We start from the raw sequence: 69,777 nt of genomic DNA, 5'->3' as shown, positions 1-69,777 counted from the left end.
ACGAAAAATACCCCCGCAAAACTAATGGGGTGAGAATATAATTTCATGCTAGAGTATTCAAGATGAATATTTGTCCTGACACTTGTATATTCTGGCCGCAGCCTCGACAAACTCACAGAGAAGTGACATATTCATTATGCCGGCGCCAGGGGGTGACCTTTGAAATTCATTCTCTTCTTGCACACACACATTAGAGGGGAGAAAAATGCCAGCCTATTAGTTTGTTTATCAATGAAGTTCACCTGGATAATTGCACTGCGGGATCCATGTTTCACTCTAATGTAATCATTCGGGCAAATTATTATTTTTTTTTTTTTAAATAAAAGAAGCTACATAGCATGGCGGCTGATTGACATGCATCGAGTAACTCCAATGCCCGTCTCTTCATTTCTGAGGAGCGCCATGGTCCAAATCATATTTTCTCCCGAGCGATATGAACGAGCAATACGGACATAATGCGCACGTCAGACGCTATCAGACCAATCAAAGAGACACTGTCACATCTCTGCAGCGTGTGCGTGTTAGCGCAAAGCAGATTTCATTAGAGATGCTGCAGCGCATTTGGGAGGGGCGGGGGATGGAACATTCATTTCTTCATCTGCGACCGATCAAAACTAGCGTTAAACTGAACCAGTAAAGTCGAATAGGGTGAAAAAATGGTGTTCACGTAAAGGGGATGTATAATTGACTGATTTTTAATTGTGGGTATACAAATTGTTGCGCACATCATTTTTGATGATAATCGGTTTTGCTTTACGGACGTGGAGTTGTGATAAAAGTCGCATTGGAGACTCGCAGGCTGATTGCATTGCGCTGTTAATGTCTCTCTTTTTTGTCCTTTGCACAAAGAAGACGAAACCTGACGGCAGAAGTGATATTTAAACCATGGGAACAATTAACGACACCATCCAGTATTTTCTTTTTAAACATAATAGACCGGTAAACGAGTCCAAAATTAACAGTTTTGTGTGACGTCACAGCGATCACGTGAAGCGGTTCAAAATGTCCAATATAGCTGCATACAGTTAGTCATTGTTTTGCTACTTCATCAGGTTAAACCTTTTACAGGAAAGTAGATGCTATTGATGTTTGCAGTTTTAATCCCGTTCCTTGAATGAAAGAGGTACAATGTGTCGAGAGCACAGTACAATTGGCTTAAAGGGGAAGTCAACCCAAAAATGTTCTGGACAAGAATATATTTTCTGCAGTCCCACTAGTCCACAGGCATCAATCTGTGGCCCGCGGGCCTAATTTGGCTATGCCAAATGACTACTAGACCATTTTACATTCTAGATGATAATAGTAACATTCAAAATGCTAATAGCAATTTTAAAATTTATATCGTTTTTAGAAAAATTCAATGCTGGCCCGCGGCTTTGTTCAAGTTTTGCTTTTCGGCTCACTGTGTATTTAAGTGACACCCCCCCTAGACTAGTGTCTAAGCACGGCATTGCGGTTAATATTACGTTTGTGGAATGAGCAGAAAAATGCGTCCGTTTTCGTACAGCTCCGGGGACGGCCATTTTGTCACTTCCGTCCACTGAAAATGACATCACAGTTGCTTAGGCCTAAAATAACGGCCAATCGAGAGGACTTTAGATTTTCACATTATTATAATTATAATTTACAATTCATACAATTGCAATTATTATTATTATTAGAATTATTACTTTCTAAAAAAAAAAAATCTGCTTGATCTGCTTGAAAAAAAGCAAATCAATTCGGTATCAAAAATCCATGACATATAAAGCCATCTCTGATTAAAATCTTGGCGGTTTGAAGGCATGTTACAGACTTCTTAGCAAAAGGCCACCATTTACATTGTGGCGAAAACAATGTTTAATAAGTGTTGTTCAAATTGGAGGCTTCACCGCCAATCAGTACTGAAATCAACTTTAATCAGACAGCATTGAGCTTCGACCGCACGGTAATTTGAGGACATGCACGCAGAAGGCATGTTAATGACCGACCGCCCGCCCTATCCGTCATGTAACCTTTATGACGCCGGCTCAACTGCTGCCATTCAGTCAGTGCGGAGCTGAGCACTTATTGCAAGTCATCTTGTTACAGGGTCGGTGTATTTTAGTCCAGGTCTTATCATGTATTTAGCATTTAGCCATTCATAATATTTTTTTTTTGGTTTTGGTTTTCCCCTCAATGACTTTGGATGAAAGACTCTTCGTTGAAAAGAAATATACATTTCATGATCAGAGTCTGATGGATTCATGTAGGTCAGAGTAAAGTTAAAGAATTATGCTTGCAAGAATTTAGTAGCATTTTATAGACATCCATTAGAAGATGAAAAATTAGAGTCTTGCAGCAGTGAAGTGTCTTAAACATATATGACAGGGGTAGGCATGGTAATCAATTGATTCATTTGTCACTATGAATTCTGTCAATCGGGTGGAACGGATTGTTCAAAAGTATTGGAACATGTAAGTGCTAATGTGTTTTGTTGCCGAGGTCGAGAAATCGATTCATCAAATAATCAGATATTTAATTTAGCATTAAAATGTGTTACAAAACTGATGACTCTTTATTGACCAGTTAGTGTCGACTATCTGGTATTGATTTGTGATTTCAAAACAATTAAGCATTTAACACGCGAGAGGGATTTTTGTTGTACTTGGCAGCCTTTGGAAAACTGATCCACTAACTGGTTTAGTCATTGTTGTACAAAGTTAAAAGCAAATGTTTGCAAACGTCTTATTTTGATTAGACATGAAGGATAATCAGTCTGTGAAGGACTAAAGAAATCAAAACATTATTACTGCTGTGAGGCTTTCATCAAATTTGGACAACTGCAAGCTTAAAAAAAAAAAAAAACCATCTAACCAATTACTATTAAATTAGTCGCTTAATTTTGACGCCTCGAATGCTCAGAATCATATTTGGGTTTTGCTTGACAAGATTACGCTGATAATTTCTTTTTTTTTTTTTTGAAGGACAGACTAAGAAAAGTCTTAAGTGGGTTTTTGTCCATCCCTTTAAGTACTACGCGCGCATAGAATTCAAATCTTTGCACATGGAACAGAATTAAATCTTGTTATGTCATGTAATGTTCTCTCTCGCTATCTTACTTTCTCAGCTAGGGGGCGGTAGAGTGTTAAAAGAGAAGGAGAAAAAGAAGAAGAGAAGAAGCAGCACACCACAATTGTCGTTTGTATATCGGACTATGTGACCATTTTGACACTTCCAGTCAGTGCCGAGCAGCCAATCATACAATCTCCACCGACATCTCCGTGCTTCATTCAGCCCAAACCAAAGCGACTCTGTCATTGGTTGGAATAGAGATAAGAGGACCATTCATGACGGCGCCGTGCTTTTTACGGCAGGGATTTGGGATTCCCCCGGCGTGCACGTCGAGGGGCAGTGAGCCAAGCATCCCCCAGCTGGCATACAAAATTAGCTTTGGCATTAATATGGAGATAACGCCTTACAACTCATTAAACACAAGTCCTCTTGATAAGCACGAGGGGGATGAGGCTTAGGAGTAGACAAATCCGACATCGCGATCCGGACGATATCATTGTTAGAACGTGCTCGCATGCAAAAATAAAAACAAATTCTCGGAAAAGAGCGCAGATGAAGCACAAGGGAACTTGCATCACAAAGCACGAGTTGTGCCGGAGATTCACTTCGACAACAAGGAGATGTGAAGGTTAAACAGTTCATCCCTTGACCTCCTCCTCCTCCTCCTCCTCTCTCTAATTACTGGGACTGAGTGTGAGAGAGGAGCTGCCAAGTGACTGCAAACCAAATCTTTGCCGTCAAATATTGTGCAAGCAATCATGGATGGATGGAGAAATTGTCTTGGCGGCAGCTTTCAAGTTGAAACCATCCTTTGTACAATTAAAAGTAAAGTGGAACCCAAATGGAATTCAATAATTAAACCCGCGCCAAGGCCCAACACGCCTTAACACGTTTTGTATCAGCTCAAGTCAAGTGTCGGGCAATACTTTTTCACGCTTCCAGATTCATTTTGTGGATTATTTTCTGTCGAGACTCTGTTTAACTCTTTGAGCACCATTGACGTAAAATGGCGTCAATGATAATCTAAATGAGGAGCGCAGTCAACACCAATTGGCGTCAAGTTTTTTTTTTAGTTTTTTTTTTTTTGTTTTTTTATCGAAATGGTCAGAAAAATTGTTAGATTATTTGAAAAAATAAAATATTATTATTATTATTATTATTATTATTATTATTAATAATAATAATGGTGATAATAATAATAATAATGCCTGAAAATGGCAGCTCTCCAATTAACTCACAATGTTATGCTCCTAAAACATATTGCAAAGAGTAACAAAATACAGAAAAGATGGAGATTGTTTCAGTTTAGAAGTAGAAGTGATGACGTACATACACACGCATGCATACATGGCACGCATCCACGCACACACACACTACTAAATACTACAACTAATAATAATAATAATAAATTTAGTGGCAAATCGTCTGTCAAGTGGAATTGTTACACTGGTGAGTCATTCCAAGTATATTATTTTGACATCAAAAATCACATTTTTGGGGCATCACTAAAGCAAAAAATGATTAGTATCAAAGCATTTCTGCATTTTTTTCTACGCAAATAGGTGAATTAGGTGAAACCGAACCACATTTTATGGTTCCATATAAAAAAAATGTAATAAGGTAATTTTTTTGGGGGGGACGAAAGAAGAGTAATCTTTCATTTGTTAGTTTATGTCCTTCCATAATAATAAACAATATTCTCTGATTAGACAGAATGCTCTAAAGTGGCTGACAAGAGGTTCTCGTTTGAAAATGGCTGACATTCAGCGTTCATTTGCCTGCTATTTTGCTGACGGTGATCATCATCATCATTATTAACGAGGTTCAAGCCAGACTTCTGTGAAAAGTGTACTTAAATTCTGTTTTGCAATTACGTGTCACAATAGTTTAGCTTCTCCTCATCAGCCCTTGATGAGAACGTTGTCAAAATCGAACAATATTCTTACACCGCTCACAAACTTGACTCCTTGGACATTTGTAACGACAAATCAGGCATGTCAGTACCATTCCAAACCAAGGATCCGGAGTAGAGGATTCTTTTGAAGTAGTACACCAGCATGTGCTTCACAAACCTTACCATCTTAATAAAATATCAAATCTATAGACCACTATCTGAAATCCACCCCAAAAATAATGGGATTGGGAAAAATTTGAAAAATACATATTAATCCGACAATGTTTTGACCCAAGGGATGCAAAACGCCTATCAAACGATGGATCTCGAAAATCCAATTCAAAGTTTGCAGACACAAAAATTAAAAGCGTCGAAACGTAATCTCATCAGGCCAAGTTTGTTTCACGCCTCGTAAAGTTGTCCAATAGATGTAATCAGTTGCTAAGTTTGTCCGATTGTCATCGCTTGGAAGCTCGCGGGGCTCTTTTGGGCCGGGACGGTACTCGTTTCAACGCACTGTCGTTTCCAAATAAATAGTTTGAGTTTTAATTGGGAGCAGTGAGTGCAGGCGCGACACCGCGGGTAGTCTCTGCTCCGGCTTAACGTCAATGCCTCAAGCTGTGTTTTGTCACCCTTTTGTGTACAGTTTACACACACACACACACACACACCCCCTCACGAACACAAGTAACACAATTCCAGAGATGTTGAAATAATACACGCTGCCTGGCTTCCTGCTGTCAATCATAAGACTATTCAGCACAACACTTTAAACGGGCGCTACATTAGCATTCCTGAATAGCAAGTCTGAATAAGCTCACATTTAGCCTGGTAATGACGAGAAATGAGGTATGCGGCGTATCTTCGCGTAACAATGAAGCTAAATGAACGCAGAAAGCTTTGCTGTATATTTGTACTTTCCGGGCTACAATCATTTCATCAACGTGGATTTGAAATGGCTAGCTAATCCACACAGTGAAATGATGGGGTGGGGAAGGCGTTTTAACAAAGGGTATACAAATCAAATGATTGTGTGGAATTGATAGTTGTTTTCGCGCATTAATAGGCAACATTTTTTGACATTTATGGCGGTCAGAAAACTAAAGTCACTTGTTTACTTTCAAGATTAGCTTGTAGCAAACGAGTCCCGGCGTCCTCATACTGGTCAATGGAGATTTCAATCTTGTTCGCCTCTCTCATCAAAATGGTTGGCCGTGTACCCTGACCATGGTTATTTATCAACGTAATATGTTTTATGTACAGATCTTTGGTAAAGGTGTGTTTGTTGTGGAACGCGCCGAGTGAAGGATGTTGAGTAATAAGCAGCATATACGTCGTGTTTGGTGATTCTGAGCCACATACAGTGTCTTGCATGTGCTGCCTTCACAAGTAAAAATAATTCAACCGGCGTTAAGGGTAGTACATGGTTTTTTTTTCGTCTCGCCATGCGCTGAGCTCTGTTGCCTCAAGAAGGCACTCAAGTCATAATGACAGGGCTCTGCCACCGGTCGTCATAGTAATGAAAGCCAGACTCACTGTTGGCCAAGCAGTGTAGCACTGCTCGCCTGCATGAGATAAGCACGGGCCTTCAAAACGGGTTGACAAGAAACTGAATGTGCCGTAATTCTCCATTGACGGGTTATTTCGACAAAAGCATGGAACTGTTTTCAATTGGGAGGCGGCATGATGGCCTCACAGTGCAGAGGTCGTGGGTTGGATTATGGCTCTGGCCTTCCTGTGTGGAAGTTTGCCTGTTCTCCCTGTGCCGGAGTGGGTTTTCTGCGGGCACTCCGGTTTCTTCCCACATTCCAAAAACTTGCATGGTAGGTTAGTAGGACACTCTGGATTGCCCCCAAGTGGGAGTGTGCGCGGATGGTGGTTCGTCTTTGTGTGCCCTCCGATTGGCTGGCAACCAGATGACGGCGTACCCCGCATACTGCCTGAAGATAGCTGGGATAGGCTCCATCACCCCCCGCGACCCTCGTGAGAAGAAGCGGCTAAGATAATGGATGGATGGATGTTTTAAATTGGGGGGAAAATAATGTATACTCCTTTAATGATTAGCATTTAGCGTGATAAGCTAGCCGGCTTTAAAGCTAAGCTATGTGGTTGTTTTAAATACACATTTTCTTTTGACAGAAAACTTCAACTGGAATTGGCATTAAACAAGTTGAATCCTCTCCCCCCAAGGATTGTTCGCTAACCGCATTGGCCACACTGCTGCTTGTTATAAAATTAATTGAGTCACTGTCCCATGGAGTGCTCGTATCTCGAGTGTGTCCTTGGAAGTCAAAAAAAAAAAAGGTACAAAAGGTAAAGTACTAAACTCTCCCTTTTTTTGGTCTGTTTTGAGTGAGCAGCCATCAGGAAGGAGGCAGCTCCCGATGGCGCCAAAGCCAAGAAGTAACAATTTGAGCATTTGGCGCTTTGGCCGCACACCAAGGAATCGCCGGCCAACTCAATTCTAAGCGAAGGCCCATTTCCAATAAATGGCCATCCTTTTTTACGTGCATCTGTCTTCATTCAGTGCCTGCATTAGACCATCTTGTAAAACTTGAGCACACATTTATAGTCCACTTGCATTCATCAAAATGTTGTTGCTCGATTAATCAGCTGTTTCTACAAGTTTCCTTTAACTTCGAAAAACTCTTGTGGCTGAGATTTATTGGAATAGAGGCTGATTTGCGACAAGCAAAGCACCTAATCACACACACAGGTACTGTATATATGCACAAAACCTCAGCAGCCACTTTAAGTCCCACACCACGCAGCTACTTCAACATAAATCCCAGCCGGGCCTTGAACAAGCACACATGAGGAGGTGTCGCACACCCACTAACCCGCACGCGGCCCAAGGTCCTCTTGAAACGATACTTTGCAAGAAGTTCTGGTAATGACAAATTTGCCATCTGATATACAGTCGTGCTTGGCTATAATTTTCTTCGTAAATAATACAGCCATGTATCTGCATGACAACAGAGATGGATGTAATCAGTAAAGTTTACCATTTCTTTTTTTTTTTTTTTTTTTAAATCAATAATATACTATTGGCAAAGCTTATCAAATAGATTTGTTACGGCAAGGCAGAAAGTGATCAAAAAATAGATTCAAACTTTAATTAGTCATACAACAGAAATTTGATTTTTAAATATTTTTAAATAGTTATTGCTTGGACATATTTTCTTAATAAACAAAAACATTCAGCAACATTTTTTTAGCATTTATTTATGTATTTATTTATTTGTTTGTTTGTTTATCTATTCATTTGTTGATCTATTTATTTTTGTATCTATTTATTTATTAATCAATTTATTTATTTATTAATTTTTTTTTTTTACAATTAAAGGCCTTCCAACCAATGCGATGACAAATGAGAACATGTACAGTAATATTTCTTCAATCAAGTATTAGCGGGAACATGACAAATTCCTTTTTTCATGCGTTGGGCAATAATCTCACGAAACAACAATCGGCTGCATTTGTATTCCAAGATGCATAGTTTATGGAGTGCGTTCTCATAATTTAGTGTAATTAATGCATTTTAAAGACCTCCCTATCATAAACCACTTGTACTCCACAGTCCAAAACATCAACGCCCCAAGAAATGCGGCTTTTCTTTTTTTGGGCCACAATTAGTGCTGTAATTCAGAGTCAATTTTTCCTTCCCAAAATGCCAATCAAAACAGCACGACAGTTATTACTTGCCAGCAGCAAGATCAATGTTTACAAAACTATGGGAAACCTCACAAATGCTCTTTTAACAGAAGTAACATCAAGTGAAATAAAATGTGAGTGATGGCTGTGATGCTTTTGCAGTCTTAATTTCTTCTACATGAGCATCAAGCGGCCCTTCATTAAACATCTTCACTGAGCGTTAACGGCAGGTCAACAGAGGCAAAGCGATTGGCAGCTCAAATGCAGATATTAGTGAAGGTCTATGTTATATACTAGCAAAGAGCTGACCAGTAATGAGCAAAACATGCAACATTCCTCACACCTCCTTTAGCTTTAGCTTCATTTAATGACGTGTAAGGCCTAACAATCCCTTTTTTCATATTGTACTTTTAATGAATGCGGATATTCTTACATTTCTCTGATGCGTGATGGGAATCCCTTCATGGTGTCAACAATTGTGAGGCTTCCTTGCTTGATGAACGACACCTGGTTCTTCCTGAGCCCCGCCCACAATCACGTGTCTGTCAGTTGCCATGCAACACACCTGCTGTTCTTTTTTTGGGATTAGTTGAGAGCAATTTAATGTTTCTGTCATCGGAATAATGAACCAATTTTTAAAAAAAAATTCAATTCCATTGTACCTCTTCAAATGTGATAAAATAATTATTTTGTCAAAATGATAAAAAAAAAAAATAAATGAATCGTGCTTTTTTTGCAGTCTATATTTCCAGAAAAAAAGATGTGATTTTTTTTTTTAAGATCAAGTTTTTATCAAGAATCTCCTAGTTTGCCCGCTTAAAGGGGAAGGAACACGAAAAAAATATTTTCACGACCACGAGGCAGAAGAAGCAGATTCAGAGAACTCGATAATTTCCTAAATTGGGTCCACCCACTGGAGGTCCGGTTAGTTTGGCCAAGCGCATGTGTGACGTCATTGGCCCAACAGGGTCGTTGTCACTCTCAAGATGGCCAAGACAAGCTGTTTGTAATTATTGGTCACTCCGTTTTTGCCTTTTTTTTTTTTATTAAAAGAGTCTCACAGCACAAAAAGTCAAGTAGTATAAATAGAATGCCTTTTTTTGTTTAAATCAATCTAGTAGACATGGTTACAGTCCGCTAGCTAATATTAAAAGCTAGTGACTCAGAGTGTCATTGTCCTCGTGATTTTTGTGATTGAAATGTTAATTATTCACAAGTACAGCATGATATCTAAATCCGCATGGAATAAATTCAAAGGAATTTGTAATCTCTTCAATGAGGCTTCATTCGCATGCCACGTCCCAACCATGAATTTATACGGAAGAGCTAGTAACTTGGACATTCTCCGAGCAAATCAACCCAGCTCCAGCAATATTATCAACCAACCTGTTCAGCATACCCCATGCCATTTTAGCGACATGATACTACTGTGTACATAATTGCGTAAGGTAAATGCTGCTCATAACTGAATGGGCTTCTCAAAACAAACATTGCTTATCTATAATTAGATCGGTAGCCTTCACCCCAAACATACTTTGATACATTACAAGTACTGCGATAGGATCATTTGCAAAACCTCAGACGGGGACTGGTTAGCACGATGGCCTCCAGCCTTCCTATGTGGAGTTTGCATGTTCTCCCCGTCCCTGTGTGGGTTTTCTCCGGGTACTCCGGTTTCCTCCCACATTCCAAAAACATGCATTGGACACTCTAAATTGCCCCTAGGTATGAGTGTGAGCGCGGATGGTTGTTCGTCTCGGTGTGCCCTGCGATTGGCTGGCAACCAGTTCAGGGTGTTCCCCGCCTACTGCCCGAAGATAGCTGGGATAGGCTCCAGCACCCCCCGCGACCCTCGTGAGGAGAAGTCGTACAGATAACGGATGTATGGATGGATGGTAAATCACTTATACGTGTTCTCATAGATTTATTTATTTATTTATTTTCAATTCCTGACACACGTGGCCCCGGTTAGCAGAGGTGAAAGCCAGTAATAAAGGACCATTGTTATCAAAACAAACAACTCTTATCTATAATTATATCTGCCGAGCCCATTACGGCAAACATATTATGATACATTTACAAGTGCAACGATGGGATCATTTACAAAGCTTCATCCGGGAAGCTGTTAGTGTTTGTCGATGGCCCATCCCGACTGTTTCCATTGAGCGGCGGGTAATGACTTCACGGGCTCAGTGGTGGGGTAAGGGTCTCCTCGTGTTAGTTATGCCGAAATCCAGTCAGTGTACGTGATGGATTTGTGTGGACAACCCATTATTCCATTAACAACCTGTTCATGCAATGAGATAAAGAAGTGGGAGAATAAAAGCAAAGCAAAATACATGAATAGTGATGATTTTCAACAACAAAACAAAAAAACAGAAGCACACTGTATATGTGTATAAATATCATATTTATATGATAAATAGTGGCTTCAAAGAGACAAAAAACAATTTGAATCCGAAATACATATACATATATATATATACATTATATATATATTGTATTTTTTCTGCAATGGTCTCAGAACAGACATGACATTCGCAAAGTAACAAATCCCCAAACCGCCATCCAATCGTTCACAACAGAATGTCATTTCAAATTGATTTCATCAAATTGCAAATTTCTTAGTAGCTACATGCCTCAAGCGTCTCGGTGCATCTTTGCAGATGGTTATGTACAAGTAGCCTGCAGGCAGAAGAATGAGCCCACAATTAGTGCATTTTCCAAATAAATGGAGCTTGCTGATTTAAACGCGTTAGTAGATTTGATATCTAATGGCTGTTCTCTCCAAAACATGTCAGCATGATTTCATTGCGTCAAGTCATCATATGCACAATAGTCAGTTCCATTGGCAAAAGTAGTCAAGAACATAATGCCATGGTCATGGAATGGAACTTCTACTTATGTACTCTCCCTTCCTCAAACCGATTGACATTTTTTTTTTCTGTTTTGAGGTATACTTTTAAGAACGTAATTTCTGTTTTAAGAAATGGGCGAACCAACTGAAAAATAAAGTGTCATTATTGCACCCCATGTGGAGGTGGATGGATGGACGGGTTGAGGGGGTTGGATTTTTGGTGGATGGGTGGGTGGGTATTTTGGGTGGGTATTTTTTGTCTGGATGGATGGATGGATGGATGGAAGGAAGGAAGGATGGATGGCTGGATGGATGGGTGGGTGGATGGAAGGAAGGATGGATGGCTGGATGGATGGATGGATGGATGGATGGGTTGGGTTTTTGGTGGATGGGTGGGTGGGTATTTTGGGTGGGTATTTTTTGTCTGGATGGATCGATGGATGGAAGGAAGGATGGATGGATGGCTGGATGGATGGGTGGGTAGATGGATGGATGGATGGATGGAAGGAAGGATGAATGGGTGGATGGATGGATGGGTTGGGTTTTTGGTGGATGGGTGGGTGGGTATTTTGGATGGATGGATGGATGGATGGATGGATGGATGGATGGATAGATGTGAGCACATTTGAAAGACGTGCCTCAGAACTTTGAGGCGAACACACATCCCCATCAAGTTTGAGTGACTGCGTACCTCCAAGAGGGAATTGTGAAGACTTTCAAGAAATGAAACTTTTATAACCCGGGAGTGACTTAACCTGCTTTAGACAAGAAGCGCACTGTTTGAAAGGTTTGACGAAAATAGGCAGGTATGTTCCTATTAATTTTCAAAAGGGAGAAATTCAGTGAGCCTCATTTGCTGTCCAAAAAAAAAAACCACAAGAAATGGGGGAGAAAAGTCTTTTATCTGCAGTGTTTCCTCCATCACAGAAATGTTGGCCTGCTCGGTGGGCGGATCAGAGGAAAACATGTCTAGACGACGTAACCATCTTTGCAAGAACTGGGAATCCGTTTCATACACTCTCACCTGAATTAATGGCCTACATACACTGCATGCTGCGGAAACTGAGTTCACAGACGACATCAATGGAATTTGTGTTGCAAAACAACGGTGGGGCACCAATACGCAGAAGGGCTTATTATTTTTCTAGTAATCTTCTTCCAACTCCATTGTTATAAATCACACAGGTAATCTAATCTAATACAAAGCATGCAGCTGTCAAGCAGATATGTAGTAAAGGGGATCTGAATGGCTTTTTCACGACCATGAGGCACACTTAAAAGTCTTGGATTTTCTCCAAAATGGACGAGGAACCTCACAAAGTGACGCGCCTTTTGTGTGCACCAAGTTCCCAAATCTGTAATTGTGCTCCGTTTGCACTGTTGTTTGAGCTTTCGGCAAAGCATTTCTGAAGAGCCGCACAGCAAAGAGACTGACTCTGACAATGACGAGAGGGAACCAAGTCTGTTGAATACTTCAAGTAGAACTCAGTTTTGCGCATACACATACACATGCACACACACATATATATATATATATATATATATATATATATATCTATATATATATACACGCTAAAAAGTGACGATATTTGGAGGTACGAGGATTCCGCCTAACGCCAGCGGATGAAGCTGAAACTGAAATTTCTACAAAAGCAATTACAAGTCCTTCAGTGTCATCATCCGTTCATGTTTCAAGAAGCATCCATTTGAGGGGTGCTGATTTTATTAACCAAGGAATGGCATCCATGAGAGTGGAGTTCACTTTTTAATGTAGAAACAGCACCATCTGGTGGATCAGGTGTGTTGCTGGACCGCAGCCCATGCCCCAAAAGCGGAGTCACAACTGGCGTATTGGGGCCCCCAGAAAAAAAAAACCCGAACAAACCAAGTCAAGTTGGGCCAGTGCCAGCCTGAATTGGTTTGCAGCATTTGTTCGACTCGCAGACCCGCCGGGCGACTCGGCAGCGTGTTTGTCCCCAGGTGCTGTGAACATTCCAAGCTTATTCTCCACCCCCTTGATGCTCAGATGTGGGGATTAAACTCAGAGGACAATCTCTTCCTTCAATAGTGAGCGAAAGAGCGAGAGAAAAAAAAAAAGAAGAACGGGAGGTTCAAACACACTGACAATGTGTATAGCCAATCAGCTTGGGTCTCTCCTTGAGCACTGCCGTCCCCTCTGGGCTCATTGATCCAGGAAGAATTGCCTCTTTCTTCCCTCAGGGGCTCTAATACCTGCATGATGTGTGCCATCCTTTTGCCAGCTGCAGCAGGCACACACATTCAGCCCAAAATGGAACAAGGCTCCATACAGCCCCCTGCTGTGCTCACTGCGATATAGCTGCTGCCAAAAAAAAAAATATCTGTTTTGGTACAATACGTGTGAGGCAGAGCCTAGCTCAACAAATGAAACATCCTTTTGTCTGAAGGACCACAGCTGTCACCACTTGTGTGAAATAATATGGTTGAAATCCAAACAATTACAAAAACCTCCACACCATTTTCAATCAACCTTTCATCTCTAAACTCCACTCCCCCACCGCCCCCCTCCTCGTGACTTTCAACCATTGGCATCACCCCACCATCCTTGAAGGGTTCCGTTCCTACTTTAAAGACCGTACTCCAGTCAGTTAAAATCCTTTTCATCCGTCCCCTCGACAGTCACTTCAGATGTGCCCCAGGGTTCCATCCTGAGGCACCTGCTTTTCATCATCTAGCTCCTCCCCTTTGGCACTATTTTCTGTAAATATTCTTTCATTGCTTCACACCTGAATTCCACCCTCTTAGCTTGTCCCCTGCTTATCGGAAATTATCGACTGGTTTGCGTCTCATTTCATGAAATTAAAAGTGATCAAATTGAAATTTTCATAACTGGCACCCAATCTACTTGATCAAAAGTTGACAGCTTTCCCATCCCAGCAGTGCCAGTCTTGTCACCTTGTGTGTTATCCAATGTAGCTCTCTCCACTTTAGTCTCTCTCACGAGTCCTTCCATAAGCTCCAACTGGCCCAGAACTCTGCTCTACATTTTATAACCCAAACGCCCACTTCCCATCACAAGAAATAAACGTATGCAGAGGGGTGTGCAGCAATATTTTAAAACAAAAGCGCAGCAACATGAAAGACAATGAAACAGTACTCACCGGCATAGTTTCTTTATCCCTGCAAGGAGCTGAGTCTCTATGACGCAAACAGTCTCAGACTGCCCCCATGTGGCCAAGGTGAGCACACCAAAAGGATCAAGCAAAATGGTCATTTAATTGATGATGTGTGACGAAATCTGTCTCGTTCAATTTAAGTATTTATTTAGTGCAAAAGTATGATATAGATTGCAATTTATTTTTCTTTCACCTGGATGACTTCGGATCTGCTTCATTATTACACACATGCGTGTAAAACTTAGTTTTACCTCCATGTTTTTAGGTCCTTTTTTTTTATTTTATTTCAGGCATCCCTTTTTAAAGAACTTTCAAGAGGTGTCAGCAGCAAGGATATTGAAATGAGCGCTAAAGGCTGTATTGCAGCAAGCTCAGCGGGAGCTTGTTGAGCGAAAGTAGGATGGAGTGAACTGGATCTCATTAAAATTGTGCCAGTGAACCAAACGCTCTAAGTCGAGAACCAACGTTAAATCCTGCAAACTAGTCCATCAAGGAATTGCAATATAACTGATGCTTTATTTGTGAGTTAATAATACATTAGATTGAACAATAAATCATTACTTTTCTGATCCGATTGGCTGGCCCAAATGACGGGGCTCTGCTGCCTTTGAAGTAGGGTTGAACAATTTTGAAAAATAAGTTTTGTGATTTTTTTTTTTTTTTTAACCTCGATATTGCGTAGTTTGCAATTATTTTCCAAGGTCCTGTTCGCATTAATTTCTAAACATTAGCAATAAATATATATTACTATGAACAGTTTCATCTTAATTATACACAAATGTTTTGGTCGCACACGCAAAAATAAAGGCAAAATAAATACAGGAACAGACGCAGACAGGCTTCGATGTTAAAATGAAAGTTTCTCAAAATCAAGAATGCAGAGTATGGTTTTGTGAACTTGACAAAATTGTAATCTTTGTGTATTTGTAAACGTTCCCTTGGCTCAGAGACAAATGCACGTAAAATTATATTTTAAAAAAAGGGTTAAGAGAGAAACTAATGTACCATTATGATAGCACAAATTGCATCATGGAATACTTTCGCAAGTTTTCACAATGAACCAATTGTTGCATGCTTGGTTTTTGCAAGCAGAAAAAATTATCTGGGTAATCCATGTATTCTTGCTTCAAGCACACTTTCATTTGGAACGGGACTTTGTCGTGGAAACACGTCAGAGTCATGGTTACGTTAATAAGTACGCAGCCATTCCAATTCACAGAGACTTGTGTTCTTATGAAGAACGTTTGTAAGAACATTCTTAGGAAGACCGTACTTTACAAGCTCACGTCCTAGCGCGTCGCTCACGTCCTCTGCGTTTTTTTCATCTTGAGAAATGGCCAAATTCACTTCGACTTTCCTGAGGATAGCTGTCCAACATGGTACTTGTACACCTTCCAAAGAATACATCTTTTATCAAAACATTACAAAATTTTTATAGATTATCTGACCATTTCTAATAGCTGTTAGTTATATATACAGATTTTCACCATTCATGGGCCAGATCGGATCCACTCATTGTTTGTTTGGTGGGCATAAGATTTTTTTTGTACGGTAATTTAAAACATGTTATTTCTTAAGCAAAGCTACTCAGCGCAGATATAAATTCAGTAGGTTTATTATAACAGAAAGAAGCAGTGGGTTTACATACTGTCTTGTCTGTGTGTTTAGGATGTACACAGCAGGATATACAGTACAATAAATAAGTCCAGTTTGGCAAGTTGTTGTCGCCGTCGACGACGGTCATTCCCACCATGCGTCCAGCCTGTGAATGTGTACCCTTTGCTTGTAGTGATACTCTTTGAGGTGCTTCTTCAAAGCGTTGGGTACGGGAAGTGCATTGATGCCGTCGTAGGTGGTGCAGCTGCTGACCACGGCGCGACACAGCCGCTGCAGGCTGAAGGGCTGCGTGCGATGCATGGGGAACGACAGCAGCGGCTCAAAGAACATGCACGAGCTGGGGTCCTTGTAGTGCTCCACCAGAGCCGTGACGGTCGGCGCGTGGAAGACGCTGGGGTCACGCACGTCGAAGCTGAAGTTGTGGTTCCACTGGTCGACACGGGCGTGCAACGAGCGGCCGTAGCGGCGGAAGCTGACAGAGAACAGGTAGTCCTCCTGGGCCGAGTCGCGCAACAGGAAGGTGCCCTCAGGCTTGCCTTCTAAGAGCCTCTCTGCTTCGTAGCGGTCCATGACGCCCCAGTAGCAAGGCAGGTTGGTGATTTGCAGCAGCTCGGGGACCAAACAGTGGATGTAGTCGATCTGAGTGTGAATGTGCGGGCCGGTGCGGGGAGGTGTGGCTCTCGGGGCCGCTTCGGGATAGCCCATGGCGCTAACGTCACAAGAGGAGGCGGAAGAAGATGCCACCACCTCATCGAGAGTGTCCAAACAGCTCTGCAGAAGTAGCTGGTGCTGCCGCTGGAGGTGAAGCTGCTTCTGCTCGGCGCCGCCTGCTTCAGTCACGCCATGCGCCAGCTTGGGCCCGCGCCGCCTGTGGAACACCACGCCGGCCGGGGAAGTGACCTCCAGGGTGTGGATCTCGGCGTCGGCCGGTGGCTCGACGCCGTGCTCGATGCTGATACGCCGACGCTCCCTCAGCCGGTCATCCACGTCGTCCGTCGGGAAGGTCGTCAGGCCGGCGGCGGGGTCCAGCGCCGTGTGCTGCTTTATGAGATGCCACTTCTGAGCCAGCTCCGACCCCGCTGCGAACGGGCAGCTGTCTAGCATGAGCTCGCTCAGGTGGATCTTCCGCCTGGAGGTGGTGCAACCCGCCGACAGGGACAACACCTGAGGGAGAGACGGCACGCTCACCACGCTGTGCGTCTTCATGGGGAAGCACTGCCCCACTGCGTCTTGGATTTTTTGCCGGAGTGTGCGACTGCCGCTGCCTTCGCTGACTGTCGACTCTGCCCCCAACGTCGGACTGCACGTCCCCTCTTCTGAGGCTTCCTGAACGTGGCATCGGCAGCCCGATCTCTGGGAAGATGAGGTGCTAGCTCCAGCTTGGTCTCGGCTCTCCAACTCTTTTAAAAAATCCCCATACTCAAAGCCGTCACTGACGGGCCGCTCAGCAGCCACCTCCTGTGCAGCGAAGCCTTTCCACCTGCCGTGAGACGCTTTGCGCCCGCCGCCAGTGCCTCGTCTCTCCTCCGAACGACTCAGCCGCACCTTAGGCCGTGCTCCTCTTTCACGCTCTTTTCTGCGAGCCCCCGACTCCTCAGGTAACGACATCATGGACTAGGACGGAAAAAAATAAAGTCTGACATGGATCATAGTAGTATGAATTTTTATTTATTTAGACTTGGCTCGTCTTCATGGAAGGATTGAAACTACTAAAATTTCAAAATTGGGCACTTTAAATGGCGAGTAAGATATGGGAAGAAATTGTAGCACTGAACAATTTGGGAAAAACCAAAACTGTCCTTCCTGTATGAAGTTGGCACCTTCACCCTGTACTCGCAAGTGTTTGAGTCGGCAACTTCCTCACACATTACAAACTCATGCATCTTAGGTAAATTGCTGACTAAATTGTTCATAGGTGTGATTGTGATAGGCAGTGAGTTTCTGCCCTTTCACAACTTTACAGTAAACTGAGCAAAACACCTAAACCTTGTCAAATACAAATTATTTCAAATGGATTAGTGACTATAATTTACATATAACGGTTCTTAACTTGACATTGAGTTGTTAATATATAAACTCAAAAGACTTTAAAAGTCAGAAGTTACACAATACAATCATTACGGTAAAACAACTTCAAACACATCTAAACTAATCTTGTGTTCCGTGGACTGGCCAGGAAGCTACTTGCTAACTAGCACGAATCACGCTTATCGGCATTTAAAATACATTTGGTTTATTAGACCCAAGTATGTGAACGTACCTTTGCGGGTCGTGTCGAATTCAGCACTGAGAGGACATTGGCTTCGTCTTAGATGAAGTAAGAACGCTGCCAAGAGGCGGCTAGCCAAGAGGCGGCTAGCTCTCGTTAGCTAGATTACAAACACGGAAGCCGTGCAACCCGGAAGCACTTTCGATGACGCAATTTGTTGAACGTTACAAAGGAACCAATACATAACGGGATTAAAAAGAGAATGATAAAAATCGTCATTTTTTAAGATAATGGTGCCCCAAAAACGGCATCTGACGCAGGTTACGTAATAAAAAAATATCATAAGACGTAAATGGGGGATGGAGAGGATTTTCATCAAGTTTAAAAGTCAGTTTAAAGTTATTTTTTATTCTTTGGGACTTACTTTTGCTCCATGTACAGTACTTTGCATACAGCGACGGTTGTCTGAAAGTGCTTTATAAATACAGTTGAGTTGAGTTGACGTAGGTGGTCTGATTGCTGCATTCACTCCATCCATTTTTGTGGGAATTTTGGTATTCGGTAGATACAATATATATTTTTGAACCCTTTCAAGTTGACTATATGACGATCCCCGAAATGAAATGCTTTCAAGAGTTTAGTAATTTGGCTAAAATAGCTTAATTAAATTAGTATTAAAATTAGACAATCATGAGGATATTTTATTTGGGGGGGAATCAATTTTACTAGTACACTAAAATTGGCAGAAATTTGGGTTTTTACTGGTTAAAATAACTTTACATAGATAAAACAAAGCTTGTAATTGTTGTTGTTTCCCCCTCATAATTTTACAATTTACTTTTTCTTATGTGATCCTAATACTCCTTAGTGAACCATTCTCAGCACTTCATCACCTCTGGTAGTATTGTACTCATCGTAACAATAGTTTGTTCCTTATTATTTTACCACTCAATTCTCAATGAAGTTAAATATTCTTAGTCAAGTATTATTTGCCCTTTGACTGGAAATATTATTACAACTAGTGTTTTTAATCCCCTCATAATTTTACAATATTAACAATGGGGTGCAGTATTTATTGTAATATTCTCTGCACGCCATGAAGATCCAAATCAGAAAACACCAAGACAAACCACTGATTCTGTTGCAAAAAGAACTGAACCTCTTTATTTGGACTGCCAATGATCCGATGGATGCTGCACTTCAGACCATTCACAAATAGGACTTACAGTTAAAAAACAAAAAAAAGACAACAAAACAAAAGCAAGCACGGGATGCACAGGATTTCATAAAACATTAGAAAAAGTCTGGGAAGTCTTTAGAATGAAATATAAATTGCGTTAAGACAAAAGCAACAGCCCGGTTGTGTTCAATTCATCAATCAAGCTTGGCAGGGACATCAATGATCTCAATGTGGCTGTGAGCGCTAATGCAGGGATGAGGGAACCATTTTAGCCTTCTGTAGGTTAATGGAATAAATATGAGCTGACTAATGTTTATCCTTCACGTTACTGACAAAAAGTTAGTCGGTTTCTGGGTAAAATTTCAGGATGGAGCTCTTATGCAGTATGACTTCAATCAACCTGCTCAAAACTTTCGAAAGAACAAATCCAACTGTTCATTGCAAGTCATTTCAGTACTTTTTGCACAGCTGAACAGAAAATTTTACCCCCAAAAATATATATATAAAAAAAAAAAGTACTGAACCACTGAGGAGTTAGAAATGTACATTCTCAATTTTAGAGGTCAAATTAACCGGTAAGGTTGGAGTGCATTTTAGGTTCATCCTGAACTTTTTGTGCATGGTGTATCATAAACAACCGGCCGTCGGTTCCCCACCCTTGTCCTAGTGCCGAAACACACAACTTGGAAGTGCATCACTGGAATGTAAACATGGAGTACTCCTTGGCCTTGTATAGGTGTGTAGTGTTGTACAAATTACTCATCAAGCGTGGCTCAGAGAAGCGTAGTCATGTCCTGCTGCAGCATCATTATTACGCACGTCCAACTGTACCGTACTCGACTGCAGTGCTTCGCTTCTTAAAAGCACAATCTGAGCCATATGTAACACAAGTCCTAAAAATGTCAGCTGTCTTTGTTGAGGTCCTTGTCGGGCACGAGCGTGATGCGTTTTTTTTTTCAGTAAGTCAGATGTATCCAAGAGCCTGCTCTGAAGAAAACCATGACTGCAATATAAATCGACACCGTGAAGCCAACATGTTAAGGATCCGCAGAAACAAAAAAAAGGGGGTTTGTTTTCTTTTTTTTCACATAATATGACATGGGCAATATCTTAGAAAGATGTAAACAGGCGTTATAAACACACACACACACACACTACGCACACACACGACTTTAGTTGCAAGATGTCCGCTCACCATGTTGTCCTCTTTATCTACAACAGAGCTGTATTAGCGTGGCAAAACACATGCGATTATAGAAAGTAAGCGGAAGTTATCCACATCAAGGGAGTTTAAGAAAAAAAAAATGGTTTGTGTATACAGTGCAACCTCCAAAGTCAAACAAATGACAACATTTGAATTTCAAACGGAATTTTAAATTTTATGTTTAAAAAAAAAAAAAGTATAGTTGAAAGCACAGGTAGCAACTACGTACATTAATCTAAAGAGGAAATATTACAGTAATGTGACTTTTGAATGGCGTGCGCAAATAGTTGGTCGCTGGAGCACGTGCCTACCCACCAAGTGTGAAGTTTAAAACCCATCAAATGTTTTGGTATCGGCCTGTTTCTGAAAATGTGCCTCCGACGGATGGTTAAATTAGCCTCGGGTCGCTTTACGCAAGCAGCATTCTGGCTGGAGTGATTGTAACTGACTAGTATAAATTGGTGACTTGGTGCTGAAGTGCCGCCTCCACCAGGGAAAATAGAACCCATGCTGTTTTGGTGGTTTGTACTCGCTTTATTCGATTCAGGCTTCTCTGTGCAGCCAACGCTAGCACCGCCCCTAATCATCATCGTAACGAGCTCCGTACTCGCCATCGGACGAGCTGAGGACTAGCTGGCATTATGAGACAGGGACTATTAATGGACTAATTTAAAAGAGACAAAAGTGTGGTGTGAAGTGTACTGTGATTGCTGATCCTTATGGTAGTTTGACAACTTGCGCCTGACTGATTTATCTGCTGGCGATATTGGCTCGTAAATCGACTGATTTTATTTTTTTCCACATTATCGCATTTTAACACAAGACAAAGAGAATGACATTGAAACACTGTACCCCCAAAAATCTGTTTGCCACCCCCCCCCAAAAAAAATCAACTGTTCTAAAGTCTCTGTCAAGTTAAACAAATACTAATGGGCAATTACGTAAAACAGTCCATTGTTCTTCCTGTAATTCATATCTTTATTTATTCATTAAATATATTTTTAAAATTAATCGTCTGATTACTTGGTTAGCGGAATTTCATTCTGGCAAATATCAGAATCGGCCTGATTGCATCCATATCGGTCGGACCATAGTTAAAACAACCGTCATCTCTTTTAAATTGTGGAAAACTTGAAATGATCACTTGTAAGTGATAATGTTTACAGATTAAATTTGAAACTTGTTCATTGACTTAACATTATTTCTTACGGAAAAACTTAAAATTAGGGATACCGGTATCTTGGAAGACAACTTTGGGGGTTCCACTGTATGACCATCATTTCTTAATTTTTTTTTTCCTTACCATGGGCGCTGCCGCAAAATAAAAACTCAAACAGTTATTATCCCTGCCTTACGAAACAACCGAACAAACAAAGTGAGCCAAAAGAGCGACCATATTCAAACGTACATGCACCTCAGCTCTGCCACATTCCAAGACAGACGCCGGGGTTAGAAGACCGCTTCTTTTGTTTATTTATTCATTATTATTATTGTTATTAAAATAATTCAACACTGATATCACGCGATAATGTCGGGGGCTTACTGAAACACAAGACACTAACGGAAAAATACGGACATCTTGGAGCACCATGGAAACGTATGAGTCATCAAATTGTCACGTGTGAGGGCAGAGGGTGCACTTCCGGGTGCCAAACTACATCCACGGGGTCAATTTTTTTAGGGGGGCCGATTGTCAAGAGGGAGAGTGAATTTAAGCATTCTCCATCAATTTTGCGTATGTACAGTACATGTCAATGTTACAGCAATTCTGTCCAGCGGGTCTTTGGTTTCCGACATTTTGAGGTTACGAACTAGTTTATCTGCCACATAAGAATCCGCCGCTAATCAGTTACCACCGGACTTAAAGTTTTTTCATTGAATTGTTTTATATTCACGGCCTAGAAGCGTTTTACTACAACAATTTACTGCTTTTAGCGCGGGATAGTGATAGATAGACCATGGCATGTTTGGATTTGCGTACAATTTTAGTGTCACGCCACCACAGTCATAAAACCGAGGCACCCCCCCCCCCCCCCCCCCCCCCCCCCCGGAGAGGAACTACGTTTCAAATCAGCTCTTGTGCAATAGTACAACCCTCGGTTGGCCCTTGCTGCTCTGCACAACGCGATAATTCATCATCATTGACGTTAGTAGGGAATTATAAAAAAAAAAAAAAAAAAAGATATAACGGAGATAAAGCGCAGCTGAGCGTTCTCAGGCTGCTTTTTAAAGTTAAACCATTCTGTCGCCAGGAATCCTTCCCAAGTGAGCCATGGACTGAACAACCCTTCTCTTTGGCTTTAGAGGGGAGGAGGACTCTTTTGGGTGTAACCTGCTGCTTAAGTCGCATATTCGTCCTCTCAGTTATCCGGAGAGGACAGTTAGGGGACTAGTCGCCGTTTAAACAAAGGGTAGGGAAATCTTTTCAGAAGCCTTCCGGGGTCTCAAAAGTGTCTTCTTAAGCCAATTTAGTCTAGTGCAGTTTGTATAAAAGTGCCTTACATCTGGCCAATCCACACGCGAGGTGGCGTATGTCTGCGGGGAATAAGGAAAAGGAGGAGAACTCAAAGGGCCGTTTTGAAGACGGCGACGATCCTTTTTCACTCTCTCTCACAATTGCGCCCTGTCACAGTCCTGCAAGTGACATGGGCGTCAACATTCCTCCCTGTCCTGCAATATAATAATTATCTGTATTTCATTTTTTTTTTGTGTAATAATAAACTTAGTTGTATATAATAAAGTACAAAAATATTAGAGAACATATACACAGTTTTTTGTCATTATGTAGTGACTGCTTTGCCTGGTTTGCTCGAGCGTACGTAATCTTTGTGCTGGGTGATGAGAAACTTGTTTTCTTTTTTTTTTTTTCATTTTTCTTTTGTCTTCTTTTTATATCGTCGACGTCCGGTCGGTTCCGTCTGTGGGAGGGATGAGAATGTGTCAAGACATTTTATGCTCACCACTGATTTTATTTTTTTGGGGGGAAGCGAGTCAGTGTTAGGCTTGCGCGAGAGCATGGAAGGACACTCACCCCCTAAGGCATGCTCCGTCATACTGAGGCACAGCGACTCCAGCGTAGGGTTGATCTCCAGGTCAGCACCTGGAACTTGGCAATCTAATAATGAAATAAAGGGGAACATAATTAAGTGTTAAATTCCTGTGGGATGATTGAATCCATTTTTTTTTATTTCTCTGTGGTTGTACGAAGGAGTTGCGTGGGCTGCAATGGGAAAAGGCATACCAAAAGAACAAAGTTGTAAAATTAAGTTAAGGAATTTGTGCTGTTAGGAGAGTAAAGTTGAAATATTAAGAAAATAAGGTAATATCAACTATGGGGAGGCTCGCTATCCGAATTTAAAGAGAACAAAGTTGTATTCCAAGGTACATCACATTTGACAAGAACGTGTAATTTTATTCGAAAAAAGTTCAAATTTTAGAAAAGAAAAATAAAGTGGCAATTCCACGATATTTGAAAAACCAAAAATGTTTCTAATAAAGTTTAAACATTACAAAAGTAAATTTTTCACGAGAATAGACATTTAAAAGTGTATGGATAATATTTTAGATCACAATTTACGAGTAACGTACCAGTTATCAATTTTAATAATTAATTTGTAGTGTTATAAGAATAAGGTTAAAATATTTCAAGAATAATAGCAATATTTTAGCACGATAAATTCATAAGAAAAAAAGTTTAATTGGACCAGAATGAAGTCGTAACATTACAATTATATACATACTGTACAGGTCATAAACTCATAAATTTACAAACCCTGGCAGAATATGTAAAATTCTTTCAACTGTGCTCAAATCATTAAGGTTGTACCGTACTTCCTGTTAATGAATGTTGCATCCAACTAGTATTGTTTTAGCAGTTAATAATGTAAAACAAAAAAGAAATCATTGGTGGTATTTTCGCAACGGAGCCCCGTCGCGCTCCCTCTGTGTCGCAGACACAATAATAAGACAAGGCGAGCAGCGTGTGGCCCTAAACAATCTGGCACATTCCGCAAGGCGCACACAAGCTCTCGTATACCAGATGCCGTGTGGCAGACTTTGCTTCTAATGGCCCTGTCATGTTCCAACAGAGTCAACGCTGACCTTTTTCGTGACACAGCCTCGCCTGTAAAAAACAAACATTTGAGGCTGCTTTCCGCCTATTCATTGAAATACAAAGTATACCTTGTTTATTTCCCAACAAAGAAAGACAGATGCTCCTACTGGCTGTTAGGAGCCAAAGCTTATATTTCCACAATTTTTGAGAGAAATGCATCTTTCGTGCAAAAAGGGGGATAAAGTTGTATATAAACATAGGATGTCATGAGAAGATATGCAGATCTCACAAAGGTGAGTGTGTAAAAACACGGATAATGTTATTCCTTAAAAAAATAAAAAAAAAAGTGACCGTGGGAAATTATTTACTCAACTGCAGAGGGCAACTGTGAGGGATCTATTATGGCAGTGTTCCCCAAACATTATTAAGTCAAGGAAAAGATTTTCAATAGAATAAAATCCCCCGCCTTGCCGCCAGACGAAAATGGCACAAAGAGTACATAACCTGCAATGTAAAAGCTGTGCATGAAAAAAATAATAAAGTAACCTGTAATCTAACATAGTTACTGTTAAAATCGAGTAATAAGTAAGTTACTCTTTCCGGGTAACTGTGGCAACACTGGCTTTATAAAGCAACAGATTGAGCAGATGACTCATTGTGTTCGTGTGTAAAAAATAGCGCCATGAATTGAGATTACAATTACTTGATTCAAGAGCGAAGAAGGTGGATTCTAAAGTGGTACTGGACAGTATTGAAGGACACTGGCAGGAAATTAATTCAAGCAAAGAGACTATTTGAGGAAATATATGACAGAATGATGGGGGCGGATGGGAGAGAGTTGATACAGTACCTTGCTGCTGGAACATGAGCATGGTTTGCGGGGAGGTGTGGACAGGAAGCGAGTGGGTCCGCTGCACAGAACTGCGACTTTGACTTGGCATGCTGTTACTTCCCCCGGGGTTGGCAAACCATAGGCTCTAAAAAAAAACAAAAAAACAGGAGAGGGTCACAGATGTCTCACGTCAGTCGCTTGTCATTCAGCTCAGTCGCCGAAGCTGCGATGATCAGAAAAGTAGGATGCCGCTGCACTGACTTGACGACCCTGGCCTGCCAGCGCGGGGTTGGTGAGCGTGTGTCGAGGAGAGACGCCGCCGATTCCGCTGGGACTCAGCAGGCCGATGCGCCCCGCCTGGAGTCCACGGGGGGTTATCTGGAACTGCCTCTGGCCCCGCCGGCCCACGCCTCCGCTCACAGAACCCGCTGTGGGGAGGGAGTTGGAACCGTAGGCCCAGCTGGAGCGGGGAACACACAAGGTGAAAGAAAGTAAACTCGGAGGACTCCATTTTTCCCTTATCTTAAAGTACTTCACATAAAAGGGTGGCTAGGATTCCAAAGTATGCTCATCTCACCCTTTCTGTCGGTACACGGGCATGTCCAGCATGGCTTTCCGAGGGACCAGGCGGAGCAGTTTGAGGACCTGCTGCTTCCAGGAAACCAAACGTTTCTTGTGGGTTTCTGTGAAAGCCTTAAAAGAATGAAGAAAAACGCCAAATTTCAAATCCTTTTAAATTCAGTTTGGCTGTGGTTAAGTACAAGGTGATGGAAATCCCCCAATTAATCAACTTGACAAAAAGAGCACAGCAACAAAACAGGAAGTAGTTGCAATTAGCTATGCTAAGTCACGATGGTCATTCTACCCAGTCAACTAAGGTTCTTGTTCGGGTTCTCAATAATAGCACTTCTTATTTGCTTTTAAAGTTTAATTTCATTTGGAATACATTGTAATAGTTTCATACACTGGATTCCATTGACAGAAAATAGTGTCCAGATCACTCAATGCGTCTGTTTTTACATTCCTTCTCAAAATCTGTTAGTTCTACAATTGGCCGCAATTCGCCACAGGGCCGTTTACTGGAACCATCAACAGGGACTGGTCACGTGTTTGCGGCTTGCGCTACTCTCGTGTCATCAATAAAAAGACTTAGAGCAGACTAAAAGACGTGCCAGTGTGGCGGCCATGTAAGCAGGAGCGACTTTACCATCAAAGAATCTACCTTTCCGTGTCTATGTCTCTTTTTTACTCAGTAATGCAAACAGATGCACGCCATTATCCTCTCTCATGTGCCAACAAGGTCAGTTGGGATAAACTTTCACATTTTTCAAACAGTTTGACGGTTTTAGTTTTTTCATTTTTTTAGACAAAAATAAATGGTAGGTTAATTGACCATTCTAAATTCTCCCTAGGTGTGATTTTTGTTTGTCTATGTGTGCCCTGCAATTGGCTGGCAACCAGTTCAGGGAATACCCCACTGAGTGCCCAAGGACAGCTGGGATAGGCTCCAGCACGCCTGTGACACTCATGAGAATAAGCGTTTTGGATAATAGATGGCTTGATTATTCACAATTATTAAATCCTCCACCAAATATTTGTAGGTTATAAAAAAAAAAAAAAAAAAAAAAAGTACTACTTGAATGGAACGGCCAATTGGTTCTAACTGACTGACGGGCCCATCTGCAGTTGAGTCACAACCACATTTCTAATCCTGGACGCCATTTGCTGAAAATATATCAGGTACATACACTCACCTCGTGTATTAGACACTTCTCAATGAGCTGCAGGTAGCAGCTGATATTCTCCTCATCTGGCCTGGACACAAGCAGCTGAGTGCACACTGAAACAAAAGACATGAGCCTGTTCATGTGGAATGAGCAGAGAATGCGGACAAGGACAATTAATAACTTATTTGAATATACATTACAACTGCAGGAAGCACTTTAGTGTATTTGCACTCAGTTACGTCAACGACAATATCCACATCAAGACACGAGTTCTTGCATTAAATGAATGTTCCAAAAATATATTGATTTGAAGTTACAAAGGAGATCAGCGCCAGGGGAGGTCAGAACACGATACGCAGAATTTCACAACGGGAAATTAAAGTGTTAAATTGACAAGATGACCTAAAAGAGAAATGTGACGAGCAAGAGTCAGTCACATGTTACACCGCGATGATCAGGACAGTAGCCTAATCAGCATCGTCTTAATGTAGGAGGGCTCAAATGGAGTTGCCATGGCGACAATTTTTTTTTTTTTTACTTCCTTTCTCTCAGTTGATATGAGGCCACACAACCGATGAATAATAGAACGCAACCGGTAGTACGCCATGATCATTGGTGTCTATTTCTCTGTGTGTGACTTTCTATTTATTCACTTCTGATGCATAAATGTATTTTTTTTTTTTAACAAAATGTATGACTTATAAGGTAAGAAGCTGTCAAAGGTTCAGATAAGAGTCTTCGATCACCATAACAGGCATGTTCTTGGAATGTGGTAGAAGGGCCGGAATAGCTGGAGCAATCCCATGTTTGGCTGCCATCTATCTGCTTCGTATAGCCAAAGGAGACAAACATTGCCAATGACTTTATCGGAATCAATGACTTGAGCATGTGTAACAAATGCAATGCACTCACTTTGTCACTTGAGAGAATACTCAAAATCGTTTGTGATGAAATTTTGCTTATACGACTGCTGAAGAATACGTACTGTATTGCAGGGCTTTTTCAGTTTCACCACTCTGAAGAGGAATAAGGAATTTCAAACAGACTTCCTATTTTTAGACTCAAATTTGAACCGGCCAGAAAGGAATCAAGCATATAATTCAACCGCTAAAATCGTTCAAGCATGCGAAATAAATAACTGTCATTTGACATCTTAATAAAAAATAAAAAAAAATCTGTGCAAAATATCACATTTAACAATTCACAGATAACAATAAGAATGATATTTTAGCATTAAAAATACTATTTTGGTTTGGTCAAAGAGCTTCTCCATACTGGTGTAATAACCATAAGAGAGGCAGCTGTGGCATGAACCTTGCATCAGAAGCTGTTCGAATAAATTTGCAAAGCACACATCAAGTAAACAAACAGGTTTCTCTTACCCTTCCCCATCACTCGGGTGAACTGTCCGGCAATATCACCGTCCGAGATGGGCGGCGCCGAGGAGTCTCCATCGCAGGTGGGCGTGCTCTGGGAATGGAATCCCTCTTGGGCCGCGTCTTTATCCGTCACTGACTTTGTCGCTTCTGGGGGAGCACTTGCCGGCTCCTGTGGGGTCTGCGTCAGCGTGCTGTAGGCCTTGATGGGCGTGATGATGATCTGCTGCAGCTCCTGCAGAGCGTTGCGCAGGTTTCCGCCTTCCAAAATGTCCTGCAAACACGTAAGCACTTTAGGAAGTAACCAAAACCCAATCAGCCAAAGGGCTGAAGAAGAATTTCCTGACCTAGCAGATGCGAGTCACATGAGGACTAATTACAACAAACTCATTGGTCCCAGACAATAAACTCGTAAAAAAAAAAACATGTTGTTTATATTACCTTTTCCAAAGACTTGAGGACACTCTGCCGTTCACGCAGTTTTTGGATGCTCAAGGCAATTTTATGCCGCGCTCCCTTGGTGACATTCTAAAGACGAAGGCGATAACAAGACGTGTGTTAAGCAGACGTGACATTTCTTGCTTCAGCTATCAATAATGTTACTACACAACCAAACACAATCACCATCTGTTTCATTGAAGCCAAGGGGCAGGGACAACAATTGTGTTGTCGCCACATGTGACCAGCGGGGTACATAGTTTAATTTCACGCCTCATTGAAAGGTGATGTATTATCGTCATCGGGTTTAAGAACACAAGTCTTTACCATTGATGAGACAGGAGGAATACATTTATCAGTTTTATAGTTTGCCTTTACTCGGGCCACGAGTCAGCTGGGGCTTAGCTCATGATTCATTTTCCTTTCTAAAAGTAAGAAACCTGACGGTTAGGAGCACCATCTAAATTATGACAATGTTTGATGCCGTCATATGGCGTTTTTTTTTTTTTAGCAAAAAAGACCTGGATGTAAGTCAAAAATGAACATCGCCATGTTCAAATTCAAATATTGAGATTTCATTGGAATCTAAATCAGGTCTTTGTGCATCGACGTTTTACAAACCTGAGATTCCAGATGATGCTCCGTGAGAATCATCATCTCCTCGTAGGTCATTTGGGAGAAAAGTGATGCATATTTGTGAAGACGGAGACTTTTCAACCAGGCGGGAACGTCTGCAACAAAACATCACGGGACAAACCGAGAGGTCAACTTAGATCACTGCAGCGTTGCACACGATTGAGAGAGTCGTCTGACCTTTCATGCCACTGCCGTCCTCCTGGAAGGTGTTGCGTGCTGAGCCCTGCTCTTCTGTCTGCTCGCTCCCCGAGGAGGCCACGCTGCTCTGCGGGGAGAGCGGCGCATGGTCCGTTGGGAGAAAATTCTGCCGGCTTCCCGTGTCATCCTGACTGAGCCACTCGGAGCCACACGCTTGCGTGCTGGAGGGGATGACGGACTTCTTCATGGGGCTGGGCTGCATCTGCCCGCCCAGTCCTGGGAATTGGGAAACGTTTGTAAAAAAGAAATAAAAATACAACGTGGTCTGTGTGATTTGCAGTTTTGACAATGCGAGCTAAAAATAAACCTGTGCTATTGCTGCTGACAGGAGAGGACAATCCGCCTGGAAAAGCTATGTGTCCGTTCTGGCCTGCAGGAGACGTGCTGGATGAGGGGGACTTGTCGTGCCAGGCGTGGGTGGGCTCCAGGGCTTCGGCCGAGCTGGGCCACTCGTCCGAGCCCTGACGCGGGTGGTACGGGCTGGGGGGCGCCCGTGTGGACGGCGTGTAGCCGCCGGATAGGTGCTCCTCCAGGTGGTTGAGCCACATAGCCAGGGACGTGCGGTCCTCCAGCGTGGTGGCGGGGTGGATGAGCGCGTAGGACAGTAGCTGTCTGCTCTCCTCCACAAACAAGCTACTCTCAATGGTGTGACTCAACACCTTCTGCAGCAGCTTCATGTACTCACATTTGGCCTCGCTGTTGCGTGGCTGCAGCAAAGGCAGATGGGACAAGAGCAAGGACACCACTTTCTCCTTGGGCTCCTGGTGCCACTGGTTGACTATGGCTGAGGAGAAAGGACATTTAATCAGCGCTGCTGCTTTATTATGTTCAAACAACAATTTGGATATACAGGGGAACCTCCAAAGTTGCCTCGGTACCTAAGTTCAGTGCCTTTTCTTTGGCTTTTAGTGAGCACTTTCTCCAAATGTTGGATGGCCTGTATCGTTATTACATATTTTATCTGGTGACGGTTTGCCTGGCAATTGACAGAATCCACCAAGTAGTGACCACATATTGATTTACTATTTAGTTATATTTACTATTTATTAGAGGTGCAATGATTAATCCACTCAATTATAAAATTATTCAATAAATATTTGGGATAATTGATTAATCGTTTAGTGGCCTGGGGACATTTAAAATTGTCCAAATCCTCAGAATTTCACTCTCTCACCAGTAAATATTTTCAGAAAGCAGACCAATGTTTGTTGTTAGAGCAAAATAAGACATTTGCAAACATCTGCTTTTAATTTACAAAATAATTATCACTATTTTTTGCCAAATCTCTGACATATTAGAGACACAACAAGGACCTAAATCCTAATTGATTTGTTTGTGTCTTTTCGGCACTGTCAATGTGACTTAACCTATTTCTAATAAAGGGAGGGAAATTATCAAACTCTTCTTGAATCAGATTTATCGATTAGTCAACAAAACAATCAACACATTATGTGATTAATAAAAAATTTTTTTTAGCTGCAGCCCTACTATCCTACTATTTATATTGATTTGCAGGTATTACTTTGGTATACTTGTGAGTGGCCATCTTCATGTTCTTGACATTATCGTTGACATACAGCTGTGAAATTTAAGCGAGTTGCACTTTTGCTTCTTTAAGTGTGAAATGATTCCAAATTTTGGACATTCTGACTTTTACGCACTCTCTTCTCTTTGCTCTGGCTTTTTGCAATGTGAGTCTACTGTGGCCATGTGGAAAAAGAATCGTTACAGCCAATAACCTGCAAAATCTTACAGTGCATAGACTACAATGACAAAATGTGCAATGTACTGAATTGAAAATCCAATCGTAGGTCGACCAGCAACCCAGAAGAGACTGTTACCCACCTCAGAGGTTCCACTGTATACCAATACGGAAATACAAGTTCATCTACCTGCATTGTTGGCCTCCGCTTCCAGGATATGAATCTCTGTGCAGTCTGCCAACCAGTGTTCAAGGCATATGTGTAAAAAGCGAGCCTGCGTGCGGGACACCCTCTTGAGGAGGGACAACAGTGCCACCGTCTGTTCGCATTCGTTCCAGCCCTTGAACCAGTCCGTGAGGATACCTACCTGGTCTCTGAACATCATGGCGTGGCTCCTTTTTTTTTTTAGATGAGGAGATGGGGAATGTGTGGACGGAGTAGGGGGGAGAAGGAGGGCAACGGGGTGGGGAAAGCACACGTTTCAGGGACAGACAGGGTCAGTCTTTTCCCCAGACGCCAACTCAGAGACCCCTCACATGGTTCAGGTGCAGCAAAACATAACGGGAAATCTTGACAGGTCGCTGTGTGTCCTGTTTGGGGGATTCCTTTTAAAGTGTTCCTGACAGGAAGAGTCCAAATAGATTGTAGAGTCACTCTTGCATGCTCAGGCTCACATTGGTCACTTTAGAAAGCAGAAGAACACAGAAAGGAATGCTGTTAGCATTTGAATTGAGATGAACATTTTTCAATTTTTGATCAAGTCCTTGGCAGTGTCACTGGTGCCAGCACTTTTTAAAATCTTAAATCATTGTCTTGATAATACAGCTCATGTAGTCAAAGTGGGTTCATCATGAATCTGTCTGATAACACGGGTTTCATGGAAATCAACAAATTGTTCACATTGTACACACATGCCTACGGAAATACAGTTTGAATGTTTTGAGAAGGCAAATAACAAGAATGTATCACAGGCCATTTTGAACCAGATTAGCACAAAAGTGGGGCTAGACAATTAATAAAATCCACATAAACATCTGCCGGCTCAATATAACATGAAAAATTGAAGCGATACAGCCACAGATTTGTTTACGAACTTGTGTTTACGCCACATTTGGTAAGATTTTGTGTAGTTGTTAAAGTGAACGCTTTAAAGGCTGCAAGTCAAAGTCATTGGTAAGTAACAGGTCTAAAAGAAGTAGATAAACAAACAGTCTTTCATATGAATTTGTGGTTCATTTGCCTTTAATTTAGCATAAGCCTTAAGGCGCTATCTCAATGAGCGGCAAATGCTTGTAAATTTTTGCCGGCATAGCAAAAGTTTGTTACTCGGCAGGGTTCATTAAAGGTTGCAAAGACGTTGGCAAGTTTTATTTAGGCCTGCTCAATTATGAAAAAATATATATATTATTTGAGTAATAATTTAAATCACGATTATTCAAACGATTATATGCTTTGGGAACAAAAAAATGTGTGAATGGAAACAATATTAAGACAAACAAAATTTATTTTATCCCCCAAAAAATTAAAAAGGCACATTTGTATAAATTCCAGGAAAGAAAATACACACACACACAACACACACTGTATGTAATAATCGTTTTTCACCATTATGCCAATTTGTAATCGTTTAGTATTAGAATTGTATCCGAATTAAATTTAAATTAAATGCACAGCCCTAGTTTTATCTGTCGCAGTTATTCTTGTCTCCAATAAATTTTGAAAACTTCTTGCGAACATCTTTGTAATGAACCCAGCACAGTTGCAGACTGATTTCTTTTTTTTTAACGGGGAGCAGACTGACCTCTAACCTGAAGATTTCAGGGGTGCAAACAGAACATTTAGTGGCGAGCACAGTAAATCAACTTGTTTAAAAGTTCAAATTTCCGCTCATATTTACTATATTACTGAAAAAAATGGGTTGAAGTGTATAACAGGAGTTTGCTACCAACACTTTTGCTTTCTCTGCTTTGCTCCTGTCAAGGTCTTTGGCCCTTGTGTTTGTAAACGCTTTTAGGTGCTGTGTCTTTAGCTGTGTGAAGCACATTCATTTGTCTTGTGTATAAAACGTGCTTTATGAATATTTAGATAACGCTCTATCATTGTATTACATAGTATACAGCCCTCTGAATCCATTTGGGTTCACACATAAACTACAGTACAGTGCATTACAGTAAATACAACTGGGTGACCGGCAAGAGTAAATGTAGCATGTCAAAAACTCGCACTACACACTCCAAATGTTAGCACCAGTAACATTAGGACCTGTAGAACCGATATCAACACACGCCGAGTGGCTTTTGCTCAGCATAATTTTCATGACAATAGTCACCGGAGAGTAAAACGAGACTTCCAAACGACATCGACAGCTGGAATGAGCTAGCCAGCGCTAGCAAAGTCGGCCTTGCTAGTGATGAGGAGGGGTTTGTATTGTTTTTCGTTGACGCTGTTTCTGCACCCTCAAAACACTTCAACGACAACGTGGCCACGTTAAATAGTTTCACCGTGACGACCTCGGTGTTATTACACGAACATACACTGGGGAGACACAAAGTTGTTTACCTTTATGGCTTTGTCGGCGCTTTTAGCGAGCTGAGGCTAACGCGCTAATACATAGCTTAGCGCTAGCCTCGTAGCTTAGCAAGTTTTGCTAGCAATAATGTTGCCTTCACAACGAGAGGTGTACATTCCGATCCTCCGTCGTGGTGGTGTCCATGAGATATTCTGGCCGTGGATCCGACAAAGTCAAAGAATGTATGTACAAACAAATGTGTTTATCACAATACAGGACTGGACGCCTGGTGAGAAATGTACTTCGATTTTTTTGGGGGGAGTTGTCGTTTGACGTGAGTGAGCGTCATGCGTCTGACGTCATACGTCTGGACAGTACGTAATGTCAAACCAAAAGAAAAGTGATAATTAAAAAGTTTTTCTAAATCAGTTCAGTGAAAATTAGTCTAAAGACTGAAGAGAGAGAAAAACGAAAAACAAACGGAACACCTCACAGGAAAAAAAATGACTTTTGAAGAGTGGAATATGAATAATTTGGATTCATTCAATACAAAACAATTAATGGAATTAATATGTACCAGGACTTCCACAGAACACTTTAAATGAAAATAATGAATTGTTATTTTGTTAATATATACACCAGGAATGGGCAACTGTCAGCTGCATATCACCGTGACCTTTGATTAACCCACAAAAAAAGCTTGTGGAAAAAAATGTTTTGGATTTTTTTTTATTTATTTATCTTACAAACGCAAATAATTCTTCACAAAACATGTAACACATTCAAAATACCTTAACCACGAAAAATATTGAGCGGGGAAAAATCAAATCTGCGACCTTTAATTGGGCTCACCTTAGAGACTATTTATCATAGGTTTCTGAAATTGATGTCAATGATCTACAACGCCTTGAGACACAATGCCACCCACGAGTTTAATGGGGGAAAAAACAAAAAAAGGTTTTTGACTCTTAAATCTAAATTGGATAATAATTTGGAACATGGATATCGCACTAACCATTTACTTCCAACTTCGGACGTTGCCAGCAAGGGGCGCGCTGGGTTTATATTGTATAATGAAACATAGTTTAAATTGGCAATTAATTCACTGCCAGCCAAATTAAAAAATATATATTTTTGGACATCTATAGCCGTCATTGGCAGTGAATGAGTTAAAGATGATTAGAAGAGAAGAAGAAGATGGGCGTCAGTCATAGGGACAGGTTCATACCTGTACATTAAGTACGGAACATTTTATACAGCTGAATTGTTCCTTCGCTCTGCGTGCTTTGCTGCCTTGTTAACAGGTAAGCAGTTTGTAACATAAATCCATTTATCTAGCGTTTGGTTGAAAATGCATATTTGTCAATGTCATAGTTCCAATTTTAATGTTGAATTTGGATTGTTTCAAAAATGCAAACATTGGCAAGGGATGTTAATGCAAATTTTGACACGCGGTGCATTGCATTTTTTCTGCATTTTAAACCATTGTGTGAGGGATTGAAGCTGTTTTAGAAAAAAAACCATTTGTGTTTCTTTGCTGCAGAACCTCGTGTAACGTTTAAATACTGCTGTGAAAATCCCAAAGTTCTCTTCTTAGAGCTTCTGTAGTTCAATCTCAAAGTGTTCTCCAAACCCAAGTTAACGTTTTCTTTTGTTCACCAGAACACTTTGATGAACCCCAAAATTTGACTTTAAGTGGTGTTCTCGTTTAACCTTTTCCTCTATGGAGCTCAGAAATGTTCTTTTTACGAAATTAAGGGCACACACCCTAGCAGTCAACAGGTTTTTCCTGCTAGAGACAGTAATGTATTTATTGCGCGTGCGTGTGACTGTGGTTGGAGTGTGTTTTTGGATAGATGTGTGAGTGTGTGGAGCTTTAGAATAACACAAATTTTTAATATCAATCCTTTTGTTCTTTCTTTTTTTAAAAACTCTCTGTCACAGTCGGGAAGCCCGAGGAAAAAGATCAGCAGGAAAATGGTCAGTAAAACTGATGCAATTTCACTACAATGTTGTTACGTGTTGGATCATTCTTTTCTAATTTCTTGAGTTTTTCCTCCAAATTTGAGCCAAGGCATCGTACTGAACAAAAATGACACCAAAAGTGAAGCACTTCGCAAATTGACTTCCTCAGTTTCCAATCTGGGCCTGTGTACGTGTACACAACGCTAATATAATGGCAATTAGCTGTGATTGTTCTGCTGTATGACAGTAGGTGGATGCACAAGTTGCGTGTAACTCCTGCCATCAAATTGTTCGTCCTGTCACGGTCATAGATAGAAGAACAAAAATATTCAGGCACGTCATTAAAAACAAAAATTGAGGACCTGTCACTGTGAATCACTGGCCTTTACTGTACTGTGTATACCGCTACAGGCAATGCTGGGAATAATTATAGATGATGCCCTCAAGGAGAAACTGAAGACTCTTAGGGACCCCAAGCACGCCCTGATTCGTGAGTGCATCTTCAAAACAGATGTGTATGCTGTCAGTGTCATGGCTTTTTGATGCAGCAATGTATAATGATGTCTCCCCTAGTGAAACTGGACCGCACCGTTTTGATTTTGGATCAAGAACACAAGGTAAGTGCCATTTTTTGAGGTGTGGTGGTGTATAATTTTTGGATATGAATGCCATTTTCTCTGTTTTGTCAATCAATATTTCTCTTTCAGAACATCTCACTGGATGATTTAAGAAGCAAACTTCCAGGGAATGAACCCAGATATCCTAAATGAATAATAAACGTCATCACAAGTGTCAATTAAACATGATAATTTAAACAATGCAATGAAAATGAGGATTTTAGAAGGAGGAAATACATTCTCGTGACACCTCAAATTTGTCACACACTCAAGTGTCACAAAATTCACTGATTGATTTATTTTTTTAACAGCATGTTAACTTTTCCTTGACTGCCACGCAAGATCATTGCCTATCCTTACGATTTCATCCAACCGGATGGGATGGTCCCCTACAGGGTGGTGATATTCGTAAGCCCTGACCCGACCACTACCGGTGAGCATTCAATATGTCACATCAGTCCCGCATCATTTTAAAAGTTGAATTTGAACTGCTATCATGTGCTTTAAGGGCACGGTGCTAGCGATTCTGTTCAGCTCAAGAGCATTTTTTCGCACCATATTTTGGTCAATATATTTAAAGGAATTATCCAACCACGATAGCCCAGTTTTCACTAAAAAAAAGGTCAGTTTATAAATTTTTTGATCAGGAAACAGACTATTGTGCAGAACGCTTTTATATTTTCACAGGTTGAAGTGGACAAGAATAGTGACGTGCATTTGCATTTTAGTGGCGATCGGTCGTCCTTTTAGAAAACAAAACTGACAAAGCAGGCAAAATTACGTTTGCCTCCCTGATGTGACGTAGACAGCTGAGAGCTCAATTTAAAAAGAATGAATAATCATAACTGGTCGTTACAAATTGAACAGCTGAACTTGAAATGGTTGCAGGTGTGCCGCGACTCACATTTCACATGAGTTTGAAAGTGACTTGTTCAGATCACACCCACATTCCGAGAAATGAGGGTGTGGACACTTGTGCAACTGCGATCTAACTTGTTTACGTTTAATTCCTCCTCAATAAAATATTTTTTAATTGAGTAGTACATTACAGTAAAATACTATTGTTCATTCACATGAATATCAAGCATTATTGCCGTATATTATCGAACGTACGTAATAAATCAGCACCACCTGCTCTAGCTCATTACGTAAAGTGAACATGGTTCACTGAATGTCACAAAATATATTTTATGTGCATTGAATCCAAAGGGTGCAACCCAAGGGACCTAATGGTGTGCGGGTCCATTCTGGATTCAGTGCGGAAAGAGATGCAAGCCATGAAGGTAAGGTTGTCCTCTCATATGTTAAATTGACTTCTGTGTGTCTGGGGAGCTAAAAAAAATGACGTTCTTTCATTTTGTGTTGCACTCAGTCTTTCAATATCGACAACAAGAACAACTTGACGGAGCAGTGGCTGAAAAACCAACTGGCCGAATGAGTTTGCAAATCCATTAAAATGGTGACGAATTCTGTCATTTCTTTCTTTTGATGGCATGTCACTCACTGGCTAATAAATGGATGGACCTAAATGACGTGTTCCATTTTGCATTTTGTACGGAACTTCAATTCCCAATATGGCAAAAAAAACTAATAAAAAGTCAATACTAACAAAAAGATCACACCTTGACAAAATAATAGTTTGATATTAAACATTGACAGACATGAGTTTGCAAGGGATAAATTAGAATCTTTTAAGGGGGGAGCAGTTGTGTAGTTCCATTCACAAAGTGAGATTCAGATTAAAGGAAATTCATTTGAAGAAAGCCACCTAATTTAACGCAAAAAAAAACCTTTTGTATTTAATACATGTATTCCAACTTCTTGAGATGGTAAATGGTTAATTTTTTTAGCTGTAAACTAATCTTCAATTGATTAAGTATTTGGCTCTTTGTGTGATAAAACTACATACAATTATGTTCTGTATTTTATCAATTAGCTTAAGTTAGTATAAACCTACTTGTGTACAAATTTAGTTAGTATTGTAGGAACGGCACTCTATCGTTAACTGAGGACCCATTCTACTTAAAGCTGCCCTCTGCAGAATTTTGAGTTACTGCCGAAGAATGAAATCGTACACTCCTTTCTTCGCATGCATGATGCACGTTCTGACAAGATCTGTTGTCACATGCCAGCAAAACAAAACACATTTGACTCCTATGATGGATGCAAAAACAAGTGGAATTCTTAAGAATGAGCCTGACATTTAATGTTTTGAAAGTCATTACATAAAAGTGTAACTTTTTAAAAAAAAAAACTAGATTATGACTTTTTGTGTAACCCGTGCTTCAAAAACAAAAGAAAGAAAAATGATATCAGGATAGCAACAGGGTGTACAAACTCCACCTGTAGATGATGAAAAGTGGAGATGACTCCAGTCCAAAAGTACGAGCAGGCTTGTGTATAATAATGGCGCAATCATTCAGAGTCACTGGCGTCGCTGGATTCCGACGCCCTTTCGCTGGCGCTGCCGCTCTGCGCCTGAGCCTCAGAGTGGTCACTGCTGCCCTCGCTGTGAGCCGGAGAAGCGCTGCGACTCCTGCTGCCTCCTCCTCTTCCCCCTCTTCCTTCATCATCATCGTCGCTGGCCTCGTCGCCGCTGCTCCTCTTGGGCTCGTTGTCGCTGTCGTCGCCGTCGTCGTCGCTCCCGAAGATTTCCTCCTCGTCGCGCATCTCGCGGGCGCGGTCCTCACCGCTCTCGCTGCCGCTGGACCGCCTCCTCTTGTTCTTGCTGCTAATCTTGGCTCTGTCTCGTTCTTCATTGTCATCATCATTTTCATCTCGCGCCCGCCTCTCAGGCTCTTCGTCATCCTTGTCTGAATCGCTGGCAGAGTTCTCTACCTCGCTGCCGCTGCCTCTCTCTTTGTCATCGCCTGGAGGAAAAAAGACCAAAAAATAAATAAATAAATAAAACATTCATTACATTGCTGGATATGGAAAAACGGTTCCCCCATATGTGAATGCATTTGGAGGAAGGGGGAGGGTGCACTGAATTGACCACAAAAATTGGTCGGCAAAATTCCCAAAACATTTGTTAGTGACAGCCCAACATGCATGATTGCACATATTCATGTTTGCATAAGGAAAAAAAATTCAAGGTTTGATCACACTTCTGTGAAGGCACCACTATATATAGAGAAAAAAGGATGACTGACCAGAATCCTTGTCCATGTCCATGTCAATGTCAATGTCCAGGTCTTCCTCTTCATCCTCGGGCTCGTGATTCTCCAGCTGAGCTTTTCGGGCTTCCTGATAATCAAACAGCCAAGGAGTAATCAGCCGTAAAAAAAATAAAATAAAACAACAACAAAAAAGCAACCTAAAGCGGATGTGGATGGCAAACGGATGCAGATGGAGACCGACCTGAGCTTCCAACTCCTTCTCGTTCATGTCTCTGTGCTTACACACCAGCACGGCGTTGGTGGTGGACTGGGCGCCCGCCTTAGCTCGCCTCTTGCTCAGACGCACCCTGCGCGACAGGAGCCACATTGCACCGACAACACCAGTTTGTGAATGATGACAAAACTACTAATATTAGCAATAAGAATATCTAATAAAATGGAAGATTTTAAAAATAAAATGTGAATCAATGTAATTACCATGAATAATACATTTTAAAATGATCAATGGTCCTGTTATGGTCTGGGTTAAATTCATTCCGATAGAAACAAAAGTTTCCTGGTATCTATTTTTTTCTTTGAATATTAAAAATATTGAATTGCGTGATGTGATGATTAAACATTTGCACATGTCACATTGACCCATGTACAACGGACACAACAGAGGAATGTGTACCTTGTTTCCAGCTCATTGTAGTAAACCCCGTCTCCATCTCTGAAAATGAAGAAGTAGTTCTCTTCATAGCCTTTGCTGGCTTTGTTCTTCACGTTCCAGTTGTACTCCCTGGCGATCTTGTAGTCGTAGCTGAAAAGACAAAGAACTCGCTGGGTGACCCAAGTGTACCTAATGAAGTGACTTTGTCCCGTCCTTTTCTTACAGGTCATCGGGCATGTAGTCCAGCCCCTCGTCACAGTCCCTTTTACGCTTCCGAAGGGTGTCCTCGTTGGGCAGGAAGTAGGCCACGAACTGGTTTCCTTCCTCATCCATCATGCCTCTGCGTGCATGGAAGGTGTTCATTACTAAAGCGTCCACACCTAATAATTTAATATAAACATGGCGTGTCTTATTTGATGCTACCTGATCATAGCTTGGGACATCATTTCCACGCCAGCCGGTCCTGACATGTCTTTTGGAGCGGGATCGGAGTCGAAGATGACCTGAGCGCACGGGTTGATCCACATCTGACGAGGTACAGGGAAAACATTGGAAATCGGGAATTCACTAATAGTTGCTACTTTTTTTGGGGGGTGACAGTTGATTTCAATGGAGCAGGTAAAAAAAAGTTAGCTCACCTTGAAATCTGGGAAGGCAGGCAAAACCTCCACAGGAGTAACTCTGGGTTTGCTGTAGTGCTGCGCAATCTGAACGCAAACGACATTTTTAGATATGTGTTGAGTGACTACTAGCCATCAATCTATCCCACCCAACACGCAGAACGTAGCATTTATAGCACTACAGCTTTTCAAGGTCATTCAATACACCTTTAAATAAAATACACATTTGAACACCTTATATACTGAAAGAGCAAGAACAATTGATAACAAAAATAGAGTAGTGTGCCAATCATTTTTTGTGATTATAGCTAACAAACAAATTTATTATTTCACAGTATACATCAACAACAATGGTCAACAGCACATGTTAAATCAGATGTAGCTATATACGTACCTAAATGTATTTTCCACTCAGATTTAAAAATTATTTTCCTAGCACATTAGGTTTTGAGATTTTATTTTTTGTTGTAAGTTTGAGCTATAAAAGCTTATGCAAAACAGATTTTACCATGGGTTGTAATTTATATCTGCGTTTCAGAATAAAATGCCACTTGTTGTTGAATTTAACTCTTAATTAAAAAAACTATTACTATATAATTATTGTTAGTATAGTATTATTATAAATAAGATTATAAGATACAGATTTAGAATCAGAAGTTTGTAAAAACCTGTTGAGCAGTGTAATCAGCCAAAAGATGCAGATTAGAAAATGACCTGAGATCCTTTGCTTTCTGTAGGCGTAAAAAGTTTACCGTGCATAGTGCATTTAATAATTTTAAAAAAAACTAGGCAGTGCTAAAATAGTTCCTGTTTTTTTTTTTATTTTGGTTCTTTCAAATTTACACCATGTCAAACAAAATTGTATCCCGCCACTTAGTGGTCAACGTTGTAATTGCGCTAATTTTAAAGTGAACAAAAAACTGCGAAATAGCAGGACAGCAAAACTGGAACCCACAAAGGAGGGCTTACTGCGACCCACTGCTCAATATTTTTATGGTTGAGCTTGCAGTGGCGTGAAACTGACTCTACTCTCACCGGTTTCTGTGCATCCTCAAAGGTCTTCTCGATGGCGGAGATTTGACTGTCTCTGTCCTTGTAGATTTCTTCTTCTGTGAACTGCTGTTTGACTGACACGCCGATCCTAAGCACAAACGCGTTAGCAAGGTTTTCCTCTCTCTTTCGCGCGCACACAAATTCCCACTTGATCATCAACTCACTTGACTTCCACTTTCTCGTTGGAGACACCATATCTGTTGAACTCTGTGGAAATATATTCAGTTTTTCTCATCCATGGCACCACCTTGGCATGCTGCTGGGATCTTGAAGGGAGAAAGACCCAAAAAGAAAAAGGGTAAACACCTCCGAAGCCATCTCCAGCAATCTTGGCGAGCTCAGCTTTGGCGCTTTACCTCTTGGAGCTAGACGGAGCTTGGATGTCCTCTTCTAACAGTTTTTCATCAGCTGGATCCAAGAGTACTTAAAAAAAATGGAAAATAAAATAAAACACTCTTTCAAGTCCTGGAATAAAAGTCAGGAAAAAAGTGTGCTGCCTCTAATGGTTCGCAAAAGCATCACAATGTACAGTTCAGTTATGATTATCTTGTAACAACTTCCTTTGTAATGGCCCGTAAACAGCCAGACTTACTGTTGGGGTCTATGCGGTACGTGTCCGGGTTGATGAGATCGATGGTGACGCCGAGGTCCGGTTCGGTTAGGAGCTCGTGCTTGTGTTGCTTCTCCAGAGATGTGGCTTTGTACTGTACAAATCTGTTATCACGGCAACAAGAAAACTACTCAGTGTGTTTGTGTCCATAGAGGCAATGGTAGAAAGAGATATTTACAGTACCTGTGCTGATCAAATGGGTATGTGATGAATTTGGGGTCAAATGGGATGTCTGGCAGGCTGTTGCAGTATTTCACCCGACAGACCACACCCGACCTGCCATGGCCACAAAATGGCTGTCATTTACAAGTTATTCTCACCTCCATTCCAACTCAATAAAATGTATAGGGTTGACTTGCCTCTCTGGGACAGTTCTGTGTGATGATGGCCGACTAAAAGAAGGGGGACAAAGAGATATACTTAACCATTCTAAATGAGATACTTCAACAGTGACTAATCATCACCATCAGTGTCAACAATGGTGCCCAATGAACGAGTTTTTATTATCATTCTTATATACAATCGGGGGAAAAACACGTCAAATTGACAAATTCCCGATAATGAGTGACAAGCTAGCTAGCCGTATTGCATTTACCTGTGCCCGTCCTCGCGCTGTGTTTGCGTCTGGATCGTCGGCGCCATTATAGCACAAAACGGCTACCCAAGTGTCCTCTTTAAATAATATTCACGTCAAATAAGTACGACGAGAGGATACCACCGAATTAAGAGAAGGGAACAAGAAACTAGCAACATTTCCCCTCCATTTGCTGAGTGAAATGTTTAATACCGGAAGCACTTTACTGACCCGTTCTTCGAATATAGTCGCTGTTTTTGTGAGCGCCCCCTGTTGTCCGTAGACGTGCAACACAAGGCTTGAGTTAACGGGGGTTAAAAATGTATTTATCTGTATAAAAATGAATTCAGCATAATAATATAAGATATTAGTATAACAAAAAACAAATGCATTACATTTAACATACACGTATTTATTTGATCACAGTGGTAAATTAAGAATAATTACATTATAAAGACAGTTAAAAGAGAGTTCATTACCACAGTATTTTATTAAAATTAACGATTTTACATCTACATTTGAACTATTTTTGTGGTTGTTTGTATTAAATATAAAACGTGATTCTCAACTCTAACTATACAGCACTTTACGGTCACAGCGATAACCAAGTACTGTACACAATGATCTATGATTTAGACAGTGTATATACAATATGAGCAATACAATTAATTGCACGTCAATCACATACAGAAATTAATTTTGACAAGATGATGCTAAACTAAATACGCTTGTATACCCTCTGTGGATGGATAGATTTTTTTTTTAGGTACATTCACGTTAACAAAAAACATTAAAAGACGTTTGTATTTCATCATGCCTGGCTACATCATCTGCAAGATGTGCATTTCTTCTCAAAACAGGTTATCTGCATTAACATTATGGGAAATGTTGAATACAATCTTAAACATGGCTTCAAATAGCGACAACTTCAACTACATAGAACTACATAGAAACAATCTAATCGGCAAAAAAAAATCTTGGTGCAAATCCCACAAGGTTAACTATAACAACAATAACAATTAAAAAAAAAAAAAAAAAAAGCACGGTTTAGTGTGGTCACGTGGAATTCATGAGAGTGCACCCAGGAGGCATTCACAGATGGCCAGAATGTCCGAGGGCTACATCTCGCTCTCCAAGTGGGAATCAACTCTGTCAGGATACACAAGGTGAGGTGAGATTAAAAACAAAATGGTGTTCTGGTACAGGGCTGAATGATTACAGATGATAAAACGCAATTTGTTAATTACAAAAGCTGCGATTTGGCCGGTCACTGGGAGTGGAGCGCCGAGGTGCATGTTGGTGCTGCATGACATTGCAAAAACATGATCTGCGATATGGGTGTTGAATGTTGCAATATCGATATTACAGCAACATTTAACATGGACCTCAACACATAACATTTTTATGATCTAATGAAAGAAAAAGGATGGATGGGTTCCAGTATTTACATGTTGGAGTTGTGTTGCAGCTCCAGCTGTTGTGAAATGCGCTGAATAAATAAAGTTGCATTGTATTAAGTTGCATTGCTATATTTTATTTCGTTACACTTATTAAATTGAGAACCATACCTGCTCAGCATGTACATCAGCGGGCCGAAATCGTCTGAAAATGTGCTGTTATTAAAAAAAAAAAAAAAAAGTAGAGTTCAATTTGACATTCACAGGATAGCATAAAAACACACACAAATTGGGTGATAGGATTTACCGCGGATATAGAAAGTCTACACACCCTTGTTCAAATGGCAGATTTTTGTGATATAAACACAGGAAACCAAGTCAAATCATTTAAAAACTTTTCACACTAAAACACCGGTCAACAAAATCTTTTAATCAGAGATGGCTTTATGTGTCGTGACACAGCCACCATTTTGCGTGACTCTAAGTATGGTGTTATTTTAGTGTTGAGTAAATTTGTGTACCTTTTGGAATTGTGGCCATTAAGTTCAACCTTGGTTATGTGTTTTGATAAATTTCAAGTATGTTTCCCCCCTTTCCATCTTGTCACCTTACATAACTTGAAGAAGACGGAAAATCATTGTCTCATGTAGGAAACAACCATTACTTGCCAGAAATTGCTGCAGTGCCTCCTGGCAGCCTCCCTGACTAGAAGAGGGCACATTTTTGCAAGAACAATATGTAAGTTGTGGAGTTTTACTTCCCCTCTCAAAAAGATAGAAAAAAACAAAATACAATTTTGTTGCGTATGTTATAAGTCACATTAATATTATGAGAAGTTTTGAAAACATTTCTCTTGGTCTTACCCTGGAATTCGAACAGGGTTGTGTAGACCTTTTATATACTATGAGTCTTATCGGCTAGCACATGAGACTTCAGTTCTTGGTAAAAAATGTTATTCTTGGAATTAAATGTCTTACCCATCTCCCCAATGGTACAAGGCTCTGTTTTGGTAGAACATTGAGAGGAAGAACCACACACTGGTTTCCACCCAGAAGATGACAAACAGGAACCATAGTGACGTGAAAACCAATTCGCACAACATCCTGCAATTTACAAGAAAAAACAAAAAAAGAATTAAATTTCACAACTAGCCTCTCATCGCACTTTGTGTTTTACGACTACGTCATTATAAATCACGACAGAATATTTACCAATTGTTAGAGAAGGTATTTACCTGGATTTCTGCCCCTTTGAACTTAATTTAAGTGCTAATTAATCACACCCTCTACAATTAGACCGTTCTTATCTATTCTTGGAATCGTGTAACATGCTAATGCTAACTAGTCTAACTAGAATCATGCGGACTTTTCAGGAATCAACATTTGCACTTACGTTTTAAGGGCCAAGTGAATAAAAAGACAATTTTCGTCCACACGTGACGAACGGAAAGACAACACTTTATCACACGTTGTTGTCGTTAGCTTTGTGGCTAATTTTAGCACACAGGTGTGCTCTTATGCACATTTTTGCAAACGTACTCAAACTACAACCTCTTCAGGTGGCATTCCTCCCAGAAGCGTTAGTTCGAACATTTACTTGTTTACAATATGCGTCATTCGACCACGCCTCGACAGCTTCCGCTCCGAGGACCAATCAGGATGAAGAACGTCATAAATCTTTGAGTTGGGGAAAATAAAAATAAAACACACAAAGTCGTTTATACTAAAATTACTTTATTACAGCTGATTTCTTTTCAATAATCCCTCTGCCAACACAATGGTACATTATAATACAAACAAAATAGTAGATTTGATTCTATTCATATTCTGTTTAATGAATCTTTTTTTTAAATACAATTTGAATCAACTTTTAAGTATTTGAGCATCTCCTTATGTGTAGCATCTTCATAAACTCTCGAGACCATCTATACAATTTAATACAGGTTACAAGTTGTAGTGGTAATGCGCCAACAAAAATAAAAATACTGACATCTTCAAAAGAAATGCAAACTCTTCTCACTCTATTTGCCACCAAAGCATTTTCGCGTGTGCGTTGGCCTCTGTATCAGCTGGGACAGCCCAATGACCACGGAAGGAGAGGGCGGGTGGGTTATGTTGGGGACAACATGGCAGCATCCGGCTTGGCAACTATGGAACGGTGTTTGGACCACAGAAAAGACGTACGCCCTTCTCTGTCTGTTGCCTCATTCAGAATTCTGTATTCGAAGTTCAGTCAGTCAGTCGGTCAGTCAGAAGGACATCCCCCAATTCCACCCCCAATAAAAGAAGGAAACGAAATTAATCCAGGTTGGGGCATTAACAAACACACACAAACACTGCTAAAAGTGATAACGAAAGTGAAGGTTGGCATGGCGGGTGAGGCTCAGTGGGCCAAACATTTAAATTCTTGGCTTCTGACGGAAGGGTGGAGCATTATGTTCCCCTTTTTTCTTCATTAACACATCTGACAAGAGTGATTGCTTATTTGCGGAAGGTTGGGGCCCAGTGGGTAGTTCACAAGAACTTGTACTATTCATATACACTTCCTATAGCGCCTATTTTGTCGGCTTTATATTGTCAGTATTACAAAAAATATGTATATAGTGAAAGTCAAATGCTATAGATAATGGATGTTTGGATGCACGGTATAGAATGTTCACTTCCCTCTAAACTTGGTATGATAGAATGTTAACATGGTATGTTTCAACCTTGCATGTTCAGTTACAGCCTTTCCATTGGCAACAGAATGCATTCGATCGCTTCACATTGTTTTGAAATTTACAACTTGGAAGTCAAGTCGACTTTGGCGGTTCCACTTGACAGGTTTCCTGCTCCTTTAAAGCACAGGGTGTCAAACGCAACGCCCCAGGCGGGGCATCGCCGCAGTTTATGTGGTGGCCCACTAATACAAATAGGTCTCGCATTTTTTTAAAATAAAACCCCTTAAATGAAATTGGAAATCAAGACGTCATGAAAAATTGTGGCATGCAATTTCAAATAATTTCAGGGGTCATTGAGTATCAGTACAATTGGGTGCCCATAAATTTGTCTGGTTTTCACAGTCATAACGGCGATCTGAGGGAAACTATTAAATTGGGTCAAATGAGTGATTGCGACACCACTGATCACTGATCGACAAGTTTCCCAATATACAAATAAGAAGGAGGTCTGTCATGTCATCGTGATTACACTTCACTTGTACAAGACAATCAAAAGAATAGTAAGACAAAAATCTAATTGTTGTGAGGAAAAGCGGATCAGATAATGGCTGTTTTAAATAATTCACTCACATTGTGAAGTATGAAATAAGTATTTTTACAATTGAATGTTAAATATTTCCTGTTGTTATTGACCAGGTTTGCATAAACCACATCAGGAATTTTGGCTAATTCCTTAATGTGGCTTTTTTTGTTATTTTTTAAATTTCTATCTTTTTGTTTTGAGGCCATCTCTGGCCAGTTTTGTACACATTTCTAATGTTGCCACTTTGCATTTACATGCTGCCCGTGTGAAAAAAAAAAAAAAAAAAAAAAGCCAATATTAAAAGCTCAAAATTGATTAGCTGGATTTTCGCACCCTAGATTCTGTCCATCATAGGTGAAGTGCAGCTACAATGAAAATTAGACCTTGCCATTCTTCCTAAGTGGGTAAACTTTCAAATTAGGCAAAATTTGTTAACAAGTTTAACAACCCTTCTTTTGTCACGCAATGCAGGCCGCTGCTGTAACCTGTAAAATGATTGGTTAAGTGCTCAATGCCACATTTGTTCATATTCTAATTTGCGTGTTTGCTCAGTCAATCCCAACATGTTCTTACACGTAGCACCTTCGCGTTGTCACCGCACCCTGGCTGTGATGTGGCTCCCAGCCTGCTGTCATGGTCATGGCTATTACCTGCATGCTACACGTTGGAACAGTTCCATCGGGTTAATCAACTAACAAAACCACAACTCCTAAAGGCTCCACACATTCAGCTAAAGTGGGTTTCAACTCACACTCAGCAGGCTTGCCGTGTACTGCACCCGACTCCTCATACCAACAACACAAAAATCATCTACCAGGTGCTATATTCAAAACAAATATTTACCTTTTTTTTTTTTTTTTTTGCATTCAGCATAAAGTGCTTTGAAAAGGCAGCAGTTCTTTTCTCTAAAAAGGCACTGATAAAAATCAAGAATTCTGATTTTGATTGTTTTTGAAGGCAAGTGTGTCACATTGGACACTGATATGTCACTTCTAAAGAGTACCACCGCTCTAAAAGGACTACTTTTATATATATCATATTTACAAATTCCTCTCCACTTCTCAGTTTTTAAGACTACTCGGCACATCACCACTGTGTATACATCTGAATATATTGGGGACTTGTGGAAATAAGGGTCCTCAGAATGCTAAAGCAAGCACTTACACGCTGCTAACACTTAGACATTTACACATATGAGCAGTCTATTTTAACGCCACCCAAAAAAGATATTAAAAAGGAGGGCTTCTTTGAAATGAGGGCAGGGGAGGGGGTTGGCGAGAAAGTACGCTGTTATGCATGAAAAGTGGCTTGTTGGAGGTTTCACACACTATTAACAGAGAAGACCTAAATTTTCATTCAAACAAGCTGAAAAGGCACCATCGTCAAGGTTGGGACCTCGAACTCAAGGGAGAAAATGCTTATTTGGTTGTGAGTTTTTGGCGGCCGGTGGTCTGAATGGATCCCCATGGCCATCACAGCAGGCTGGCATCACAAAACTGTCTTCAACTACGATCCTGACGGGCCAAGGGGAATTCTATTGGGGGGGGGGGGGTATATATTGGGGAATATCATTATTGTTATTTAATGGGAAGGCCTTCAACAGTGTTTTCATGTGCAAAATGGGAGCAAGAGCTGTGAATGACAACGTAATAAAAAAAAAAAGTGAAAAATGTGCTAATGTAACTAACTTAAAGGGTCTGAATGCTTGCTGTGAGGGCGAGGGGGTCTCCGGCTGTTTGCAGCCCTTTTAACCTGAGCAACATCGATTCAACCACACGTCCGTGTGTGCGCGCACAGTAGAAGAAAACAGAGGAGAAATTTCTTTGCTGCTGTGTTTTGTAGGACTTGACATGTGCATCAGCTGACAGAGGACTTATGTGTAGGACAGGTGGGACCCGTTGGATATTTGCGAGGCGACGCTGGTACTCCTGCTCATGCCCTGCTCGCCGTGGCCCCCAGGCGGTGTCCGCCCCATGCCTTGGGGGCTGTTCTGCATGCCGGCGCCACCGCGGGACAAGAGGGATGCTGCTGACGGGTGGCCCCACGGCTGCGGAGCCCCGCCTCCTTGCACACCTTGACCCCAGCTCTGCGGCGTAGGTGGCCCACCCGGACTAGAGTGATAGTGGCGATGGCTGCCATGGCGGCTCGACCCCGCGCCCAAGCCGCCGCTTCCGCCGCTCCAGTGTGACCCGTGAAAGCTCCCTGACGACGGCGGCAGCTGCTGCTGCTGCTGCTGATGGACACCCCAACTTGCTGGCGATCCGGGAAAGCTGTGGCTGAGGGAGTCTGGGGAGATGTTCGAGAGCACCATGTTGCTGAAGCCCAGGCGCATGCTCTCCGAGTCAAAGGCCTCCACCTCTCGCGCTTGACGCTCTAGCAGGCTGCGGATTCGCTCCAATCGATCGTTCTGCAAGGACATCATCTCCTCCTCGATCTGAAAGGAAAAAAGTGGTCAAAAACACCACGCACGGATGGCTATTATATACCCTTTTGTATCCAGAAATATGTAAATTACACAGTGAACCCCATCCATCGCTGGGTCAGAGTTTGTGGTCCCGCTATGTCAAAGTTTTTTTTAATTTTTAAATCCAGTTATAACAAGGCACCTTAGATTCTAACAGCAAAAAAATATAAACTAAAATTAAAATTAAATGAAATAGAAATGAAATAAAAATTTAATTAAAATAAAATATATAAATAAAATTAAAAATAAAATAAATTTCAAAACAATTTCCTATCCGTGTCAGACTTGGTCCCTCACACCCGCAAACAGCGAGGGATCACTGTATGGCGAACAATTAACTGATAGAACTAACCTTTTGTTCCAGCAGCGCTCTGCGTAGCGACACCCGCTGTTCTAGATCTTTTCTCTCGCGCTCATGCTGCGCGTCCGTCTGCATCTTGATCTTGCTCTGATAGGCGTTGAGAAGCTCCAGCTCTTGCTGAAGTTGCATTCTGAGGCCTTGGCACTGGGACTCTTGAGTCTCATCCAGACGAAGCTGGAGATTGAGAGACAAAGTCATTGAGCTATTATTGAGGACCAAAAAATAATTTCTTTCCTCAAAGACTGGCTGTTGTTTTTTAGGTTAAGTCTTCAGTTACAAGTGTTTTAGTTACCCAAATCTCATCAGTGTGTGTAAATGGGATAAAAAATACATTAAATTCGAGCACTTTGTAGGTTGTAATTTTTTTAAGCTGTGTGAGGTTGAAGTGCATTAGTTTATGTGGTGGGTCAGTCAAATATGGCGGATACTTCGGATGTAACGATTCACCCGAGGCCGGATTCAATTATTTTTTTCAGTTACTGATTTTGGATGGATTAGATTTTTTTAAAAAAAAAGGTATTTTTTTTTCCTCATTATATAACCAAAACATTTTAACATCAGCATTCTGTCCTTGTTACAAACAAAGCTTTTGACCAGCGACTTGATTAGATAAACTGCCGAGATAATCTAGCTAACTTAGATTCACAGAGCTGTCTTATATGCGTCAGTTGTTGTCTCCATTCCGAATGACAAAAAAAATAAAAATTTCCTTTTTTGTTTTACTATCCTAACAAGGCAAATTGTGTTAAAATGCAGATTTAAAAAGTATATACAAGATAACTTGTTAAGCCATGTAGTTCGAGTCTAAATCAAAACACTTAGTATTTCCAAGTCGTAATTCAAGTCATTCCAATGTTTTTTGGCAAGTCACAAGTCCTAAATATAGAAACTCGAGTCTGACTCAAGTCGGAGGTCAAGTCATTGTGACTTGAGAACCCCATATCTGCAAAATATGACATTGTGTAGCGTTTAGAGGGGTCTTTATTTGAAGTAAACAACAAGCAAAAAGTGCCATATCTGACACCTTGAATATCTGAGGCATAGTTGGACTCACCGCCTGAGTGGACAACATCTCGTTGATGGAGTGGTCATACTGCTCGGCCAAGATGGCAAGTTTGCGGTGTTGCTCTTGCTTCAGGCGCTTGAGCACAGCCTTGTGCTCTGACTTTGGTGTGGTGTCCAGCAAGTGATTCCTCAGCGCCTTGTACTGCCGGGTTTGGATCTTGCAGGTGTCTTGGAATTGTTTCTTGATCTGTAGCTCTTTGGACTGTCAAAATAGAATTTCAGTCAAAACCCTTGCTTGTGAAGTTGTTGTTTTCCAGTCTCAATGAATGGAAATAGAATCAGTGTGTTCCACCCCCATCATCACCAAGTTATCTTTTCCTTTTTTTGGTCTTATACGTTAGACTTGCGCTACATTAAAAGCAAATGAACCACTATTTAATAAGAAACAACAACTCCACAAAATTCCACCAAAAGATTGTGACATAAACATAAGGCAGTGAGTCAGATAACATACAAATCTCTGGTTTTATCACTTCAACTTTTCATGCATCATAATACAATTGTAAACGTGGACTGCACCTCTCAAAAACCGAACTAATCCAGACACTATATAAATTAAGAAAGTATACATGTACGCAAGACCCTTCTCACCTTGAGACTCTTGGGTTGCTGGCGAACCTCCATTACATGCTTGCGTCTCAGCTCCCTCTCCCGCCTCTTGTTGTACTCCTGCTGGTTGTTGAGCTCCGTCTGGTGTTGCAGTCGGATGAGTTCGGCCCGCGTCCTCTGAATGGTGTTGAGCTGGCGGAACTCCAGCTCTTGCATGGACTCGTGGTGCCGCAGGAGCATGGCGTGCTCCAAGTCCTTCTGGGTCTGACGTTTGTTCAGCTCCTGGTTAAGGGCACCAAGGAAAATTAACATTACAAAGGTAAATGTCATACACCCAGGATTTTTTCTGCCTATAAAATGTATCGACGGCTATCTCCAACCCTTCTCCCAAAAGCACAGTTCAGCTCAGCTCAGACAATTTTTATATATGATAATATGACCGGAGAGTCGAGGCTGGAAAGGTATCTAGGTCGCGGCCGGAGGGGGGACTGACCGGCCAAAAAAGGTCAAGTGCCCACGGCAAAGAAAGGTCGAGTGCCCAGTTCTGTTAAAAACATGTATCAGGGTCAGAAATTTGGCCTTTTTGGGTTGTGACTCGACTGGCCCACCATGTTGTGGTAACGCTGCAAGAACCAGCACTGGCCCTGTATATTCATGATATAATACATTAAATTTTGCTGATTACTTGAGATTTACCATCTTGATACTGTATTATTTAAGCACGATTCGGACAGCCTCGGAATACCTCAAGCAGCTCGAAACAGTCAGGTAATGGATCTTGGCCAAACTCAAAAAGTTCATAAAATAATAACAATGGTTCCTAACGCCCCAAAAATACTTTGCATTTATAATTTTTAGAGAGAAGATGGCACTGGACTGGATTTTACCAAATACAAAACAAAAGCATCTGGCCGTAAAATATCTCAATAAAAGGCTTAAGATGTTGAACCAACTCTATGACTATATGTATTTTAGAATTCCTATAAAATGCAAGAAAATTAAAACCTATAAATAATAAAATGCAACTAAATAATAAACTGAATAACCTGTTTGTCTGAGACAACGGGGCGCAGCATTCAAGTGTTAGTCTGTCAATTAACCAATCAAGCATCAGTGAAATACAGGCGCCTACTAACCTCACGCACTAAATCCTGTTCAATGTTATGGCGAGCGATCAAGATCCTCCGTTTGAACCTGCGCGACTCCAATTCCAGATACTGCCTCTGTCGACGCTGCAGGTTTGCTTCCTCTTCAGCTTGGAAGTGCTGGAAGTTCTCTTTCTGTTTCGATAACCACTCCTGCTTTTCCTTCTTGGGCGTTGACTGGTTTTCATTCAGCTCCTAAAGGAGGAAACCACATTACAGGTGACAAACATTCTTAACAGGCCCCGTGGTGTTAACGGATTTCTATGTGCTTCTGAAGGTACAGGCCGCCCTTGAGCTCCGTTCCTATGATGGTTAACTTAAACCACTGCAATTGATCAGTAACTCTGTAGTGAAGTCCTAATTACTGTAAATATTTTTACGCAAAACACTTTGAGGCCGTCTTGTGGAACATGACGACACATTTTTGCGGAGCTGCGCAAAATAGTTCACTGCATGCCTTTTCATAAGTTCAAAATGTCATAATTATGGTAAATATTTGCATGGAAAAAATATTGATCGTACAAAAATTGACAAACAATAGATATGGTGATAACTAAGTGTGCCTTTGGATTCTTAGGCCATACAAAAACTAATTTACTGCATGTCAATTGCAACGTTGAAAGTAGTAAGTTTAAACCATCATAAATTGTGGTCCCCTTGTTAGAGAGCAGGAGAAGATTCACAACCTCTTTCAGTTGTTCCTTGCGCAGTTTGTATTCCCGCTTCTGTGATTCAAGGAAGCTGTTGAGTTCCTTCTTCTGCTGGCTCTGGATGTGTTGGTGGAATTTCTTCTCGTCATTGCTGAACGTTTTGGTCTGTCGAAAGACAACGCACACGAGGATCGTTATGTGGCAGCAAAAAAAGAAAGAAAGAAAAAAAATGCACTTCAAAAAGGCTTACATCCTTCTCCATGGACCCTTGGTGCTTCTTTATCAGCTTCTCAATTTCCTGTGCGAAGCTGTTCCTCTGATTCTCCAGCTCCTTATCCAGACGGAGTCGGTGCTCATCCATCTCCGCCTTCAGCTTGTTCTCCAGGGCCATCAACTGCTTCTGGTGCTGCCGCCGCATGCGCTTATAACCCAAGATCTGCTCCCTTAATTCTGAGTCCTGTTCATGCTCCTTAATCTGCCGAGTGAGCTGGCAAACATGGGAGAGGAAGAACGTTAACATTTAATCGAGTAATAGTAGGTCAAAAGCAACACTAGTAGTGGAAAAGAATATGAAGCGTAAGAACGCCGTACTAGTGCACCCGAGACAAGTGCTGGGGCGAGGATACATCTTACACTAGTACATGAGTAAAACCTGGATATTAATAAAATAAACACTGAAACAGCTTTCCATTTGCACTAATTCAAAACAACACAGTATAGGCTATTACCACTGAGGCTGTGCGAATTGTCGCAAAGTGTTCACGGTTCCGTTTCGGCCGTGGGGCGTTGGCGGATTGGGACTGAGGTTCAGTTGACCGAGCATGAGGTTCTGAATCTTTTTTGTGCGCTCCTTTCTCCTGAAAGTTAAACAAGACATCATTTATCACCAAATGGACGGCAGCTGTTGTAAAAACGACTAGCAGGCATCAACTTGATCGGTGTTTCCCAACATTTTTTTGATTCTAGGCATATATTTGACATTATGTACATAATTCACTTAAACACAAAGTATGCATATTTACAGACACGTGGGCAGGTAATCACTCTTCTAGTTGTTAGCAAAGTTATTTGACATAACAGGCAGAAAAAAAATCCTAGAAAATGGGCATCAAATGCGTTCCAAGTTGCAACACATGAAAAATAACAAATACAATACGATATAATTACAATTGACAAAGCAATAAGACTTGTTTTACCGGTTTGACATGTATGACAGAGCTGTTGGACATGACAGTGTGGTCCCCCTCCATGTCCACCTCGCTTTTGTCGTCAGCGGCGTCCGTCAGGCTGTTGACAGAGCTGCTCTGGGAGCTGGCACTGATGGACATACTGGGAATGGACTGGTTGCTCCCCACGCTGTTCACTGTGCCCGTTCTGCCCACGCTGTGTTCTGGCTCCTAAAAATAGCACCACATGTACGGTGTCAAAAACAAACGCTCTACATATTACAATGACAACAATAGAAAAGGACGCGGCGCTTGACAAACCTCCTCCTCGTCCGCAACTTCAGTTGTGGGGCCATTGTGGGCTTCGTGAAACAAGATCTTCTTCATTTTGCGATACTGCAAATTGTCCAGCTCTCGCACTGCATCTTTTGTCCGATTTATTAGGTCTATAAGAACCGATTCGGGACGGTCACGCTGGACAAACGCGTGCTAAAGAAAGAACACATCGTGTTAGCATTTAAATGAGGAATTACCATATGCCTTGCCAGTGACTTTATTAGCGCTGACCTTTAAGAGCTCCTCGGAGTTCGGCCTATCTTGGGGACATTTCTGAAGGCAAGAATCTACAAAGTTTCTGAAATAATCCGTCCTAAAATGAGGAACACAAGACACAATCAGTCACTTGGTGGAAGTAGTTTAAGACTTTAAACGAAAATGCGACTACAACTCACCATTCACTGGACTGCAGCATTGGGCTCTCATTCTGTGCTATGTGGTATAAGGCACTCATTGCATTCATATTGAACAGTGGAGGCTTCCTCTCAGCTGCAAACCGGACACATGTATAAGGCTAAAATATAACAGTGTTACAATTTGAAATATTAGTTCATGACAGCGACTTTACCTAATTCAATGCAGGTTATTCCCAAAGACCAGATGTCCACCTTTCCATCGTACTGGCCCTCATCCATAGCCAATATCACCTCTGGGGCCATCCTGAAAGCACACAAATTGATGATTGCTGTTCCAAAATGTGTGTGCTGTTCAACGCTCGTGTTATTCAGCATACCAATATGGTGTCCCAACAAAAGAGTTGGCAGGGCAAGCGATGGACGCCGAGCCGAAATCAGCGAGTTTCACCTGGCCTGGCTCCGTCAGTAAGATGTTTCCTGCCTTGATATCTCTGTCCAACACACATGAGCGGGGGGGAGGGGAGGTTGGGGGATGACAACAGCTCTGTACAGACACAGAAAGCCCGAGGCCGTCAGTGATTGCAACACAATCCTGAACACTCACCGGTGAATCATGTTGTGGGAGTGAAGATAGGCCAAGCCTTGAAGAGCACCGTGGGTAATTGCAGCAATTTCAACCTCTTGTAGAGGTTTCTTGTGCACTGGAGGAGAATGTAAAGAAAACAACCAGCAGCGTTGTAAATCCAGAAGGGGAGGTGTCAAGGATTCATGTGACAATAATTGCTCAACTTGACTCACCCTCTAACAGATCTGATGCAGAGCCTAGACAATATTCCATCACCAGCTGTGTAAAAGTACACAAAACAGTTATAAACTGAATTGGGTGTCTCATCAAAAGCATCCATGACTCCAACAGAGCCCTTAACAGCTTCACATGGTTTCTTACCCAAGCCGTGTGCTCTCGCAGATAACATCCTTTGTACTCAATGCTGTTTGGGTGTTGTATTCTCTGCAGGAATTTCACCTCCTTGATTATGTCTTGCCATTTCTAAGGAGCATACCGAAAGAAGATAAATCAGATGGTAGAACAAGGGCCACGTAACGATTGCACTAGCAGCTCTCGAGAGTCGTACCTCGCTGGACTGCTTTCCACTGTAGGACATCTTCTTGATGGCCACCACCTCACTTGTTCGCACATCCTGAGCCTGAATGACAAAGCACAAAGGAAATTTAAGTAAGCATCGCCATGAATAGGTGGGTACATCAAAAACCACATTTTGTTTGCAAAGGGTTCCTGCAACATTTGTTGTTGTTTAGGTGGACCACAGAGTGCTTGAAAATATCACTAGCAAGGCTGGTGGATTTAGCTGGTTAAAAATTTAAATTGTTATAAAATTGTTTTCACTACTGTTTGCTATGAAATTGTAAATGAGCAAATTGATACAAATGATTGAAAAAATGATACAAATTTGAAACGTTCCAATTTTTCCAAGCGATTATTTTGAAAATTCGCACATCTATATAAAGATGTTGTGAGGCTCAATGATGGAGTGGTCATTTTCCAATGCGGAGGTTGTGGGTTCGATCCCTTATGTCCTAGTCAAAGTGTCCTTGAGTAAAATACTGTGGAATCCAGTTGCTCCTGATGCTGCGTCATTAGTACGTGAATAAGGAGGCAGTTTGAGTGCCTTGTTGGTGGAAAAGCAGCATAAAAGTGAAAGCTCATTTACAATTAAAGACAATTTGTAAGGAAACAATGCTTTAGTTCTAGTGCAGACAGTGCACCGGTGAATTATGGGAGTATTTGAAGATACAGGGCTTGTATTATTTCTGAAAGAAGCACTGGGATCCCCTGAGGCAGATGCCATTACTGAATCATTTACTTGTTCAGTACAAAGTGCAGATGACATATCGTGCAATCACTGCTGTCTATATCAGTTTCACCGATTTCAACGAACCCCAGAAAACTAGTATTTGGCTCTGATAATGCCTTGCTTTTTTTCAAGCCACTCTGATGCAGCTTTTTTGCATTTTTCACTCCTCTGAATTATTTGAACACCTCGTCGCTGGGACCAATCTATTTTCAGCAACTTAATTGTCAAATTGAAATTTCAAATGCATAATCATTACCTAAACGGAAATTCCCAATTCAAAGAATCCATTCATGTTTTTACACAAAACTGCAAAAGGGTAACTTACAGTCATCAGTTTGTCACAAACAAGAGATTATGGCATTTTCAGGGCTTTTTACAACAGTGTCTGAAAAAAAAAACTTTTTTTAGATTAAGGCTTAAAATATTTATAGGAAGGTTTATAAAGCACAATTGAGCAACTTAAGCTTTAATTGGGTTTTATACTAAAAGGTATATTCACTTCTGGAGTTCCAATTTTCAAATGTACTCTGGCCCACTTTATATATGGTCCAAATTACAGGTAGTCATAATCTTAAGGACATACGTAGATATAAATAAACACTGACAGATGCCCATAAACGTCATAAAATGCCATATTCTGTTAATAAATTCATATTTTTAAGTGCACTCCACATTATACATTACAGTACTATAGTTCCCTTTTCTGCTCTAAGCCCGCCAATCAGCATCGCTCCATACTTGCACTTTATATCCATCTAAATAACTTTACATTACAACAGAAGTGTTTGTTAAATTTGGCGTGTGCCTGTACCAATTTGTCCAAGCATTTGGCTTGACACGTGGCTTTAGCACAGGGCAGAATGCTTATGAAACCGACTTTGACTGGGGCGAGAAAAAGAAGCAGTTGGCCACTCACCCAATATTTAGTGTGGACTGCCAGCGAATGTGCCAGTCTGGATTGCGAGAGACTACAATGCAATATTGTATGGGGACTTTTTTTTTTTTATCCACAGAAAGAGAGTTGCAGTCAAGGTTGACGCAGTTTGCTACAGAAATAGGACGTGAGAGATAATCATGAGGAAAGTGTGGATATTTGAAAGACAGAGACTCGCTCCCACTCAATGGAATAGACCGACCAAGCGCAGACTGAGCTTTTTATGTAGGGATGTCACTGACAGATGGATTATCCTATTGATTATTCAATCAATTAGTCGAGGAATATCGCCCTCACCCCAGGGTATCCACCCCCACTACCCTATATTTGGAAAATTTCCTTTCGACAAGGATGCCTCAACAAAATCGTTGAGTTTGCCAAACTTGATGTTTGAACACTAGTAATTTCAAAGTAAAGAGGATTTTAATATTGAATTAATTTTCAAGGATCTGGTGTTGTTCACATTTACAAGTGCCTCTCTTTCCCATTATCAACAGCTCCAGCAGTCATGCGGACTTATTTAAAAAAACAAACATGTTTAAAAAAAAAAAAAAAAAAAAAAAGATCCAGCTTACCCATTTCCCACAATAATTGAATCACATTCCACTCACAGTCCACCACTATTTAGAAATGTAGAAGCACTTTGGAGCAAGCTATGTTAAGCTAATCTTGTGAGAAAAGCTTGAACAAGCACAAGACAGGTTTAACCAAGCACAAAAATTTAGTTTTAGATCATGCTTTCCTCCCCGTTTAAATAGTGTTTGAACTACTGACAAAGTGCTTGAGCTCGATTTCGGTATGATAATGATATATCGCCCAACCCTTCAAGGGACAGAGCAAAAAAATTATAAAAGGGGGTTTGATGCACTCGAATGTAGAGTAAACATTTCCATCCTTCTTTGCCATGTCTCTGACTGAACAGGATGTTATTTTTAGAGATGCAGAATTCTATATTACCTACCTATTTTGTAACCAGCTAGTAGCTATTGGGATGAAATTTGCATTAGTGCAAGACAACTGTCTCAACCACAAGCATAGAAGAAAACATTAAACTCAACTCTTCTTGCTTGCCACAATAATTCATTTTTCACAATTTAAAACAGCAACCAGGTGTCTTGATAAAAATTTTATAATAAAAATGGGTCACACCGAAACACCAACATAGGAAGATTGTCAGGAATATATGACTGTGGTAAGCAATAAAAATAACACTTGAGTTTGCCCAAATTGCTGTATACTAACACTAGACTTACGTTTAAGTACATTTTCATAGAAGCCATGCTCTGGCGTTGCGTTTGCTTGCCTCACAACTGCCTCTTGTGGCCGTTAATATTTGCTCCAATAGCCTGCCGGCAGTGGCCAGGAGGACTTAACTCGCACTGAGACTAGTTTAACCAGGAACAAAGATTTAGTGGAAGAAGCTTAGCTCCTGTAAAGTAGCGCTGAGATACACTGTGATGATAAGCTTGTGCAGTGCCAGTTAACTAAAAAAGCACCAAGCCATGAGTTGGTACACATGCACCATTTGCAAAATGAACACGCTACAGTGTGTAGTCTACCAACATCTAAGAGCATTTTAGCGAGGGTAGGAGAGAGATATATATGACTTGTGGTCACATGTACAAGAGTCCTGTGTACAAGCTTCACCAGCTCTGCTTTGCAGGAATTACATAAAACTTTATTTTTGCCCTTTTTTTTTAGTTTACAGTGACACCAAAGCATTGGCATATTTTTATTTTAAGCGTACGTTTCTTAGAGGAGCAATGTCCCCGGAATTAGTGCATCCGTCTGGGAACAAATGTCTGCACGAAAAACATGGAAATGGCTATATATGGTTCTGGTCATCGCAAATAAAAAATAAATAAATATCTAAACGCTGATAATGCTATGAGCTCAAATGTGTTCGCCCTGCAACACAGAGTTCTCTTTAGCTTGTGGCTTTGACATGATAGTGCTTTAAGTCGTCTGGTCATCGTGGAAAAAATGGCGGATCTACATCCAGCCTGGAAAAAATAAGTGTGGGAGGTGTTGTCATAAAATCTGAACAAGTACTAAATACAAACTATTTACTTTATTAACCAATTGCTTATACTTCATTTGGCTGTATTGTTTTACATTTGATGGGTAGAAATGCATTCCAGAGATCCATGTATTTCTACACAGGCAAAAGAAGAAAAAAAAAACAACGTTCACTTGAAGCCAAACACCTTCGCACAGACAGGCAGTAAATTAGCGCCTTTGGACTCCGTTTCCCAAAATACAGTAATGACATTTACACACTTTAACGCCAGCAAATACTCACAAAATATACGGCACCAAAGCTCCCATGTCCTATCTCGCGCAGGTCAGAGAAGAGCTTCTCTGGATCTTCCTTGAAGAAGAGCTCCGCAATTTCGGGGTCCTTTAGGCTCCCCGTCCGACTGCTGTTGGGCATAGTGGGGAGATGGTGGGCTGGAGGGTGGGGGGGTGATGCCGCTGCCGCCAAACTATCTGGGTCTGCGACAGCGACTAAAAAGCCCCCACCGACGGCTCATTTGCAAGACTGTTGTCTCATATGTGGTCACCACTGAAAGCAAAGAAAAATAACATGACAGTTTCATTTAAAAAATTACATTAGCTGCCTGATTAGGTAGAAGTAACCAACAAGGGGAGCACTAAAAAGCAACATTAAAAGGTCCAACAATTAAAAGTCACTGTCTGTTATTTTTGGGGGCTTTTCGTAGTATTGAAGGCCAAGTGTATTATACATACTCTTTGGTCGTTCACGTGTATTAGAATTAAGACCACGGTTATTCTTCATTGGTAAAGGGCAATTCAGCAACACCTTAAATTAATATTTATATGCTCTTGAGTTATACAATTCAGATGACATTTTAAGGAGATCGGAAAATAAATAAATAAATGCCACCAACTTCCAGCGGTTGAACAACTTTGCAAGTCTTTGTGTGCGTTGGGCGTTTTTGTCAACTTTATGTGAGACTAGGTGTGTGTGAATGTGACTCCCCCACAGCAGTGTCCCGGTGGCGGTAGAGACGGAAAGAAAACGACAACCTTAGAAGCGGTGTGGCTAAGTGATAAACACATCATTGTCCTGGCTATCCATGTCGACAAATGTACAGAGTAGAATCTGAACCAGTAAGTTAGTTTTACACAAAGCATAAGTTTAGAGTCGCCACACATTTGTGGTTGTTGCCTTTACCTCATGACATGAACAGCACTTGTACAACAGTTTTGAAAACTTTCTTCTCCTATTCAAAAACAGCTATATGTCTCGCACACGTACACTGCTATACATATTTTACACAAGATATGAATTTTTTGAATTTCTCTTCTGTTTTTTGTTTGGTTAAGCAAGCACGAGAAATCAACTAAAGGACCTGTTTTAGAAACAATGATGTCTACTCCGGGGATGGAGGACATCCTGGTGTAGCACAAGATAAATTGGTTGCCGTGGCGGCAACTCCAGTCATGAGATCAGGAGGGCTGTGTCCTGAAAACCCTCACCGCACACAGTCGCCGCCGCCAGTGGTATGCGGACAGACCGATGTCACCCCCTGACAAAAGGTCCCGAGGTGACGGCACACGGCCTCACTTGTCAGATGCCAAACTGAGACAAAGCATTCCAATGATGGGACTTCTCGTTAAACCTGTACGCTCCTGGAAAACATGCCCTCAAACATACCACGGGCTAGTGATTTTTGTATAGTCAAATACAGGGTCTCTATTTGTAACCTGCTTTACTTCTGGATCGGGGAAAAAAGTGAGAAAAGAACCTCATGTTTGCTTGTGGGGAAATGTGGGTTTCTCTTGCTTGTTGTTTAAAATTACATCCAGCCGGCAGTGTCGACAAGGTCAACAAATCCTGTCAAGTCAAAACTTTCATGTTCTTATTTATGCTGTCTCTTGCTTCTACCATACAGATGTAGACTGGAAAAGATCACCAAAGGAGGCTCGCTTAGACCAGTGAGGCTCAGATGATCAGCTGCAAACAGATGCTGAGCCGAGGCGGGAGTCACAAGACTTCTCTTTACCCGCCTGGGAGAACCAGCGCCTATGATCAGCCAATTGTCTTTTTGCCTCCCAACATTGAACAAGGTGCAACTCCACACAGATGGAGCAGGACAAGGCCCCAAATTAGATCAGACATATCAGGGAAAAACTGACTTTTTCTATAACTTCAGTCAGGCCTCTGTGATATTAAACAACAATGTAAACCTCTGTCTATTTCCGATAAATGCTTGTGAGCAAGCTGTTCAGCACTTCCACTCCACAAATTACCACAATAAAACAAATGGCAAACCAATGACACAATCAGCTGGGTGGGCCGGAATTCCAGTGCAAAAGTCTCACTTTACAAACCAGTAAATCCTTCACTGGGTGTTGTATTTTGATGATGTCTATGTGCCACAAAATGCTTTCATTATATTAGGCACACGCTTGTTTGCCAAATTTTGGACTTGCGTTATGCTTGTAGAAGTGAACAACCGGTCACTATGGAATTCTAATGAAAACTGCGCTTGCTATCAGCCCGGCATTAAAAGCACAACTCCACCCCTAAAACTAGTCTATAACTTTTTTTATAATTCTTGATGAAGGCATGCAACAGGCATGTTATGTTAGTAAGACATCTGGTATGTGGCTTATATTATGACAAAAATGCATACCATGTCCCCTTTACGGCCTAATTACCATATGGGTGACCGTGCGTCTTTATTGCCATGCTCCACCCAGCAATTGCCATGGAGTGAATGAGCTTTGTTGCCACTCCGTGACTGTATTCTCAGGCAATATGCGTGATCGAGGACGACTCATACCTTCACGCAAGACACCTGGTTGCACCACAGCACGCATTGTACAAGAATGCGGCAGGACGAGACAACTGAGCTGGAGGGTTGGTATTCCCAATTTGTGCCTTCACCATGTAGCATTTCTCACCACTTCCTGTTCACAGAGCTATAGGGCAATTAACGCTACAGTATCTCCATGTTATGCACAACAATAAAATGCTGTTAGTGACTTTAGTGGTCCCATGTTGGAAATGTCATGTCTGTTTTACCCTTTGTCATTCATTTACAAATAAGTTATATGGATCCTATGGCAATATTCTAGATATGACAGAGTCCTCAGAGCTTGGATAAACCTTATCAACTAGCAGAACACACATTTAGTAAACATATGACTTCTGACTCATTTCCTTTTGACACACAACCCAACATCAAAGGATCACATACATTTTTGGTTAGTAGCAAAGCCTGTAACATATTCATCCACGACCATCCACCATGACTAAAGTAGAGCCAACTATCTTGGGGGTAATTACACGTGAAAACAGTCATTACGACCCACATACGTCCCAGTTATATCGGCGATAATGCTAACTGCGGAGCCCACTTTGACCAGCCAAACGAGATTTCCTGTGGTTAGTGAGTAAACCCCCCACCCGGTGAAGTTGCAACACAAGTAGCTTTAGAGATTATCTTATCCGTGTCACTTTTCGACGACAGCCTCTCGGGGAAATAAACCCACTTTAGCGCTGTTATTAACTGTGTCAAATGGGGGAGTTTGAGCAGAGCCCCGACAGGTATCACAACGTTGGCTGTGATGTTAGCACCGAACTTGACGTTAGCGAGGTGAAGTTACGTGTCATATGATTAAACAAGCCCGACGATACGCGTAATGTTCAAAACTGAGAGTGTAGTTCGGCGTTTGTGAGTTGAGGGGGATCAACAGTCACTTCGAGCCCGATTAGTAGACATAAGAGACATTTGGGAGGCTAAGCTACGGGGATGTTTGCTACGTTAGCTTAGCCACGTTAGCTCCGAACTCACCCTCCTGTGACAGGCCAGCTCTTGGGCGGTGCTGGAGAAATGTCGTCAAATTGGAAAAACTTTACAAAAAAACGAAGTGCTCCTTCCTTTCTCATCCCCTGGCCTCGTGGCCGAATTAGCGTGTCGGATTCTTGCTATTCTCTACGCTGTCACTCGATGGCCACATGAAGACGATGGGGTTCATTTAGGTTTAAAAAAAAAAAAGAATGAAAAAAAAAAACATAAACGAGAATCCACACCCTACGAAGTGACTGGGGTTGCCAGAATGGTCGAATCCCACTCCCAGGCAAGGCAGGTCCAAAGATGGCTGCCGAGGGCTGTCTCCGCCGCCTTCCTTGTCGTCAAAAGAAGAAGAAAAAAAACAGGTTGAGGGCAATAACGTCAGTGAAGTTCAAACGGCGCCCAAAACGGCCTTTTAAACGAGCCACGATAGAGTCCGCGGTGCGCTCGGGTTACGTCAGAAAAAGGCCGAGCACGTCAGCACACTTAACTTCGATTTGAATGTTAACAAACTCGGGGCCGAGCGTCCGCCTTGCTTCGACGAACTCGAGCAGTTCCGCCCTGCCTGCCTTCTGCCTGTTGCACTCAACTCTAGCTGACCCACAAACACGAGGAGGTGGAGACATTCCAAGCCAATAACACTTCATACACAAAACACGACCTTTTTGCTTTTTTAAATAGCACTCCTATCGACCCATTTCCCATTTAGTATATGACAAAGATTGAAATCAAAATTCCTGTTTTGACATTTTTTTTTTACCAAAGCTCGTACATGGAGGGTTGTATAAGATTTAGGGACCGACCTATTTGGAATTTTTTTAGTCTGTTTTTGGGCAGAAAAAAAAAATACAGATTACCAGAGCTGGGCAGTCCGTCCTGGGGGGCGAATCGGTTGGGCCCTCCGTCGCCCATTTTTCGGCCTTGGGTGGTTGGTGGTTACAACAACAATTTTTATGAATAAGGTTGCAGGGTAGGAGCCAGAAGGGTAACTAGGTCGCGGCCGGAGGGCAGGGGACTGACCAGCAAAAGAACGTTAAGTACCCAGCTCTGCCAATTACAGATTAATTGTCCGACTAATTAAAAAAAAAAGTTTCCTTGTTTTTCACGGGTTACGTTACAAAATAATTATCCGCAATAGACCCATTTTCAGTTTGTAAACGAAGATACGTCAAGTTGTGTGCTCATTGTTGGCTCAGAAAGAACGGCACTGTTCATTAATAAGTACAAGAAAGAGCCTAAAGGATTGTTAGATTAGATTAGAATTAGAATTAGAAATCCCTTTATTGTCATTGTACTCAAGAGTGCAACGAGATTAGAGAGCTCCCCTCTCCAGTGCAATACAACAATAATACAGACAAATATATAAATTAGATAAATAAGAGAGTGCAATGGAAAATAATACTGAAGGGTATATAAAAACACATCACGATGCTGTTCTGCAAGGTAAGGGTGTTCTTGTGTGTGTGTGAGAGTTCAGAATAGAGATGGCTCTCGGAAAGAAACTGTTTCTCAGTCTATTGGTCCTCGATTTGATGCATCTGTAGCGCCTGCCAGAGGGCATCAGGTCGAACAGGTGGGAGTTTGGGTGGGTACTGTCTTTGACGATGTTGAGAGCCCTGCTGAGGCACCGGGCGGTGTAGATGTCCGACAGTGAGGGGAGAGGGCAGCCAATAATCCTTTGCGCTGTTTTGACTGTCCTCTGGAGCCTCACTCTGTCCGCCTCAGTGCAGCCGCCGTACCAGGTGGAGACACAGTACGTCAACAGGCTCTCGATGGACGAGTGGTAGAAGGCCAGCAGCAGCTTCCTGTCCAGGTTGAATTTCCTGAGGACTCTCAGGAAGTGCAGACGCTGGTGGACCTTCTTTACCACTGCTGTGGTGTTGTGAGTCCAAGAAAGGTCGTCGGAGATCTGTACTCCCAGGAACTTGAACGTGTGGACCCTCTCCACACGCACGCCGTCGATGCAGAGGGGGGCGGTACCGTCTTGTTCCTCCTGAAGTCGACGACGATCTCCTTTGTTTTTGCAGTGTTGAGTTGCAGTCTGTTGTCCTCGCACCAAGCCGTCAGCCTCTTTACCTCCTCTCTGTAGGCTGTCTCGTCACCTTCCGAGATCAGACCGACCACTGTCGTGTCGTCAGCAAACTTGACGATGGTGTTGTTGCCGTGGGGTGGGCTGCAGTCGTAGGTGTAAAGGGCGTATAGGAGAGGGCTCAGCACACATCCTTGAGGGGAACCGGTGCTCAGCGTGCGGGTGGAGGACGTGTAGGGGCCGAGCAACACAGTCTGGGGTCTGTTGGTCAGAAAGTCCTTAATCCAGATGCGTGTGAGGGCAGGGAGGCCGAGAATGTCCAGTTTGGCGACGAGGATGTCTGGGATGATCGTGTTGAATGCCGAGCTGTAGTCCACAAAGAGCATCCTTGCATAGCTCTGCTGTTGTTCCAGGTGGCCCAGCACAACATGCAGAGCAGTGTCGATGGCGTCCTCAGTGGATCTGTTAGCCCGGTATGCAAACTGGTAGGGGTCCAGAGTGGGAGGAAGGCAGTCCCTGATGTGCTGGAGAACCAGCCTCTCGAAGCACTTCATGATGACTGGCGTGAGAGCAACAGGACGGTAGTCATTCAGGTGGACGGCGGGTGACTTTTTGGGGACAGGAATAATGGTGGAAGTTTTCAAGCAGGAGGGGATGACTGCTTGAGCCAGGGAGCGGTTGAAGATCCTGCAGAAAACATGTGACAGTTGGTGGGCACATGCTCTGAGGACCTTGCCCGGTATTCCGTCGGGTCCAGTAGCTTTCCTGGGGTTAACAGCCAGGAGCGCGCGCTTGTGAAAATTCCCTTAAAAAAACTAAAGTTGCCAGATGGGAAGCAACTTTCCGATCCTTATGTGATTAAAGAGTGCTACGAAGATGTTACCAAGTACCCCGATTCATTTTCATTAAGCGGAGAAACCTAGTTAGTTGATTTTTTTCATGACTTCAGACAAACAAAAAAAAAAACTAGTGTTGTCACCAGAAAGAGAATTACATCCTCACAGCTAACTGTACTTGCATTGCAGTGTGAGTAATGTAACCAGCCAGTCTGCTAGTTTGTTTTCTTACTTCTTATATTACATAAAAGGGAACTGAGAATTGAAACAATAATGTTAAGGAACTTTAGTCACGTGGAGCGAATGTGCACCGAAGTTCACAGCTCAATTAGTTAGTTGTCAGTTAATAGCTCACAGTAGTAGCAAACACCTTGCTATTATTCCATAATTTCTGATCACTTACTCAACATTTCAAGACATAGTTTAAGATAAACCAAATAAGTCCACGATATTTTACCTGATATGAAATGAACAATGCCAACACTTGCATTCCTGATTATGTCCAGGGTCCAGTCTGTGCGTTTAATAGTTGGCAGCCACAGGCTCCTCCAGGGTTTCTGAAATGGAATTTGGAATTTATTTATTAATGTTTAAATCCCTTTCCACTCCAACCTGTGCTTTACCAAAATTATGTAATTTAATTTACTTTAATTTTCATTTTACTTTTACTTTAGTGTAGTTATTCTAATCTTCACGGGCATGATGATAAAATGATTAGCACATCCACCTCACAATTCTGTGGTTGAGGGTTCTTGCAAAATGACATGACTTCCTCTCGCATCTTAGGTTCACCGAGGATTGTCTTTCGGTGTGAATGTGAGTGTGAATCTTTTTTTTTCAATATCTTCCCTGCCTCTTGCACAAAGGTCAACTGGGTTGGGCTCCAGCTCCCGGTGCAAAAAAATGTATGTCATTCATATAATTTTTACTGTACGCCCGTAGTAATTTCATATTATTGGCGTGAGTAAATAACTAAAGTTTGGAGAATTTAAATATATTGTCTAAACATTTTTTTGGGTGGTGCAAACAGAAAACAGAACAAAGACAAAAAAAAAAATCTCCTTCTGGCATAGTCCTGTGTTAAAGCTTGGTCTGAATCAGCCCACGTTGGGCACAGATGGAGAAATTGTTGTCTAATTTCAGAATACTTTGCACCACATCCCGTTCCGATAATGGCCACGGGCTGATTACCAGCCAGTCGAAAGGCATGAAGTCAAACAACCGTTTATTATGCGTATTTTACTTTGTGTGCGGAGAAAGCTTTAGCCAAGAATCCAGCCCAGTGAAAATTCATATGAGGTAGTCATCTGCTTTAAAATTCTGTGGTTCAAGCTTTGAATATCGACTCCTAACCTGAATGAATATTTCTAGCTACAGTTCTCCGCCGCTGCAAACTACAACCACAATAATACATCAACGCTACATCTGTAGAACTATCCAACAGTACTTCTGCACAAACAATATAATTTCCCTGCCCTTGAGCAATGCTAGAACAGTTATTGAATAGCCAGTTAAATGCAACAATGGCCTCACACCACCTATAATTACAGTTACAAAAGCTGTATGTGCCACACTAATGAATTACTGGCAAGATGGTATTCTCTGAAATGCCTCATAAGGTCATCCTCAACAATGGATTAACTGGTTTCCCATACAAAACCTCAAATTCCAATATTTCATCAGTAGAAAAAAGCATGATGCCCCCTCCCCAATTATTCTCAATTTCACGTGCCAAATGACAATGGCTATTTAGTTGCAGACAGCACTGCTGGTATTCTCAGTGGAGGGCTTCAATGGAACAGGCTTCCTTGTTAAAAATGCTCAGAATCTTAATTGCACTTCCTTGTGGTGAAACAGCGGCTTTTACGAGAACAAGTTCTCTGAATGAAAGCTCACTTAAATTGTAATTAACATGGCCTCTTTTCATTTACAACTGGGTCAATAGATCAAGTACTTGTCTTGAAGCTAACACACGTCATTCTTCATTCTTCATTTCAATTTCATTACTAATTCTACAGTACATTCATACTACATTTGGAAACATTTCACCATTTAACTC

The 69,777-nt window shown here is 41.4% G+C and overlaps 6 protein-coding genes and 1 long non-coding RNA gene across 9 annotated transcripts in view; 1 reads left to right on the top strand and 6 right to left on the bottom strand.

Moving 5' to 3' along the window:
- Positions 1-9,398, bottom strand: part of lrfn1 (leucine rich repeat and fibronectin type III domain containing 1) — a 209,768-nt gene extending 200,370 nt beyond the window's left edge. Inside the window, exons 1-3 of one of the 2 annotated variants that reach the window (XM_088300165.1) lie at positions 9,244-9,398; positions 9,015-9,154; positions 7,768-7,892 (exon numbers count right to left, since the gene is read on the bottom strand). The gene's annotated coding sequence lies outside the window, so the exon portion shown is untranslated. The remainder of the gene's footprint in view (positions 1-7,767; positions 7,893-9,014; positions 9,155-9,243) is intronic. The other variant, XM_088300170.1, reaches the window with a different exon arrangement.
- Positions 9,399-16,192: 6,794 nt separating this feature from the next.
- socs9 (suppressor of cytokine signaling 9) lies at positions 16,193-18,642 on the bottom strand. The gene is made up of 2 exons (XM_088301375.1): positions 18,471-18,642; positions 16,193-17,824 (listed from the first exon to the last, which is right to left on the bottom strand). Exon 2 carries the CDS (start codon positions 17,819-17,821, stop codon positions 16,334-16,336), a length of 1,488 nt encoding a protein of 495 aa, XP_088157501.1. The 5' UTR covers positions 17,822-17,824; positions 18,471-18,642; the 3' UTR covers positions 16,193-16,333.
- A 4,205-nt stretch (positions 18,643-22,847) lies between these two features.
- Positions 22,848-34,598, bottom strand: samd4b (sterile alpha motif domain containing 4B). Its single transcript, XM_088301167.1, has 13 exons — positions 34,327-34,598; positions 31,957-32,449; positions 30,372-30,848; positions 30,044-30,280; positions 29,852-29,961; positions 29,234-29,320; positions 28,799-29,066; positions 27,444-27,529; positions 26,267-26,382; positions 25,951-26,149; positions 25,708-25,834; positions 23,835-23,918; positions 22,848-23,721 (listed from the first exon to the last, which is right to left on the bottom strand). Exons 2-13 carry the CDS (start codon positions 32,150-32,152, stop codon positions 23,693-23,695), a joined length of 2,016 nt encoding a protein of 671 aa, XP_088157293.1. The 5' UTR covers positions 32,153-32,449; positions 34,327-34,598; the 3' UTR covers positions 22,848-23,692.
- Positions 34,599-35,523: 925 nt separating this feature from the next.
- gmfg (glia maturation factor, gamma) lies at positions 35,524-38,387 on the top strand. Of its 2 annotated transcripts, XM_088301280.1 has the most exons (8): positions 35,524-35,580; positions 36,221-36,256; positions 36,653-36,731; positions 36,815-36,858; positions 36,949-36,998; positions 37,200-37,291; positions 38,068-38,141; positions 38,231-38,387. In XM_088301280.1, exons 2-8 carry the CDS (start codon positions 36,254-36,256, stop codon positions 38,294-38,296), a joined length of 408 nt encoding a protein of 135 aa, XP_088157406.1. In that variant the 5' UTR covers positions 35,524-35,580; positions 36,221-36,253; the 3' UTR covers positions 38,297-38,387. The 2 variants fall into 2 exon arrangements, with proteins under 2 accessions (XP_088157406.1, XP_088157407.1); XM_088301281.1 differs by lacking the exon at positions 35,524-35,580 and having other exon boundaries at positions 36,112-36,256.
- A 652-nt stretch (positions 38,388-39,039) lies between these two features.
- Positions 39,040-43,746, bottom strand: paf1 (PAF1 homolog, Paf1/RNA polymerase II complex component). Its single transcript, XM_088301279.1, has 14 exons — positions 43,508-43,746; positions 43,272-43,304; positions 43,096-43,188; positions 42,895-43,016; positions 42,659-42,725; positions 42,467-42,568; positions 42,285-42,390; positions 41,268-41,336; positions 41,053-41,156; positions 40,853-40,969; positions 40,651-40,779; positions 40,219-40,324; positions 40,011-40,104; positions 39,040-39,728 (listed from the first exon to the last, which is right to left on the bottom strand). The coding sequence occupies exons 1-14, from the start codon at positions 43,552-43,554 to the stop codon at positions 39,274-39,276; spliced, it is 1,644 nt and encodes a 547-aa protein (XP_088157405.1). The 5' UTR covers positions 43,555-43,746; the 3' UTR covers positions 39,040-39,273.
- A 761-nt stretch (positions 43,747-44,507) lies between these two features.
- Positions 44,508-46,424, bottom strand: LOC148333163 (uncharacterized). The gene is made up of 4 exons (XR_015844294.1): positions 46,276-46,424; positions 45,861-45,986; positions 45,055-45,099; positions 44,508-44,635 (listed from the first exon to the last, which is right to left on the bottom strand). It is a non-coding gene; the product is annotated as an uncharacterized LOC148333163 (long non-coding RNA).
- A 171-nt stretch (positions 46,425-46,595) lies between these two features.
- Positions 46,596-65,443, bottom strand: taok1a (TAO kinase 1a). The gene is made up of 20 exons (XM_088300290.1): positions 65,093-65,443; positions 61,328-61,591; positions 57,351-57,422; positions 57,164-57,265; positions 57,016-57,061; positions 56,822-56,918; positions 56,595-56,708; positions 56,430-56,521; positions 56,257-56,350; positions 56,093-56,174; positions 55,847-56,014; positions 55,556-55,756; positions 55,088-55,216; positions 54,610-54,846; positions 54,396-54,524; positions 53,701-53,904; positions 52,607-52,846; positions 52,005-52,217; positions 50,942-51,124; positions 46,596-50,559 (listed from the first exon to the last, which is right to left on the bottom strand). The coding sequence occupies exons 2-20, from the start codon at positions 61,457-61,459 to the stop codon at positions 49,999-50,001; spliced, it is 3,096 nt and encodes a 1,031-aa protein (XP_088156416.1). The 5' UTR covers positions 61,460-61,591; positions 65,093-65,443; the 3' UTR covers positions 46,596-49,998.
- Positions 65,444-69,777: the final 4,334 nt, after the last annotated feature.

This window comes from Idiotropiscis lumnitzeri, chromosome 7, assembly GCF_059441095.1.
Source record: "Idiotropiscis lumnitzeri isolate Australia: NSW breed Sydney's pygmy pipehorse chromosome 7, RoL_Ilum_1.0, whole genome shotgun sequence".
In the NCBI taxonomy this organism is placed as follows: Eukaryota; Metazoa; Chordata; class Actinopteri; order Syngnathiformes; family Syngnathidae; genus Idiotropiscis; species Idiotropiscis lumnitzeri.
Note: the sequence above shows the minus strand (reverse complement) of the source record. Positions and strands in the feature narration are given on the sequence as shown.

Excerpts from the sequence above, each read along its gene's own strand:
- socs9 (XM_088301375.1), bottom strand. The coding sequence starts at position 17,821 with ATGATGTCGTTACCTGAGGAGTCGGGGGCTCGCAGAAAAGAGCGTGAA.
- samd4b (XM_088301167.1), bottom strand. The coding sequence starts at position 32,152 with ATGATGTTCAGAGACCAGGTAGGTATCCTCACGGACTGGTTCAAGGGC. Across the intron at positions 29,067-29,233 it reads TCCTCAAGTCTTTGGAAAAG|GACATTTTGGAAGGCGGAAA; the intron begins GTAATATAAACA and ends ACGTGTTTGCAG. Across the intron at positions 26,383-27,443 it reads AGAAGTGTCTAATACACGAG|GCTTTCACAGAAACCCACAA; the intron begins GTGAGTGTATGT and ends CATTCTTTTAAG.
- gmfg (XM_088301280.1), top strand. Across the intron at positions 36,859-36,948 it reads TTTTGGATCAAGAACACAAG|AACATCTCACTGGATGATTT; the intron begins GTAAGTGCCATT and ends TTTCTCTTTCAG. Across the intron at positions 38,142-38,230 it reads AAGAGATGCAAGCCATGAAG|TCTTTCAATATCGACAACAA; the intron begins GTAAGGTTGTCC and ends TGTTGCACTCAG.
- paf1 (XM_088301279.1), bottom strand. The coding sequence starts at position 43,554 with ATGGCGCCGACGATCCAGACGCAAACACAGCGCGAGGACGGGCACAG. Across the intron at positions 43,305-43,507 it reads CAGCGCGAGGACGGGCACAG|TCGGCCATCATCACACAGAA; the intron begins GTAAATGCAATA and ends CCCTTCTTTTAG. Across the intron at positions 40,325-40,650 it reads TACAATGAGCTGGAAACAAG|GGTGCGTCTGAGCAAGAGGC; the intron begins GTACACATTCCT and ends CCTGTCGCGCAG.
- taok1a (XM_088300290.1), bottom strand. The coding sequence starts at position 61,459 with ATGCCCAACAGCAGTCGGACGGGGAGCCTAAAGGACCCCGAAATTGCG. Across the intron at positions 57,062-57,163 it reads TGCGAGAGCACACGGCTTGG|CTGGTGATGGAATATTGTCT; the intron begins GTAAGAAACCAT and ends ACTTTTACACAG. Across the intron at positions 56,919-57,015 it reads TGCATCAGATCTGTTAGAGG|TGCACAAGAAACCTCTACAA; the intron begins GTGAGTCAAGTT and ends ATTCTCCTCCAG.